Raw genomic sequence first — 71,834 nt, forward strand, 5'->3', positions numbered from 1 at the left:
CTCCTCCTCGACCGCCACTGACCGCGAGACACGGGGACGTGAGTCTTCCGCGAAACGCGGCGGCGGGAGCCTGCAAGGCACGTCGCGGAGTCAAGGGTGTGTGGGCACCCTCGACGGCCTGCTCGGAGTAGCGCGCGGGAGCAACCTGCGCGCGCCTACTCGGGCCAGGTTGGTAGGCGGTCAGCTTCCCCAAGCTGACCGCCCTCTGGCACATTAGGGCGGAAGGCGGCGATCGTGTGCCGCCCTCCGGCGACCCGGTCTCTTACGGCGGATGGCGACTTCGGCAAAAGCCTCCCTCGCCCGTTCCGCCGACTCCTTCTCGAGCACCACTGCCTCGCAGAAGGATGAGACCGCATCCCACGACGTCTCGCTGCCGGCCATAGCTTTGACCACGGCCGGCAGGGAAAGGTCGTCCCCTATGACGTCGCGCAAAGCGCGACGTTGAGACGCCCAGGCTGAGCACACCTCCAATGTGTGCTGGGCCGTCTCATCGAGGCAGTCGTCGCAGTGGTGGCAGCGAGCGTCGGGCTCCCTCCCGGCGATCCGACACAGGTAACCCCCGAAGCAGCCATGCCCCGTGAGCACCTGTGTCGTGCGGAAGGTTAGGACGCCGTGACGCCGCGCTAACCACTGGCGGAACACTGGACGAACAGCCTCGATCGTCCTCAGGCCGGCAGATGGTGTTGCCAGCCGAGATTCCCACAACTCCATTGCGGCTACCCGCACCTCCTCAGTGCGTGCCTGGCTTGCCGGTTCCCCGGACACTAGGCCTCGACGCCGGCAATAGACCGACGCCAGAGACCGAGCATCCAGATCCCACGGCATGACTCCAGCCAGCACGCACGCCACCTCACCGGAGATGGTCCGGTACCCCCGTATCGCCCGGATGGCCATCACCCTCTGCGCCCGTCGTAGCAGGGTGATGTTTTGCCGATCCAGGGCGTCCGCCCAGACGGGAGCACCGTAGAGGGCCATCGACCTGACCACTCCGGTGTACAGCCGACGGCTAGAGGCGCTCGGCCCATCGACATTGGGCAAAAGGCGCGCCAGTGCCGCCGCTGTCTTCATCAGTTTCGGGGCCAAGGATGTAAAGTGGCCCCGGAAACTCCACCGACCGTCCAGAACAAGTCCGAGGTACTTCATGCTCCTCTTGACGTCTATGTTGACGCCACCGACGACGATGTGGGCATCAGGTGGTGGGCCCTTTCGAGGAGCATGGAAGTATAACGCCTCGGACTTGTTCAAGGCGACCTCCAGACCAAGCCGCCTTATGCGGCCGACAATCTCCGCTACTCCAGCGGTCGCGAGTACCGCCGCCTCCCGATAGGTCCTCTGCTGTGCCAAGACCAGCGTGTCATCGGCGTAGCAGAGGACCTTTATCCCCCTCAGGGTACCGCCTCGCAGCACCCAGTCGTATCCGATGTTCCAGAGGATCGGACCCAGCACCGATCCTTGTGGAACACCGGCCGACACCTCATACTCCTCCCAACCTCCTCCAGGAGCCGGAAAGATCACAGACCTCCCGGACAGGTAAGCCCCGATGACGCAGCGCAGGTATGGAGGCACACGGTGGTATAAAAGTGCCTCCTTAATGCAGGGCCAGGGCAGGGAGTTGAAGGCGTTGGCGATGTCTAAAGACACCGCCAAAACTCCATCGCCCTTGGCCACCGCATCCTGCGCATGGGACTTCACCTCCAGTATGGCATCCACCGTCGATCGCCCCCTGCGGAAGCCATACTGCTGGTCCGAGAGGTCCGGACCTGTCTCCTCCAAGTGGTGTTGCAGCCTCCTGGCTACAACACGCTCGAAGAGCTTGGCGATCTCGCTCAAGAGCACGATGGGCCTATAGGCGGAGGCTGAATCCGCCGGGCGACCCTCCTTCTTGATGAGGACTAGCCTGCCTGTCTTCCACCGCTGTGGAATTATGGCTTGAGCCAGACAGGCAGAGAATAGCCCTCGCACTCTGGGCCCAAGGATGTTAAGGGCCAGAGTTAGCGCCCGGCCGGGAACGCCATCCAAGCCCGGGGCGGTGCTCTTGAGCCGAGATCGGCATATAGCTTCTTCGAGCTCCTTCTCATCCACCAGTGGTGCGACACTATCGACTTCCTCCTCCTGCACTACAGGGCGGGCCATGGTTGGTGGTGTAAAACTGGCCCGCTGCGGGAACAATGACGTCAGCACTCCTCGGAGGACGTCCGGTTGGAGCGACTGCGTCAAGGGCGGAGCCCACGTCCGGAGTTTACCGCACACCATGCGATACGGCGTTCCGAACGGATCCCCGTCTATCCCCGCGATCAATCGGTCGTTAGATTCTGCCTTCGAACGACCGATTGCTTCCTGTAGCGCCTTCCTCGCCTCAACATACGTGCGGTACCGCCGTTCCTCCTCCTCTTCCTCTCGGCGTACCCGCCTGCGATAGTGCGTGTACTGGCGTCTCGCCTCAATGCAGGTGACGCGCAATTGAGCGATCTCTCCCGACCACCAGTACACTTGTCGCCGCTGAGGGCGGTGCCTAGAACGGGGCATAGACGCGTCGCAGATACGCGTCATAGCCCTCTGCGCCCAGGTGTCAGCGTCGACTAAAGACACGCCCATGCCTAGCTGGTTTTGGTCCGCGCCGGGAACAAATTCCCGGTCCACTCGCCCGCAAGTGCGAGTGGTTTCCCCTATCCGCCACCGGGGGACGCGCCCAGTAGGAGACCAGCAACTCCCTTGGGAACCTAACCTAACCTAACCTAACCTAACCTTTTTTTTTTTTTTTTTTTTTTTTTTTTTTTTTAACGTGAGGAAATCCTTTTACGGATACCGGCTCGAGTGGGGACTCGAGCGGGTTATGTGGGACTCGTGGACCGGCTGAAGGCCGATCCCAATACCCACTAAAACCTCACGGTGCTCCTCCTCGACCGCCACTGGCCGCGTGACACGGGGACGTGAGTCTTCCGCGAAACGCGGCGGCGGGAGCCTGCAAGGCACGTCGCGGAGTCAAGGGTGTGTGGGCACCCTCGACGGCCTGCTCGGAGTAGCGCGCGGGAGCAACCTGCGCGCGCCTACTCGGGCCAGGTTGGTAGGCGGTCAGCTTCCCCAAGCTAACCGCCCTCTGGCACATTAGGGCGGAAGGCGGCGATCGTGTGCCGCCCTCCGGCGACCCGGTCTCTTACGGCGGATGGCGACTTCGGCAAAAGCCTCCCTCGCCCGTTCCGCCGACTCCTTCTCGAGCACCACTGCCTCGCAGAAGGATGAGACCGCATCCCACGACGTCTCACTGCCGGCCATAGCCTTGACCACGGCCGGCAGGGAAAGGTCGTCCCCTATGACGTCGCGCAAAGCGCGACGTTGAGACGCCCAGGCTGAGCACACCTCCAACGTGTGCTGGGCCGTCTCATCGAGGCAGTCGTCGCAGTGGTGGCAGCGAGCGTCTGGCTCCCTCCCGGCGATCCGACACAGGTAACCCCCGAAGCAGCCATGCCCCGTGAGCACCTGTGTCATGCGGAAGGTTAGGACGCCGTGACGCCGCGCTAACCACTGGCGGAACACTGGACGAACAGCCTCGATCGTCCTCAGGCCGGCAGTTGGTGTTGCCAGCCGAGTTTCCCACAACTCCATTGCGGCTACCCGCACCTCCTCAGTGCGTGCCTGGCTTGCCGGTTCCCCGGACACTAGGCCTCGACGCCGGCAATAGACCGACGCCAGAGACAGAGCATCCAGATCCCACGGCATGACTCCAGCCAGCACGCACGCCACCTCACCGGAGATGGTCCGGTACCCCCGTATCGCCCGGATGGCCATCACCCTCTGCGCACGTCGCAGCAGGGTGACGTTGTGCCGATCCAGGGCGTCCGCCCAGACGGGAGCACCGTAGAGGGCCATCGACCTGACCACTCCGGTGTACAGCCGACGGCTAGTGGCGCTCGGCCCATCCACATTGGGCAAAAGGCGCGCCAGTGCCGCCGCTGTCTTCATCAGTTTCGGGGCCAAGGATGTAAAGTGGCCCCGGAAACTCCACCGACCGTCCAGAACAAGTCCGAGGTACTTCATGCTCCTCTTGACGTCTATGTTGACGCCACCGACGACGATGTGGGCATCAGGTGGTGGGCCCTTTCGAGGAGCATGGAAGTATAACGCCTCGGACTTGTTCAAGGCGACCTCCAGACCAAGCCGCTTTATGCGGCCGACAATTTCCGCAACTCCAGCAGTCGCGAGGACCGCTGCCTCCCGATAGGTCCTCTGCTGTGCCAAGACCAGCGTGTCATCGGCGTAGCAGAGGACCTTTATCCCCCTCAGGGTACCGCCTCGCAGCACCCAGTCGTATCCGATGTTCCAGAGGATCGGACCCAGCACCGATCCTTGTGGAACACCGGCCGACACCACATACTCCTCCCAACCTCCTCCAGGAGCCGGAAAGGTCACAGACCTCCCGGACAGGTAAGCCCCGATGACGCGGCGCAGGTATGGAGGCACACGATGGTATAAAAGTGCCTCCTTAATGCAGGGCCAGGGCAGGGAGTTAAAGGCGTTGGCAATGTCTAAAGACACCGCCATTACTCCTTCGCCCCGGGCCACCGCATCCTGCGCATGGGACTTCACCTCTAGTATGGCATCCACCGTCGAGCGCCCCCTGCGGAAGCCATACTGGTGGTCCGAGAGGTCCGGACCTGTCCCCTCCAAGTGGTGTTGCAGCCTCCTGGCTACAACACGCTCGAAGAGCTTGGCGATCTCGCTCAAGAGCACGATGGGCCTGTAGGCGGAGGCTGAATCCGCCGGGCGACCCTCCTTCTTGATGAGGACTAGCCTGCCTGTCTTCCACCGCTGTGGAATTATGGCTTGAGCCAGACAGGCAGAGAATAGCCCTCGCACTCTGGGCCCAAGGATGGTAAGGGCCAGAGTTAGCGCCCGGCCAGGAACGCCATCCAAGCCTGGGGCGGTGCTCTTGAGCCGAGATCGGCGTAAAGCTTCTTCGAGCTCCGTCTCATCCACAGGTGGTGCGACACTGTCCACTTCCTCCTCCTGCGCTACAGGGCGGGCCATGGTTGGTGGTGTAAAATTGGCCCGCTGCGGGAACAACGGCGTCAGCACTCCTCGGAGAACGTCCGGTTGGAGCGACTGCGTCAAGGGCGGAGCCCATGTCCGGAGTTTGCCGCACACCATGCGGTATGGCATTCCGAACGGATCCCCGTCTATCCCCGCGATCAATCGGTCGTTTGATTCTGCTTTCGAACGACCGATTTCTTCCTGTAGCGCTTTCCTCGCCTCGACGTACGTGCGGTACCGCCGTTCCTCCTCCTCTTCCTCCCGACGTACCCGCCTGCGATAGTGCGTGTACTGGCGTCTCGCCTCAATGCAGGTGACACGCAATTGAGCGATCTCTCCCGACCACCAGTACACTTGTCGCCGCTGAGGGCGGTGCCTGGAACGGGGCATAGACGCGTCGCAGATACGCGTCATAGCCCTCTGCGCCCAGGTGGCAGCGTCTTCCACAGACGCCAAGCTCTGGGGCAGCCAGGCCTGCACTATCGCAGCCTCCTCCAGGAGTTCTCTGTCGAGACACCCAAGTCGCCACCGCGGTCCGAACTCTCCCGAAGTTGGACTGGGGGCTGACTGCGCCGCTGAATGTGTGGAGATCTCATATTGGATGTAGAGATGGTCCGAGAGAGTCTCCACATCATTCAGCACTCGCCAGCCCAGAACACGGCACGCTAGGGCAGGGCTCGCAAACGTTATGTCTACGACGGACCCGCCCTGCCTTCGCACACACGTGTTTGTAGTCCCTCGGTTGAGAACTGACAATCCGGTGGCAACAATCCACTCCTCCAGTGTCGCACCACGTACGTCCGTCCTTGCGGAGCCCCACACGCTGGATTTAGCATTCAGGTCTCCTGCGACCAAGACCTCCGCCGCACGGTGTCTTTCCACCATTTCCCCCAAACGGATTAGGTATTCCTCGAACTCAGCAAGAGTTCGGTTGGGGGAAAAGTAGACGCCTATGACAACTAGGTCACCGACATGTGCCGCGACACATCCCGCGCCCTTCTCTACTCGTGAAAAGGGCGGAGAGCCCGCAGCAATCTGGGTGACCAGAGCTACCACCCCGGTGTTGTCCGCGACCCAGTTGTCACGCGCAGGAATGCTATAAGGCTCCGCAACGACCGCCACCTGAATCGACCACTGCACCAGGCTTTGGACCAATAAGTCTTGGGCTCTGGCACAGTGGTTGATGTTCGCCTGGAGCACTTGGAGCGCCATTATTGATGCTCCATGTGCTGCGGCTCCTCGCCCTGCATCGGGGCTTCAGGTCGGCTTCGGCTTGTTCGCCTCGCCGCACCTCTCCGCTTCTTCGCTTGAGCGCACATCTTGGCGCACGCTGCTCCGCCTGCCAGGTGATCCGCGGGCCTATTTGCGTCCTCGCAAATAGGGCAGTGCGCCGACGCAGAGCAAACACTTTGCTTGTGCCCTGGTTTCCCGCATCTGTAGCAGTGTGCACTCCGGTCCTTGGCACTACTGCAATTTGCCGCCACATGCCCTATCTCATGGCAACGGAAGCAGCACAGCACGCGAGGCTGCAGTAATTGCACGCGTGCCGACACAAAACCGACCAACAGCCTTCCGCCGCTCACCTTCTTCGCCGCTGCCACCGGACAGCGGATCCAGGCGGTACCAAGCCCGTTTCGGTCTTGGCGGATCTCTCCAACCTTAATGGCGCTAGTGTCGCATCCGCCTGCTCGACTGACAGCCGCCGCCACCTCCTCCGATGTCACAGAGTCATCGAGCCCACATACTCTCAGCTCAGCACACCTGGTGGGCCTCGAGACCTGCACATCGTCAGCATTTAGGACGTTCCGCAGATGTTGCGCGAGAACGTCCGCCTTTTCTCCGGTATCCATACCCGGCAGTTCGAGTAGCCTCGCTCCCGTTGAGGCAACTCTAAACCTGACGTCCGTGATGCCCAGATCCTCCAGTACCACCTTCTCCTTGATCTGGGTAAGGACGTCTTTGTATGTCACTTCCTTGTTTGCACCCGGTTGCAACTTTAGCGCAACCACAGACGATCTCGGTGGACGCAATCTGGGTGCTTTTGGCGCAGATGTTGGTCGCGCTTTCTTCCCTTTCGGTGGCTGTTGGGTAGCCACCCCCTTCTTCTTCTTGCCCTTCCTGGCGACGATGTTCCACCCCTCGTTTGTGTTTGCCGGAGCAGGTGGTAGAGACCGCGGCTCGGGAGCTTTCGCCGCTTGTGCCTCCTTGCTCTTCCCCTTACCCTTGCCCTTGCCTTTCGCAGGCTTTTGTCCTTTCGTGGGGGCTGGGTTGGCGGGGGGCATGAGTGTAGTCACTCTGGCCTCAGTAACACTTGTTGCCGAAGTCGAGGCTACATTCGCTGGCGTTCTGTCTGACGCAAGCGGCGGGCGCAGGCGCTTAGCTGGCAGTAGCCTATCTTCCAGGCCTTCCAAGCGAGCACTGACCATGGTCCCGACTTGGATCATAATGCTCCTTGTGAGCTCGTCGGGTGCCATGAACTTCTCACTAGCAGATGGTTTGCCAGGTCTCTTCTGGATCTGCTGCTCTACTCTGCTCTCTTGTGAGCGGCTGCGATCAAGGTCAGCCCGTAAAAGTCTGACCTGTCTTTGCATGTCCAGCATCTCCTGTTGCAGCTTGGTGTTATGTGCTCGTAGTGTGGCAACCTCCTCTGTAACCGTTCGCTGAGCGAGCGTGTCCACAGCTACAGCTATAGATTTAGCTGCCTCCTTCAGGGCCTTCGTGAATGTGCCCTTCAGATTTCCAGATTTGCTGGCAACCTTTTGAATGATTGCCAGACTTTCCGCTACCTGATCTTTAAGATCTGAGGTTAGCCTCGTCTCCTCCAAGTCCAGATCCGAGAGCAACGACATATTTGACAAAGCCAAGTTTGTGTTGCTTTGCACAGCTAGGGTTCTTTGCGCCACCTCTTCTTCTGCCCTAAGCCGGCGTTCCTCCATTTTTGCCTTCCTGGCCTCGGCCTGCCCTACACATAATCCAGGTGTTGCGGGCCTTCCTTTCCCTCTCTTGCCAGCCACAATTTTCGGCGCTGGTCTGTCCGACACTCCCTCTCCAGAAGAGCCGGATTCGTCACTCCTGCGTCTGGGCCGCTTCCTTCTATCCTTCAGGTAAAGCGCCCTTACGGTCTTTGACTGCGACCCGACCGAGGTGAGGCTCTCCGTATCCGAGCCCTTCGACCCAGACACCCCCCAGAACCTTCCCGCAGACGAGATGGACTCACGTCTCGATCTCACACCGTCGGACGCAATCGACACTCCTTCGCTCAGGTCTAACCTTTCAACTACGACCCTCGCTTCCTTCAGGACACCTCCGCTGTTATGAGGCACCTCTCCCAACATCTCCACAGTCTCCTGCAACTCTCCACCTTCCACAGGCATCTCTACTCCGCCTGTCACAGGCACTCCCACTTCTCCGCCCTTCCCAGGCACTCCCTCTACTCCGCCCATCTCGGGCCCCTCCCCAGCAACACATCGGAAAGACTGGCCCCCCCCAGATTCGCGGGGCTTGCGTGCCGTAGCACGGAGGGATTCCCCGGCCTCGAAGAGACCGGAACCCTCCTGGGGTAGTGAATTGTAATTCTGCTTGTCCGACATGTTTGTTACTGTTCCACAGTGGGCTTTTCTGTCGGGGTGTGCTCCCCTAGGCCGTGTCCATAACAATGGACTAAAGACACGCCCATGCCTAGCTGGTTTTGGTCCGCGCCGGGAATAAATTCCCGGTCCACTCGCCCGCAAGTGCGAGTGGTTTCCCCTATCCGCCACCGGGGGACGCGCCCAGTAGGAGACCAGCAACTCCCTTGGGAACCTAACCTAACCTAACCTTTTTTTTTTTTTTTTTTTTTTTTTTTTTTTTTTTTTTTTTTTTTTTTTTTTTTTTTAACGTGAGGAAATCCTTTTACGGATACCGGCCCGAGTGGGGACTCGAGCGGGTTATGTGGGACTCGTGGACCGGCTGAAGGCCGATCCCAATACCCACTAAAACCTCACGGTGCTCCTCCTCGACCGCCACTGGCCGCGAGACGCGGGGACTATAATCGTCCACGAAACGCGGCGGCGGGAGCCTGCTAGGCACGTCGCGGAGTCAAGGGTGTGTGGGCACCCTCGACGGCCTGCTCTGAGTAGCGCGCGGGAGCAACCTGCGCGCGCCTACTCGGGCCAGGTTGGTAGGCGGCCAGCTTCCCCAAGCTGACCGCCCTCTGGCACATTAGGGCGGAAGGCGGCGGTCGTGTGCCGCCCTCCGGCGACCCGGTCTCTTACGGCGGATGGCGACTTCGGCAAAAGCCTCCCTCGCCCTTTCCGCCGACTCCTTCTCGAGCACCACTGCCTCGCAGAAGGATGAAACCGCGTCCCACGACGTCTCGCTGCCGGCCATGGCCTTGACCACGGCCGGCAGGGAAAGGTCGTCCCCTATGACGTCGCGCAAAGCGCGACGTTGAGACGCCCAGGCTGAGCACACCTCCAACGTGTGCTGGGCTTCCGGCGATCCGACACAGGTAACCCCCGAAGCAGCCATGCCCCGTGAGCACCTGTGTCATGCGGAAGGTTAGGACGCCGTGACGCCGCGCTAACCACTGGCGGAACACTGGACGAACAGCCTCGATCGTCCTCAGGCCGGCAGATGGTGTTGCCAGCCGAGTTTCCCACATTTCAACAGCGGCTACCCGCGCCTCCTCAGTGCGTGCTTGGCTTGCCGGTTCCCCGGACACAAGGCCCCGACGCCGGCAATAGACCGACGCCAGAGAACGAGCATCCAGATCCCACGGCATGACTCCAGCCAGCACGCACGCCACTTCACCGGAGATGGTCCGGTACCCCCGTATCGCCCGGATGGCCATCACCCTCTGCGCACGTCGCAACAGGGTGATGTTGTGCCGATCCAGGGCGTCCGCCCATACGGGAGCACCGTAGAGCGCCATCGATCTGACCACTCCGGTGTACAGCCGACGGCTAGAGGCGCTCGGCCCACCAACATTGGGCAAAAGGCGCGCCAGTGCCGCCGCTGTCTTCAACAGTTTCGGGGCCAAAGATGTAAAGTGGCCCCGAAAACTCCACCGACCATCCAGAACAAGTCCGAGGTACTTCATGCTCCGGGCAACGTCAATCTTGACGCCACCGACGATGATGTGGGCATCTGCCGGTGGGCCCTTTCGAGGAGCATGGAAGTAGATTGCCTCGGACTTGTTGAGGGAGACCTCTAAGCCCAGCCGCTTTATGCGGCCGACAACCTCCGCCACTCCAGCCGTCGCGAGGACCGCCGCCTCCCGATAGGTCCTCTGCTGCGCCAAGACCAGCGTGTCGTCGGCGTAACAGAGGACCTTTATCCCCCTCAGGGTGCCGCCCCGCAGCACCCAGTCGTACCCGATGTTCCAGAGGATCGGACCCAGCACCGATCCTTGTGGAACACCGGCCGACACCACAAACTCCTCCCATCCTCCTCCAGGAGCCGGAAAGGTCACAGACCTCCCGGACAGGTAAGCCCCGATGACGCGGCGCAGGTTTGGAGGCACACGATGGTATAACAGTGCCTCCTTTATGCAGGGCCATGGCAGGGAGTTAAAGGCGTTGGCGATGTCTAAAGACACCGCCAAGACTCCATCGCCTCGGGCCACCGCATCCTGCGCATAGGACTTTACCTCCAGTATGGCATCCACCGTCGATCGCCCCCTACGGAAACCATACTGGTGGTCCGAGAGGTCCGGACCTGTCCCCTCCAAATGGTGTTGTAGCCTCTTGGCTACAACACGCTCGAAGAGCTTGGCGATCTCGCTCAAGAGCACGATGGGCCTGTAGGCGGAGGCTGAATCCGCCGGGCGACCCTCCTTCTTGATGAGGACTAACCTGCCTGTCTTCCACCGCTGTGGAATTATGGCTTGAGCCAGACAGGCAGTGAATAGTCCTCGCACTCTGGGCCCTAACGTGTTGAGGGCCAGAGTTAGCGCCCGGCCGGGAATGCCATCCAAGCCCGGGGCGGTGCTCTTGAGCCGAGATCGGCGTACAGCTTCTTCGAGCTCCTCCTCCTCCACCGGTGGTGTGACGCTGTCCTCGTCGTCCTCCTCTTCCTCCTCACGCGCTGCAGGGCGGGCCATACTGGGTGGTGCAAAGCTGGCCCGCTGCGGGAATAGCGACGACAGAACCCCTCGGAGTATGTCCGGTCGGAGTGTCTGCGTCAGTGGTGGTGCCCAAGCCCGTAACCTACCGAGCACCATTCGGTAAGGTGTGCCGTACGGGTCTTGGTCTATCCCCGCGATCAACCGGTCGTGCGACTCGCCTTTCACACGACCGATCTCCTCCTGCAGCAGCGTTCTCGCCTCGACATAGACGCGGTACAGTCGGTCTTCCTCCTCCTGCACCTTCTGTACCCGTCTGCGATAGTGGCTGTACTGGCGTCTCGCCGCAACGCAGGTGTTACGCAGTTGCGCGATCTCCCACGACCACCAGTACACTTGCCGCCGTTGAGGGCGGCGCCCGGAACGGGGCATTGACGCGTCACAGATACGCGTCAGCGCCCCCTGCGCCCAGGATGCGGCGTCTTCTGCAGACGCCAAGCTCTGGGGCAGCCAGGACTCCACTATCGCGGCCTCCTCCAACAACTGCCTGTCGAGACGACCCAGTTGCCACCGCGGTCCGTACTCTCGCGAGTTTGGACTGGGGGCTGGTTGCACTGCTGAATGTGCGGAGATCTCGTACAAGATGTAGAGGTGATCCGAGAGAGTCTCCACATCATCCAGCACTCGCCAGCCCCGAACACGACGCGCTATGGCCGGGCTCGCGAACGAAACGTCCACGACGGATCCGCCCAGCCTTCGCACACACGTGTTCTTGGTCCCTCGGTTGAGCACAGACAAACCGGTGGCAACAACCCACTCCGACAGCGTCACACCACGCACATCCGTCGTTGCGGAGCCCCACACGCTGGACTTCGCGTTGAGATCGCCGGCCACTAACACCTCCGCCGGACGAAATCGTTCTACCATTTCCCCCAATCGTATAAGGAACTCTTCAAACTCCGCGAGAGTTCGATTGGGGGAAAAGTAGACCCCTACGACAACTAGGTCGCCGACAAGTGCTGCGACGCATCCCGCACCCTTCTCTACTCGTGAGAAGGGCGGAGAGCCCGCTGCGACCTGGGTGATAATAGTCACCACCCCGGAGTTGTCGGCTACCCAGTTGTCTCTGTCGGGAACGCTGTAGGGCTCCGAAACAACCGCCACCTGGATAAACCACTGCGCCAGGCTTTGGACCAATAAGTCCTGGGCCCGGGCACAGTGGTTTATATTCGCTTGCAACACACGAAGAGCCATCACCTAACTTCCATTTGTTGCACCTCCCCTTCCCTGGCTCGGTTAACTGTACTAGCCGGCGTTTCCGGCCCCGTACGTCTTCTCCTCCCTCCCCTTTTGTGGGTAGCGCTGGACTTCGCGCAGGCGGCGCTTCCTGCCTTATGGTTGGCTGGCCTCTGTGCCGCCTCGCAAACCGGGCAATGCATATCCGCCGAGCATTCGCGTTGTTTATGCCCGGGTTGGCCGCACCGGAAGCATTGATTGCTACGGTCGACTTCGCTGGTGCACTTTGCCGCCATGTGGCCAACTTCATGGCAGCGGTAGCAACGCTGGATTCGGGGCTGCAACAGCTGCACCCTCGCGGAAACGAATCCCACGAGGAGCCTCCCTCCACTAGCCTTCTGCGCAGCCCCGATAGGGCAGCGAACCCACGCTGTGCCCAGACCGGCCCGATCCTGTCGGATTTCCCCGACTTTGACGTCGGCCGCAGCACAGCCGCCTACTCGGCTGATTGCAAGCGCGACGTCCTCAGAGGTTGCAGAGTCGTCGAGGCCACACACCCTCAGCTCTGCACACTTTACTGGCCTCGACACCTGCACTTCTTCAGCGTTGAGCACCCCGCGCAGCTTCTCAGCCAGCGCGTCCGCCTTATCGCAACTATTGGCCCCGGGCAACTCCAACATTCTAGCACCAGTGGATGCTACCCGGAACCTCAAGTCGCTTATACCCAGGTCCTCGAGTTTGATGTTCTCTTTGACCCGGGTTAGCACGTCGGTGTAGCTCAGTTTGTCGGCGACAGCAGGCTGCACCTTAAGTACCACTACCTGCGATCTAGGTCGCCGCAACTTTGGCTTCTGCGGCTTTGGCTTGCCACTTTGTGCCGCTACCTTCCCTTTAGGAGCCGCCTTCTTTTTGGCTCCTTTTCTCGCCACTACGTTCCACCCCTCTGTCATATCTGTTGGAACAGGGGGAAGAGGGCGAGGCTCAATTGTTGTGGCAGGCTTCGAAGCTGCCTTTGTCGCACCCTTCTTTTTGTTACCCTTTTGGGCCTTAATCGAGGGCCCAGGATTAGCTGGCGCCGTCAACGTGGTAACGACAGCCTCCGCATTTACATGCTGTTGACTAGCCTCCTTTCTTCTGTCGGCCGCTAGTGGTGGCCGCAACCTCCCTTCCGGAGGGAGACGCTCCTTAAAGGCCTCCAGCCTCGTGCTGACCATAGTGCCCACTTCCACCATCACAGTGCGCACTATGTCATCGACAGATAGAGCCTTCGCCGCTGCCTTTGGCTGCTCTGCCGGTCCGGAGCGCTCCACGTCCGCTCTTAGGCGGGCAAACTCTGTTCTCAAGTCCGCCAATTCTGCCTGCAGCCGCGTGTTCGAGGCTCTGAGGAGATGGACTTCCTCCGACGCGGTCCTGCTGGCCAAGGTGTTTACGGCCTTGGATATCGCTCCGGCAGCCTCCTTCAGGGCCTTCGTAAAGGTACCCTTCAGGTTCCCCGACTTGCTGGCAACCCGGTTTATGACTGCCAGGCTATCTGACACTTGGCAATGCAAGTCAGAGACTAGAGGCTCGTCGGGGCGATATCCAATCGACACGTCCGAGAGCCTGGAACTGGCGCGGCTCTGTATTGCAGCAGTGATATCCGCTACCTCCTCCTCCGCCCTCAGCCGACGCTCTTCGCGCTTGGCATCAACGGGCGACTTTCTGGCGACAGCCAGGTCAATCTTGTCTTTAGAAGCGGATGGTGGGCCCTGTTTTCTTTTAGCCGAAGCTATTTTAGCCTTAGGCTTCACCATCTCCTCATCCGCATCCGAGGACTCCGAGAGGCCCTCTCTATTCCGGCGCCTCTTTCTATCCTTTCGGAATTCAGTCCTTCCTCCAACATTCATATTCGTACTCGTCGAACCGACTGACATAACGCTATCCGCGTCCGACTCAGAGGCCGCCCAGAAGCGACCCCGCGACGAAATCGACGATCTGGACCTTCCACTTACAATCGAAGCAACCTCCTCCGGGTCCAATCGTTCAACTACCACATGCGCCGTCTTCAGCACACCTCCTATTGGCAAAATTGCCGGACTATCAGCCCTCCTGGGCCTCGTCCCTCCCACAGATCTCTCCTCTGGCTCAACAACCAGAGCACCACTCCTCTCGTGCACTCCCGCACTCTCGACGCTCACAACTACTCCTCCCTTCTCAGCGTCCACACCAACTCCGCCCATCCCGGGCACAACTATTCCTCCGTCCTTCTCCACACTCACTCCGCCCATCTCGGGCCCCTCCCCAACAACATATCGGTCAGTCTGGCCCCCCCCAGATTCGTGGGGCTTGCGTGCCGAAGCACGGAGGGATTCTCCGATCTCGATGAGACCGGTACCCTCCTGAGGTAAAACAAAATTCTGCTGTACCGACATGTTAAGTTTTTGCTGTTCCACAGCGGGCTTTTCTGTCGGGGTGTGCTCCCCTAGGCCGTGTCCATAACAATGGACTAAAGACACGCCCATGCCTGGCTGGTTTTGGTCCGCGCCGGGAATAAATTCCCGGTCCACTCGCCCGCAAGTGCGAGTGGTTTCCCCTATCCGCCACCGGGGGACGCGCCCAGTAGGAGACCAGCAACTCCCTTGGGAACCTAACCTAACCTAACCTAACCTTTTTTTTTTTTTTTTTTTTTTTTTTTTTAACGTGAGGAAATCCTTTTACGGATACCGGCCCGAGTGGGGACTCGAGCGGGTTATGTGGGACTCGCGGACTTGGCAGATGTAGGCCGTCCGCATACCCACTAAAACCTCACGGTGCTCCTCCTCGACCGCCACTGGCCGCGAGACGCGGGGACTAGAATCGTCCACGAATCGCGGAGGCGGGAGCCTGCTAGGCACGTCGCGGAGTCAAGGGTGTGTGGGCACCCTCGACGGCCTGCTCTGAGTAGCGCGCGGGAGCAACCTGCGCGCGCCTACTCGGGCCAGGTTGGTAGGCGGCCAGCTTCCCCAAGCTGACCGCCCTCTGGCACATTAGGGCGGAAGGCGGCGGTCGTGTGCCGCCCTCCGGCGACCCGGTCTCCTACGGCGGATGGCGACTTCGGCAAAAGCCTCCCTCGCCCGTTCCGCCGACTCCTTCTCGAGCACCACTGCCTCGCAGAAGGATGAGACCGCGTCCCACGACGTCTCGCTACCGGCCATGGCCTTGACCACGGCCGGCAGGGAAAGGTCGTCCCCTATGACGTCGCGCAAAGCGCGACGTTGAGACGCCCAGGCTGAGCACACCTCCAACGTGTGCTGGGCCGTCTCATCGAGGCAGTCGTCGCAGTGGTGGCAGCGAGCGTCGGGCTCCCTCCCAGCGATCCGACACAGGTAACCCCCGAAGCAGCCATGCCCCGTGAGCACCTGTGTGGTGCGGAAGGTTAGGACGCCGTGACGCCGCGCTAACCACTGGCGGAATACTGGACGAACCGCCTCGATCGTCAACCGGCCGGCAGATGGTGTCGCCAGCCGGGATTCCCACAACTCAACCGCGGTTTCCCGCTCCTCCTCCGTGCGTGCCTGGCTTGCCGGTTCCCCGGACACTAGGCCCCGACGCCGGCAATAGACCGACGCCAGAGACAGAGCATCCAGATCCCACGGCATGACTCCAGCCAGCACGCACGCCACCTCACCGGAGATGGTCCGGTACCCCCGTATCGCCCGGATGGCCATCACCCTCTGCGCACGTCGCAGCAGAGTGATGTTGTGCCGGTCCAGGGCGTCCGCCCATACGGGAGCACCATAGAGCGCCATCGATCGGACCACTCCGGTGTACAGCCGACGGCTAGAGGCGCTCGGCCCACCAACATTGGGCAAAAGGCGCGCCAGTGCCGCCGCTGTCTTCAACAGTTTCGGGGCCAAAGATGTAAAGTGGCCCCGAAAACTCCACCGACCGTCCAGAACAAGTCCGAGGTACTTCATGCTCCGGGCGACGTCAATTTTGACGCCACCGATGATGATGTGGGCCTCTGGTGGTGGGCCCTTGCGGGGAGCATGGAAGTAGATTGCCTCGGACTTGTTCAGGGCAACCTCCAAGCCCAACCTTCTAATTCGGCCGACGACGTCGGCCACTGCGGCCGTTGCGAGCACTGCTGCCTCGCGATAAGTCCTCTGCTGCGCCAAGACCAGCGTGTCATCGGCGTAGCAGAGGACTCCAACTCCTCGTAGGGTGTCGCCTCTCAACACCCAGTCGTACCCGATGTTCCACAGGAGCGGCCCGAGAACCGAGCCCTGTGGAACACCGCACGACACTTCGTACTCTTCCCACCCTCCTCCAGGAGCCGGAAAGGTCACAGACCTCCCGGACAGGTAAGCCCCGATGACGCGGCGCAGGTATGGAGGCACTCGGTGATAGATAAGTGCCTCCTCAATGCAGGGCCAGGGCAGGGAGTTAAAGGCGTTGGCGATGTCTAAAGACACCGCCAAGACTCCATCGCCCAGGGCCACCGCATCCTGCGCATGGGACTTCACCCTCAGTATGGCATCCACCGTCGAGCGCCCCCTGCGGAAGCCATACTGGAGGTCCGAGAGGTCCGGACCTGTCCGCTCCAAGTGACGCTGCAACCTCCTCGTCACAACTCGCTCGAAGAGTTTGGCGATCTCGCTCAAGAGCACAATTGGCCTGTAGGCCGAGCCCGAGTCCGCCGGGCGACCCTCCTTCTTAAGGAGGACTAGCCTGCCTGTCTTCCACCGCTGTGGAATTATGGCTTGAGCCAGACAGGCAGAGAATAGTCCTCTCACTCTGGGCCCGAGGATGTTAAGGGCCAGAGTTAACGCCCTCCCGGGAACGCCATCAAGGCCGGGTGCGGTGCTCCTGCCGCGAGATCGGCGAACTGCTTCCTCCAGCTCCTCCTCCTCCACCTGTGGTGCGACGCTGTCCTCCTCCTCTTGCGGTGCAGGGCGGGCCATTAAAGGTGGTGAAAAATTGGCCCGCTGCGGGAACAGTGACGACAGAACCCCTCGGAGAATGTCCGGTCGGAGTGTCTGCGTCAGTGGCGGAGCCCAAGCCCGAAGCTTGCCAAGTACCATACGGTAAGGCGTGCCAAACGGGTCTTGGTCTATTCCCGCGAGCATCTGGTCGTGTGATTCGCCTTTCACACGACCGATCTCCTCCTGCAACCGCGTTCTCGCCTCGACATACAATTGGTACAGTCGGTCTTCCTCCTCCTGTACCTTTTGTACCCGCCTGCGATAGTGGCTGTACTGGCGTCTCGCCGCAACGCAGATGGTACGCAGTTGCGCGATCTCCCACGACCACCAGTACACCTGCCGCCGTTGAGGGCGGCGCCCGGAACGGGGCATTGACGCGTCACAAATACGCGTCAGCGCCCCCTGCGCCCAGGATGCGGCGTCTTCTGCAGACGCCAAGCTCTGGGGCAGCCAGGATTCCACTATCGCGGCCTCCTCCAACAATTGCCTGTCGAGGCGACCCAATTGCCACCGCGGTCCGCACTCTCGCGAGTTTGGACTGGGGGTTGGTTGCACCGCCGAATGTGTGGAGATCTCGTAAGAGATGTAAAGGTGATCCGAGAGAGTCTCCACATCATCCAGCACTCGCCAACCCCGAACACGACGCGCTAGGACCGGGCTCGCGAACGAAACGTCCACGACGGATCCGCCCAGCCTTCGCACGCACGTGTTTGTCGTCCCCCGGTTGAGTACTGACAAACCGGTGGCAATCACCCACTCGGACAGCGTCACACCACGCACGTCCGTCGTTGCGGAGCCCCACACGCTGGACTTCGCGTTGAGATCGCCGGCCACCAACACCTCCGCCGGACGAAATCGCTCTACCATTTCCCCCAATCGTATAAGGAACTCTTCAAACTCCGCAAGAGTTCGATTGGGGGAAAAGTAGACCCCTACGACAACTAGGTCGCCGACAAGTGCAGCAACGCATCCCGCACCCCTCTCTACTCGTGAGAAGGGCGGAGAGCCCGCCGCGACCTGGGTGATAATAGCCACCACCCCGGTGTTGTCAGCTACCCAGTTATCTCTGTCGGGAACGCTGTAGGGCTCCGAAACAACCGCCACCTGGATAGACCACTGCGCCAGGCTTTGGACCAATAAGTCCTGGGCCCTGGCACAGTGGTTTATGTTCGCCTGCAACACACGGAAGGCCATTATTGGTCTTCCATGTGTTGCACCTCCTCACGCCCAACTGGGGCATTTGGCCCGTCCACTGGTGGCCCACTTCCTCCCTTCCTGCCGCTCCTCCTCTTCCTCGAGGAGCTGGCTTTCGCGCAAACTGCGCTTCCCACTGTATGGTCTGCGGGCTGTTCTGCCGCCACGCAGACCGGGCAGTGAGGTGCCGCCGAGCACTGATTTTGTTTGTGCCCGTCCTGTCCGCACCTAAAACACTGCTGGCTCCTATCATGTGCACTGCTGCACTTCGCCGCCACGTGACCAATTTCGTGGCAGCGATAGCAGCGCAGGGCTCGCTGTTGCAGCAGTTGCACACGCGCCGAAACGAAGCCCACTAGGAGCCGCGACCCGCTGACCTTCTTCGCTGCCACAACAGGGCAACGAACCCAAGCTGTGCCTAGGCCATTTTGGTCCTGTCGGATCTCGCCCACTTTGACCAGCCCAGCGTCACATCCGCCAACTCGGCTTACAGCCTGCAGTACCTCCTCAGAAGTGGCGGAGTCGTCCAGGCCACTAACCCGCAACTCGGCGCACTTAACTGGTCTTGCTACCAGTACATCATTGGAGTCAAGCACCCCGCGCAGCCGCTGAGCTAGGGCATCCGCCTTTTCGCTACTATTGGCGCCAGGTAGCTCCAGAACCCTGGCACCAGTAGAGGCGACTCTGAGGCGCAAGTCAGCGATGCCCAGGTCCTCCAACTTAATGGCCTGCTTGACTTGTGTCAGCACGTCTTTATACGTCAACTCCTTACTGGCCGCAGCTGGCTGCAGAGTTAGCGTCACCGCCGCCGATCGCGGAGGGCGCAACTTGGGCTTAGCAGCTGATTTAGACGTTGCCTTCTGCGTTGTCTGTTTCGCTGCTGCCGCCTTCTTCTTCCCTTTGCGCACTACCTTACTCCAACCTTCGTTCAAGTCTGTCGGAGCAGGAGGCAGCGGACGAGGCTCCGCCGGTGCGGCTTGTAGGGCTTTTCTTCCTGCCCGTTTGCCTTTTCCCTTCTTCTGCTTTGGGCCTGGATTGGCAGGCGCGACTAGGGTCGTCACAGTAGGCTCAGCCACCACCACTGAGACGGCCGCCTGTCGCCTTTTGTCAGCCGCCAAAGGAGGACGAACTGGCTTTGCCGGTAGGAGCCTGTCCTCCAGCGCCGCCAGCCGCGTATTCAGCAATGTGCCCACCTGCACCATTACCGTACGCGCCACGTCGTCCTCCTTTTTCTTCTCCTCGGGGCCCTGTCGCTGGGTCCTAGAGCGCTCAAGTTCAGCTCGCATCAACGACATCTCCTTGCGCAGCTCTGACAATTCTTGGGTCAGCCGGATGTTTGCTGCCCGTAGCTGCGTCACCTCCTCGTTAGCGGTCCTGTTGGCCAACATGCCCACAGCCGTATTAATAGCGCCGGCGGCCTCCTTAAGGGCTTTTGTAAAGGTGCCCTTAAGGTTGCCGGATCTGCTGGCGACTTTATTGATGATGGCAATGCTATCAGAGACCTGGTGCTGCAGATCATGCACCAAAGGGCCATCCACCCTAGGTCCCGCAAAGTCAGACAAATCTGAGAGCCTGGAGCTCGCCCTAGACTGCACCGACTGCGCCATCCCCACCACCTCTTCCTCCGCTTGGAGACGAAGCTCCTCTCGCCTAGCCGTAGATAGCTTGGCCTTCGGCTTCTCTCTATCCTCTCCACTTTCCGAAGAGCCGGAGCGGGTCTTCTTGCTCCTAGGCCTCTTCCGATATTTGCGGTCTCTCCGCATCTCCTCAGTTTGTGGCTCTATGGAGACACAACTGTCCACCTCCGACTCAGTGGCCGCCCAGAAACGGCCACGTGAGGATGTTGAGCCCGACCTGGACCTCCCGCTAACAATGGAGGCGATCTCCGCCAGGTCCAGCCGCTCTACCACCACTCTCGCGTCTTTCACGCCACTAGCCTCGCTTACAGGCGCAGAAGCCAGTTTTCCACCGCCTATGACAGGCACAAATCCTTCCACTCCGCCCATCTCGGGCACTATCACACAACCGCCCTCCTCGGGCCCTCCTACCATATCAATTTGGGTTTTTGTATTTAAATTTTCCATTTTGATCCCACGAGTGTGAGGGAAAAACGGTCCATCCGAGCAGTGCCCCCTGTACTCGGATAAGCCTATTACGCCAGGGTGTCGGCCGGTACCCTGGCGGGACCAGCAGTAGCGACTGATCTCCCCATCAGCCATGAACCCCTCGCGCTGCTTCGCCGCTTGGGTTGGGGTAATTTTTTATAGAGGTTTTCTTCCTCGCAGCCCGGCCGGTAAAGGCAAGGCCCTCGGTTCCACTCCTGATTACGAGACATGACCGCAACCAAGAGTGGAGTTCCGATATATTCGGCGCAGGCACATCACTGCACCTGCGTGGCGGTAGGGTAAGTACACACCACGCGCGCCCTCCGGTTCCTCACACTGTGTCCTCTGCATGACAGAGGACACGCGGAGAACCACGTCGGATTATTAGCCAGCTAGCAATCATTACCCAAGGACGAATCCTGTGGGCACCAATTACTAGCCGCCCAGGGTGCACCGGCCCGCAACACTGTTCGTCCCCCCCGAATAACAAGCATTCGAGAAAGGGCCAACAGCGAGCGAACACACGAGGAGGTTATCCGACCAAGCACCCCTCCTCCTGCAACCTTTTTTTTTTTTTTTTTTTTTTTTTTTTTTTTTTTTTTTTTTTTTTTTTATCGTGAGGAAATCCTTTTACGGATACCGGCCCGAGTGGGGACTCGGGCGGGTTATGTGGGACTCGTGGACCGGCTGAAGGCCAATCCCAATACCCACTAAAACCTCACGGTGCTCCTCCTCGACCGCCACTGGCCGCGAGACGCGGGGACTAGAATCGTCCACGAATCGCGGCGGCGGGAGCCTGCTAGGCACGTCGCGGAGTCAAGGGTGTGTGGGCACCCTCGACGGCCTGCTCGGAGTAGCGCGCGGGAGCGACCTGCGCGCGCCTACTCAGGCCAGGTTGTTAGGCGGCCAGCTTCCCCAAGCAGACCGCCCTCTGGCACATTAGGGCGGAAGGCGGCGGTCGTGTGCCGCCCTCCGGCGACCCGGTCTCTTACGGCGGATGGCGACTTCGGCAAAAGCCTCCCTCGCCCGTTCCGCCGACTCCTTCTCGAGCACCACTGCCTCGCAGAAGGATGAAACCGCGTCCCACGACATCTCGCTGCCGGCCATGGCCTTGACCACGGCCGGCAGGGAAAGGTCGTCCCCGATGACGTCGCGCAAAGCGCGACGTTGAGACGCCCAGGCTGTGCACACCTCCAACGTGTGCTGGGCCGTCTCGTCGAGGCAGTCGTCACAGTGGTGGCAGCGAGCGTCGGGCTCCCTCCCAGCGATCCGACACAGGTAACCCCCGAAGCAACCATGCCCCGTGAGCACCTGCGTCGTGCGGAAGGTTAGGACGCCGTGACGCCGCGCTAACCACTGGCGGAATACTGGACGAACCGCCTCGATCGTCAACCGGCCGGCAGATGGTGTCGCCAGCCGGGATTCCCACAACTCAATCGCGGTTTCCCGCTCCTCCTCAGTGCGTGCCTGGCTTGCCGGTTCCCCGGACACTAGGCCCCGACGCCGGCAATAGACCGACGCCAGGGACAGAGCATCCAGATCCCACGGCATGACTCCAGCCAGCACGCACGCCACCTCACCGGAGATGGTCCGGTACCCCCGTATCGCCCGGATGGCCATCACCCTCTGCGCACGTCGCAGCAGGGTGATGTTGTGCCGATCCAGGGCGTCCGCCCATACGGGAGCACCATAGAGCGCCATCGATCGGACCACTCCGGTGTACAGCCGACGGCTAGAGGCGCTCGGCCCATCGACGTTGGGCAAAAGGCGCGCCAATGCCGCCGCTGTCTTCAACAGTTTCGGGGCCAAGGATGTAAAATGGCCCCGGAAACTCCACCGACCGTCTAGAACAAGTCCGAGGTACTTCATACTCCTCTTGACGTCGATTCGGACGCCACCGACGACGATGTGGGCATCTGCCGGTGGGCCCTTTCGAGGAGCATGGAAGTATAACGCCTCGGACTTGTTCAGGGCAACCTCCAGGCCCAGCCTTCTAATTCGGCCGACGACGTCGGCCACTCCGGCCGTCGCGAGCACTGCTGCCTCGCGATAAGTCCTCTGCTGCGCCAAGACCAGCGTGTCGTCGGCGTAGCAGAGGACTCCAACTCCTCGTAGGGTGTCGCCTCTCAACACCCAGTCGTACCCGATGTTCCACAGGAGTGGCCCGAGAACCGAGCCCTGTGGAACACCGCACGACACTTCATATTCCTCCCATCCTCCTCCAGGAGCCGGAAACGTCACAGACCTCCCGGACAGGTAAGCCCCGATGACGCGGCGCAGGTATGGTGGCACTCGGTGATAGACAAGTGCCTCCTCAATGCAGGGCCAGGGCAGGGAGTTGAAAGCGTTGGCGATGTCTAAAGACACCGCCAAGACTCCATCGCCCAGGGCCACCGCATCCTGCGCATGGGACTTCACCCTCAGTATGGCATCCACCGTCGAGCGCCCACTGCGGAAGCCATACTGGTCTCCTCCTGCAACCTAACCTTTTTTTTTTTTTTTTTTTTTTTTTTTTTTATCGTGAGGAAATCCTTTTACGGATACCGGCCCGAGTGGGGACTCGAGCGGGTTATGTGGGACTCGTGGACCGGCTGAAGGCCGATCCCAATACCCACTAAAACCTCACGGTGCTCCTCCTCGACCGCCACTGGCCGCGAGACGCGGGGACTAGAATCGTCCACGAATCGCGGCGGCGGGAGCCTGCTAGGCACGTCGCGGAGTCAAGGGTGTGTGGGCACCCTCGACGGCCTGCTCGGAGTAGCGCGCGGGAGCAACCTGCGCGCGCCTACTCGGGCCAGGTTGGTAGGCGGCCAGCTTCCCCAAGCTGACCGCCCTCTGGCACATTAGGGCGGAAGGCGGCGGTCGTGTGCCGCCCTCCGGCGACCCGGTCTCTTACGGCGGATGGCGACTTCGGCAAAAGCCTCCCTCGCCCGTTCCGCCGACTCCTTCTCGAGCACCACTGCCTCGCAGAAGGATGAGACCGCGTCCCACGACGTCTCGCTGCCGGCCATAGCCTTGACCACGGCCGGCAGGGAAAGGTCGTCCCCTATGACGTCGCGCAAAGCGCGACGTTGAGACGCCCAGGCAGAGCACACCTCCAACGTGTGCTGGGCCGTCTCATCGAGGCAGTCGTCGCAGTGGTGGCAGCGAGCGTCGGGCTCCCTTCCGGCGATCCGACACAGGTAACCCCCGAAGCAGCCATGCCCCGTGAGCACCTGTGTCATGCGGAAGGTTAGGACGCCGTGACGTCGCGCTAACCACTGGCGGAACACTGGACGAACAGCCTCGATCGTCCTCAGGCCGGCAGATGGTGTTGCCAGCCGAGTTTCCCACATTTTAACTGCGGCTTCCCGCGCCTCCTCAGTGCGTGCTTGGCTTGCCGGTTCCCCGGACACTAGGCCTCGACGCCGGCAATAGACCGACGCCAGAGACAGAGCATCCAGATCCCACGGCATGACTCCAGCTCCTGCAACCTAACCTTTTTTTTTTTTTTTTTTTTTTTTTTTATCGTGAGGAAATCCTTTTACGGATACCGGCCCGAGTGGGGACTCGAGCGGGTTATGTGGGACTCGTGGACCGGCTGAAGGCCAATCCCAATACCCACTAAAACCTCACGGTGCTCCTCCTCGACCGCCACTGGCCGCGAGACGCGGGGACTATAATCGTCCACGAAACGCGGCGGCGGGAGCCTGCTAGGCACGTCGCGGAGTCAAGGGTGTGTGGGCACCCTCGACGGCCTGCTCGGAGTAGCGCGCGGGAGCAACCTGCGCGCGCCTACTCGGGCCAGGTTGGTAGGCGGCCAGCTTCCCCAAGCTGACCGCCCTCTGGCACATTAGGGCGGAAGGCGGCGGTCGTGTGCCGCCCTCCGGCGACCCGGTCTCCTACGGCGGATGGCGACTTCGGCAAAAGCCTCCCTCGCTCGTTCCGCCGACTCCTTCTCGAGCACCACTGCCTCGCAGAAGGATGAGACCGCGTCCCACGACGTCTCGCTGCCGGCCATAGCCTTGACCACGGCCGGCAGGGAAAGGTCGTCCCCTATGACGTCGCGCAAAGCGCGACGTTGAGACGCCCAGGCTGAGCACACCTCCAACGTGTGCTGGGCCGTCTCATCGAGGCAGTCGCCGCAGTGGTGGCAGCGAGCGTCGGGCTCCCTTCCGGCGATCCGACACAGGTAACTCCCGAAGCAGCCATGCCCCGTGAGCACCTGTGTCATGCGGAAGGTTAGGACGCCGTGACGCCGCGCTAACCACTGGCGGAACACTGGACGAACAGCCTCGATCGTCCTCAGGCCGGCAGATGGTGTTGCCAGCCGAGTTTCCCACATTTTAACCGCGGCTTCCCGCGCCTCCTCAGTGCGTGCTTGGCTTGCCGGTTCCCCGGACACTAGGCCTCGACGCCGGCAATAGACCGACGCCAGAGACAGAGCATCCAGATCCCACGGCATGACTCCAGCCAGCACGCACGCCACTTCACCGGAGATGGTCCGGTACCCCCGTATCGCCCGGATGGCCATCACCCTCTGCGCACGTCGCAGCAGAGTGATGTTGTGCCGGTCCAGGGCGTCCGCCCATACGGGAGCACCGTAGAGCGCCATCGATCTGACCACTCCGGTGTACAGCCGACGGCTAGAGGCGCTCGGCCCATCCACATTGGGCAAAAGGCGCGCCAGTGCCGCCGCTGTCTTCAACAGTTTCGGGGCCAAAGATGTAAAGTGGCCCCGAAAACTCCACCGACCATCCAGAACAAGTCCGAGGTACTTCATGCTCCGGGCAACGTCAATCTTGACGCCACCGACGATGATGTGGGCATCTGCCGGTGGGCCCTTTCGAGGAGCATGGAAGTAGATTGCCTCGGACTTGTTGAGGGAGACCTCTAAGCCCAGCCGCTTTATGCGGCCGACAACCTCCGCCACTCCAGCCGTCGCGAGGACCGCCGCCTCCCGATAGGTCCTCTGCTGCGCCAAGACCAGCGTGTCGTCGGCGTAACAGAGGACCTTTATCCCCCTCAGGGTGCCGCCCCGCAGCACCCAGTCGTACCCGATGTTCCAGAGGATCGGACCCAGCACCGATCCTTGTGGAACACCGGCCGACACAACAAACTCCTCCCAACCTCCTCCAGGAGCCGGAAAGGTCACAGACCTTCCGGACAGGTAAGCCCCGATGGCGCGGCGCAGGTATGGAGGCACACGATGGTATAACAGTGCCTCCTTTATGCAGGGCCATGGCAGGGAGTTAAAGGCGTTGGCGATGTCTAAAGACACCGCCAAGACTCCATCGCCTCGGGCCACCGCATCCTGCGCATAGGACTTTACCTCCAGTATGGCATCCACCGTCGATCGCCCCCTACGGAAGCCATACTGGTGGTCCGAGAGGTCCGGACCTGTCCCCTCCAAATGGTGTTGTAGCCTCCTGGCTACAACACGCTCGAAGAGCTTGGCGATCTCGCTCAAGAGCACGATGGGCCTGTAGGCGGAGGCTGAATCCGCCGGGCGACCCTCCTTCTTGATGAGGACTAACCTGCCTGTCTTCCACCGCTGTGGAATTATGGCTTGAGCCAGACAGGCAGTGAATAGTCCTCGCACTCTGGGCCCTAAGGTGTTCAGGGCCAGAGTTAGCGCCCGGTCCTGCAACCTAACCTAACCTAACCCTTTTTTTTTTTTTTTTTTTTTTTTTTTTTTTTTTTTTTTTTTTTTTTTTTAACGTGAGGAAATCCTTTTACGGATACCGGCCCGAGTGGGGACTCGAGCGGGTTATGTGGGACTCGTGGACCGACTGAAGGCCAATCCCAATACCCACTAAAACCTCACGGTGCTCCTCCTCGACCGCCTCTGGCCGCGAGACACGGGGACGTGAGTCTTCCGCGAAACGCGGCGGCGGGAGCCTGCAAGGCACGTCGCGGAGTCAAGGGTGTGTGGGCACCCTCGACGGCCTGCTCGGAGTAGCGCGCGGGAGCAACCTGCGCGCGCCTACTCGGGCCAGGTTGGTAGGCGGTCAGCTTCCCCAAGCCGACCGCCCTCTGGCACATTAGGGCGGAAGGCGGCGATCGTGTGCCGCCCTCCGGCGACCCGGTCTCTTACGGCGGATGGCGACTTCGGCAAAAGCCTCCCTCGCCCGTTCCGCCGACTCCTTCTCGAGCACCACTGCCTCGCAGAAGGATGAGACCGCATCCCACGACGTCTCGCTGCCGGCCATAGCCTTGACCACGGCCGGCAGGGAAAGGTCGTCCCCTATGACGTCGCGCAAAGCGCGACGTTGAGACGCCCAGGCTGAGCACACCTCCAACGTGTGCTGGGCCGTCTCATCGAGGCAGTCGTCGCAGTGGTGGCAGCGAGCGTCGGGCTCCCTCCCGGCGATCCGACACAGGTAACCCCCGAAGCAGCCATGCCCCGTGAGCACCTGTGTCATGCGGAAGGTTAGGACGCCGTGACGCCGCGCTAACCACTGGCGGAACACTGGACGAACAGCCTCGATCGTCCTCAGGCCGGCAGTTGGTGTTGCCAGCCGAGTTTCCCACAACTCCATTGCGGCTACCCGCACCTCCTCAGTGCGTGCCTGGCTTGCCGGTTCCCCGGACGCTAGGCCTCGACGCCGGCAATAGACCGACGCCAGAGACAGAGCATCCAGATCCCACGGCATGACTCCAGCCAGCACGCACGCCACCTCACCGGAGATGGTCCGGTACCCCCGTATCGCCCGGATGGCCATCACCCTCTGCGCACGTCGCAGCAGGGTGATGTTGTGCCGATCCAGGGCGTCCGCCCAGACGGGAGCACCGTAGAGGGCCATCGACCTGACCACTCCGGTGTACAGCCGACGGCTAGTGGCGCTCGGCCCATCCACATTGGGCAAAAGGCGCGCCAGTGCCGCCGCTGTCTTCATCAGTTTCGGGGCCAAGGATGTGAAGTGGCCCCGAAAACTCCACCGACCGTCCAGAACAAGTCCGAGGTACTTCATGCTCCTTTTGACGTCTATGTTGACGCCACCGACGACGATGTGGGCATCAGGTGGTGGGCCCTTACGAGGAGCATGGAAGTATAACGCCTCGGACTTGTTCAAGGCGACTTCCAGACCAAGCCGCTTTATGCGGCCGACAATCTCCGCTACTCCAGCGGTCGCGAGGACCGCCGCCTCCCGATAGGTCCTCTGCTGTGCCAAGACCAGCGTGTCGTCGGCGTAGCAGAGGACCTTTATCCCCCTCAGGGTACCGCCTCGCAGCACCCAGTCGTATCCGATGTTCCAGAGGATCGGACCCAGCACCGATCCTTGTGGAACACCGGCCGACACCTCATACTCCTCCCAACCTCCTCCAGGAGCCGGAAAGGTCACAGACCTCCTGGACAGGTAAGCCCCGATGACGCGGCGCAGGTATGGAGGCACACGGTGGTATAAAAGTGCCTCCTTAATGCAGGGCCAGGGCAGGGAGTTGAAAGCGTTGGCGATGTCTAAAGACACCGCCAAAACTCCATCGCCCAGGGCCACCGCATCCTGCGCATGGGACTTCACCTCCAGTATGGCATCCACCGTCGATCGCCCCCTGCGGAAGCCATACTGGTGGTCCGAGAGGTCCGGACCTGACCCCTCCAAGTGGTGTTGTAGCCTCCTGGCTACAACACGCTCGAAGAGCTTGGCGATCTCGCTCAAGAGCACGATGGGCCTGTAGGCGGTGGCTGAATCCGCCGGGCGACCCTCCTTCTTGATGAGGACTAGCCTGCCTGTCTTCCACCGCTGTGGAATTATGGCTTGAGCCAGACAGGCAGAGAATAGCCCTCGCACTCTGGGCCCAAGGATGGTAAGGGCCAGAGTCAGCGCCCGGCCGGGAACGCCATCCAAGCCTGGGGCGGTGCTCTTGAGCCGAGATCGGCGTAAAGCTTCTTCGAGCTCCGTCTCATCCACCGGTGGTGCGACACTGTCCACTTCCTCCTCCTGCGCTACAGGGCGGGCCATGGTTGGTGGTGTAAAATTGGCCCGCTGCGGGAACAACGACGTCAGCACTCCTCGGAGAACGTCCGGTTGGAGCGACTGCGTCAAGGGCGGAGCCCACGTCCGGAGTTTGCCGCACACCATGCGATACGGCGTTCCGAACGGATCCCCGTCTATCCCCGCGATCAATCGGTCGTTAGATTCTGCTTTCGAACGACCGATTTCTTCCTGTAGCGCTTTCCGCGCCTCGACGTACGTGCGGTACCGCCGTTCCTCCTCCTCTTCCTCTCGGCGTACCCGCCTGCGATAGTGCGTGTACTGGCGTCTCGCCTCAATGCAGATGACACGCAATTGAGCGATCTCTCCCGACCACCAGTACACTTGTCGCCGCTGAGGGCGGTGCCTAGAACGGGGCATAGACGCGTCGCAGATACGCGTCATAGCCCTCTGCGCCCAGGTGGCAGCGTCTTCCACAGACGCCAAGCTCTGGGGCAGCCAGGCCTGCACTATCGCAGCCTCCTCCAGGAGTTCTCTGTCGAGACACCCAAGTCGCCACCGCGGTCCGAACTCTCCCGAAGTTGGACTGGGGGCTGACTGCGCCGCTGAATGTGTGGAGATCTCATATTGGATGTAGAGATGGTCCGAGAGAGTCTCCACATCATTCAGCACTCGCCAGCCCTGAACACGGCGCGCTAGGACAGGGCTCGCAAACGTTATGTCCACGACGGACCCGCCCTGCCTTCGCACACACGTGTTTGTAGTCCCCCGGTTGAGAACTGACAAACCGGTGGCAACAATCCACTCCTCCAGTGTCGCACCACGTACGTCCGTCCTTGCGGAGCCCCATACGCTGGATTTCGCATTCAGGTCTCCTGCGACCAAGACCTCCGCCGCACGGTGTCTTTCCACCATTTCCCCCAACCGGATTAGGAATTCCTCGAACTCTGCAAGAGTTCGATTGGGGGAAAAGTAGACGCCTATGACAACTAGGTCACCGACATGTGCCGCGACGCATCCCGCACCCTTCTCTACTCGTGAAAAGGGCGGAGAGCCCGCAGCGATCTGGGTGACCAGAGCTACCACCCCGGTGTTGTCTGCGACCCAGTTGTCACGCGCAGGAATGCTATAAGGCTCCGCAACGACTGCCACCTGAATCGACCACTGCACCAGGCTTTGGACCAATAAGTCTTGGGCTCTGGCACAGTGGTTGATGTTCGCCTGAAGCACGGGGAGCGCCATTATTGTTGCTCCATGTGCTGCAGCTCCTCGCCCTGCGTCGGGGCTTCAGGTCGGCTTCTGCTTGTTCGTCTCGCCGCACCTCTCCGCTTCCTCGATTGAGCGCACATCTTCGCGCACGCTGCTCCACCTGCCAGGTGATCCGCAGGCCTATTTGCGTCCTCGCAAATAGGGCAATGCGCCGAAGCAGAGCAACCACTTTGCTTGTGCCCTGGTTTCCCGCACCTAAAGCAGTGTGCACTCCGGTCCTTGTCACTCCTGCAATTTGCCGCGACATGCCCTACCTCGTGGCAACGGAAGCAGCGCAGGACGCGAGGCTGCAGTAACTGCACGCGTGCCGACACAAAGCCGACCAACAGCCTTCCGCCGCTCACTTTCTTCGCTGCTGCCACTGGGCAGCGGACCCAGGCAGTGCCTAGTCCATTCCGGTCTTGGCGGATCTCACCCACCTTAACGGCGCTAGCGTCGCAGCCACCTGCTCGACTCACAGCCGCCGCCACCTCCTCCGATGTCACAGAGTCATCGAGCCCACATACTCGCAGCTCAGCACACCTGGTGGGCCTCGAGACCTGCACATCGCCAGCATTAAGGACGCTCCGCAGATGTTGCGCGAGAACGTCCGCCTTCTCTCCGGTATTGGCACCCGGCAGTTCGAGAAGCCTCGCTCCCGTTGAGGCAACTCTGAACCTGACGTCCGTGATACCCAGATCCTCCAGTACCACCTTCTCCTTGATCTGGGTCAGGACGTCTTTGTAGGTGACTTCTTTATTGGCACCCGGTTGCAGCTTTAGTGCGACCACAGACGACCTAGGAGGTCGTAGCCTAGGTGCTTTTGGCGCAGATTTTGGACGCGCCTTCCTGCCCTTCGGCTGCTGCTGAACAACCTTCTCCTTCTTCTTTTTGCCCTTCTTGGCGACGACGTTCCACCCCTCGTTAGTGTTTGCCGGAGCAGGTGGTAGAGGCCGCGGCTCGGGAGCTTTCGCCGCTTGTGCCTTATTGCTCTTCCCCTTACCCTTGCCCTTGCCTTTCGCAGGCTTTTGTCCTTTCGTGGGGGCTGGGTTAGCGGGGGGCATGAGTGTGGTCACTCTGGCCTCAGTCGCGCTTGTTGCCGAAGTTGAGGCTACATTCGCTTGCGTTTGGTCTGACGCAAGCGGCGGGCGCAAGCGCTTAGCTGGCAGTAGCCTGTCTTCCAAGCCTTCCAAGCGAGCACTGACCATGGTCCCGACTTGGATCATTATGCTCCTTGTGAGCTCGTCAGGTGCCACGAACTTCTCACTAGCAGATGGTTTGCCAGGTCTCTTCTGGATCTGCTGCTCCGCACCCCTATTCTCCTGTGGGCGACTGCGATCAAGGTCAGCCCGTAAAAGACTGACCTGACTTTGCATGTCCTTCATCTCCTGTTGCAGCTTGGTGTTGTGTGCTCGCAGTGTGGCGACCTCCTCGGTCACTGTTCGCTGAGCGAGCGTGTCCACAGCCACAGCTATAGACTTAGCTGCCTCCTTCAGGGCCTTCGTAAATGTGCCCTTCAAATTTCCGGATTTGCTGGCAACCTTTTGGATGATCGCCAGACTTTCTGCTACCTGACCTTTCAGGTCTGAGGTTAGCCTCGACTCCTCCAAGTCCAAATCCGAGAGCAACGACATACTGGACAAAGCCAAGTTTGTGTTGCTTTGCACAGCTAGGGTTCTTTGCGCCACTTCTTCCTCTGCCCTAAGCCGACGTTCCTCCAATTTTGCCTTCCTGGCCTCAGCCTGCACTTCACATAGTCCCGTTGTCGTGGGCCGTCCTTTCCCTCTCCTGCCAGCCGCGATTTTCGGCGCTGGTCTGTCCGACACTCCCTCTCCAGAAGAACCGGATTCGTCGCTCCTACGTCTGGGCCGCTTCCTTCCGTCTTTCAGGAAAGACGCCCTTACGGTCTTTGACCGCGAATCGACCGAGGTGAGGCTCTCCGTATCCGAGCCCTTCGACCCAGGCACCCCCCAGAACCTTCCCGCAGACGAGATGGACTCACGTCTCGATCTCGCATCGTCGGACGCAATCGTCACTCCTTCGCTCAGGTCCAACCTCTCAACCACGACCCTCGCTTCCTTCAGGACACCTCCGCTGTTATGAGGCACCTCTTCCAACACCTCCACAGTCTCCTGCAACTCTCCGCCTTCCACAGGCATCTCTACTCCGCCTGTCACAGGCACTCCCACTTCTCCGCCCTTCTCAGGCACTCCCTCTACTCCGCCCATCTCGGGCCCTTCCCCAGCAACATATCGGCAAGGCTGGCCCCCCCCAGATTCGTGGGGCTTGCGTGCCGTAGCACGGAGGGATTCCCCGGCCTCGTGGAGACCGGAACCCTCCTGGGGTAATGAATTGCAATTCTGCTTGTCCGACATGTTTGTTACTGTTCCACAGTGGGGCTTTTCTGTCGGGGTGTGCTCCCCTAGGCCGTGTCCATAACAATGGACTAAAGACACGCCCATGCCTAGCTGGTTTTGGTCCGCGCCGGGAATAAATTCCCGGTCCACTCGCCCGCAAGTGCGAGTGGTTTCCCCTATCCGCCACCGGGGGACGCGCCCAGTAGGAGACCAGCAACTCCCTTGGGAACCTAACCTAACCCAACCCAACCCAACCCAACCTAACCTAACCTAACCTAAACCTAAACCTAAACCTAAACCTAAACAGAAACAAAATTATTCAATTCAATTTAAAAAATCTTATTTATTCAAATAAACTTATTATAAGCACTTTTGAATCGTCGAATGAACATATGAACAAAAAGCTACCACCAGGTCGGAAGGCCGGCAAGGAAGAAGAGCCGGCAAGAAACTCAACAGTTGCTCTTTTCAAAGTCAATGGTATATTTTACTATTACATTTGCTGGCAGCTATCCTGCGCGATATTCAATAAACATTAATTCCATACATGTTTGTCCTCTAAATATTCTTGAACACTGTAATAAGCTTTAATAGTCAGAATTTTTTTTTTACTGATATTTTAAATTTTGGAAGTGGCAAACCTAGAATACACTGCGGAATTTTATTATATACACGCTCAAAGCCATAAAACAATTATTATTAATTATGGCATCATTATGGCATTTTCGTATCGAGTTCAATAGTATTACTAGTTTTTTTTTTAATTTAATTTATGTTTTTTTAATAATTATATTTTATAGTTTGAAATCATTTAATAGAATTATCAAAATATTCCGTATTATTATTTTTTTATATTTGATTCATTGCCCTCTATTACCATAATATCGAAATTTTGTAGTATCTATTCAAGTATTAATTTGTTACTGCGATGTTGCAAGCAGTTCAGTTTTTAAATACAAGATGGCGCCTCAGAGGTAATATGTTCGTTTTACACAATACAATTAAAGATGACAGGTGTGTTATTTGACAGGTGTTTAGTGTAGTCAATGCATTTTTTAAGTATTGTAAAATAGAAACAAAATCTTTTGGACAATCCTAAACCTAAGTACATTGATGGCGACAAAACTCCATACTCTTAATATTTTCTCTTACTATCTTACTGAAGACAACATAATTGGTATGTACTACGTATTACAACAAACATGTATTTCTTTTTTTATTTTAACTGTGTAGAATATAGATACTTCTATAAGATTACAGTTAGTAATCATTGTTTTCAAAATGTACATCTTAAAGTAAATAAAATTCATAAAGATTACTTATGATGAAAATCATAATAATTTTGTTGTTGTTATTTTTTTAGGGTATTCACTGATAAGGTCAGATTTATTAGAATTACAGCATTCTCAGCATGATAGGACATTATCTAGGTATTTAAATAAACATGAAATATTTCCTGCAAGGTAAAAGTAACTTTTTATTAATATCTCTTTGTTTGTTATTTATAAATTATCAATAAATATTTTTTTATTTATTTTACATTGAAGTTAGTCCATTAGTAGCATATTATTGTAATTACCAAGAATGCCTGCCTTCTTATCAGTATGAGTAAAATATGTGTAGCTATTTGAAACTATATATATTCTTAAATTGTTTAGTGTAGAATGCTTGCATTATTATAAAGTCAAGTTTTAGAATATGTTAAATATTTCTTTTTTTTCTATTATTTAGGCTTCATTCCCCGGAATTATTGTTACAATAATAATCAGCTTCAGCAAGCAACAAAAGAAGATTATTCAGAATTTGTACGAGTTATATATTTACTCTATTATGAAATGCTATCAATTTAAGTATATTTACATGTTACTCTTGTTAGTATGATTAAATAATAATAATTCGTCTAATAATTTTAATACTATACACATGATGTACTTTGTCATTACTCAATAGTTTTAATATTGTCTTGTATATAAGTCTTTGTTTTATTTACAAAAATTGTAATTTATCAGAAACATTCAAATTTATCAAACTGGATGTACTAGTAAAAATTATTTTGAATTTATTGTAAAAGCATACTTAAATTACACACAATAATGTATATTTTTATAACGTTGTACAATTTGTAGAAATAAAGCCTCATACTGTTTGTATTTTATTTACCTACGTCATACGTCACCACATCGCACAAATGTCAAACAAGTGGCGACATCTGTAGAACTCTATAGTCTCTGAATATTGTCTCTATTGAGATAGAATAATTATAATTAAATAAATAAAGTACACTGTTTAGGGGCTACGCACAATTTTTTTACAATATTTGATTTGGTTAAAATTCTTAATAAAATTATTTTAACCCTTTGTCATTTTTCATTTCTCCGGTTTATTGCCGTAAGATTAGTTATGAGGACCTACATCCTTACGGTCTTATTCATAAAAAGTTATGAAAAAATTAAAATGTTCTTTAAGCTCACTATAAGCAAAACGTCAAAAAATGGTATTCATAACAGCATTTTATTTTAGCACTAAACTGTACTTTAAGCATAGGTACTTCATAAGATGAATTAGAATAATAAAATGAAGTGTTTCGTGTAAATAGTGATTTATTTTAACATTACTTAATGTTTTAGTTTTAACAATATGGCTAATACACCAAAAACTCTGCCACAAAGTAAAGCCCAATGGGGTATTATAAAAATGTCGGCAACGAAGCAACACATCGAAAGAAAGTAGTAGTTAAAAGCAGGTGGAAGAAAGGTGAATGTAGTAGGCAAAACACCAACTGGTGATCATAGTCGTCTCAAATGAATTTGACTCAGAAAACCAGGTACATATAAAAACACGAACATTTGTTCAACTAATATTTCATTTTGAGTAAAATATTTATTTAATTATATTAATTCTTGTTTCAGTATATAACGGAATATAATATTCCTAATATTACAGGAGAGAAAAAGAGAACTGAAATAAAATGTGATAAACCAGAAAACTAATCGCTTCCCTGTGACAATTCTGGAGCAGAAAATTTTGCAAACGAGCCCTTCTGCACAGTCAACACAATATACTTAACTCATCAACAAATAACCTGTTAATACCTAAGTGTGGAATAACACGTTAAAAATGTCAAAAATAAATAATTTGTTGGTAAATAAGAGTACATTTATTTTGCATAACAATACAATACATAACTTACACTACCTGCACAATGCTCAGAAAGTAATTCTGGTTATATTTTTTTAGATAATTAGTACTAGCACTTGTACACAACCCACATATTACACAGCAAACAAGACACTTTGTAGATTAAAAAATAAACATGTATATTGAATGAACTCATTTTTATTTTTAGGACTATAATAACAATAACTTATTATATTATTTATTACTAGAGCGAGATACCATATTAATAAGTAAATAATTGAAACAACTTCTTAAAAAGCAATCAGTACTATTTACAAGTTATATTATGATTATAATTAGTATAACTAACTGTTGTTACTATCATATGTTTCGACATCATTAATACATGTTTGGAAAGCTTATATTAAAAAAAAATACATAGATTAAAGTTTTGGTTACAGTATGATAATAGAAACAGTACTGCTCAGCAAATAGCAGAATCCTTAAAAATAAATTTATATTATCAGAGCAAATAAAATTTATAGAAAGGTATTTTTTTTATTAACTTATGTGCAATATGTATTTAAGATACTTAATGTGCAATTTGCATCCCTATGGCTTACGCCATTGCAATATGATGACTAATACTAATGATCATCCGCTCCCGTACCTGCCGCCGCCCCCGCCGCCCCCGCCGCCATTGTTTATTTTGGTTTGTTTTTGTCGATCGAGTTGTAGTTGTACTGTGTTATGTACTCTTCGCCGGCAAAATAAACTGAGTCTTTATTGATGTCTTTATTTAGTTCGTGTGTTATGTCAAAACCGTGTTCGTGTAGTGCTGTGCTGTGCTGTGCTGTGCGTGTGCTCCTTTGTGTTATTGAGAATTTGTATGAACTTCTTGTTGAATTAACCCTGAGAATGTCAAATACATCGAATGAGGAATCGCCGCATAGAACATTCGACAAGTGAATTCGGTGTATCAATTGTTCTTTCTTGATACCTAGAAACCCACAGAGGCATCCTTTGGAACAAGCGCGTGGTTCAGTCAACAAATTACAGTTATGGATAACTCCTACACAGGAGAGCTTATCTTAATTAACTCTCTTGAACAACAATATTACTTGTTTATTTCTAATTAATTCTTCATTTTAGAAAATAAGAATTATGTTTTTCTGTTCTAAAAAGGTATGGCCCTCATATTATTAAAATACCAGTGGACCCGGACGCGGCTATGCCTGCTTGAACTATAAGAGTATTTATTAAATATTATATAACATATTTATTTTTATAAGGATGAATATCAAAATATAAGTTAATTTTGGGTGACGTTTTCTTAAAACAACAAAGAAACTTTGCAAACTGGTGCTTAGCAACGGCGGTTGTTATTAACATGGCAGAATAAATTGCATGTCAAATTAGAAAGTATTTTCATTTATTAGTACATATGTGTAATGTAATATTATATAGCCTATTGCACTTCTGAAGAATGCAGCTTTCATACAAAACAAAAACAAAGTAAATCAGACCAGTAGATCCAGAGATCTTAGCGTTCTAACAAACAAACAAACAAACAAACTCTTCCGCTTTATTATATTAGTATAGATGGTTAAATTATTCTTAATTTTTTAAATAAAATATTCTTATTTCAGCTGCCTTCAGGAAGCATTATTTGTACTGCATGCTTTGAACTATTAACAAATCAAGCAAACAATGACACAAGAAAGAAATTTACCTTTGCCTGCATTTGGATATAAGAGTGGCTGCTTTCCATGTGGAAAATCTATTATTAGGGCTCGAAGAACATATCCTGTACAATATGATAATTAAGAAAGAAACATTTTACTGAAATTGGTTCCTATTAAACTGGTAAATATTTTTTATAACCCATTTACAATATCCATATGTGATGACTAGAAAGCTAGAAATAATAATTATTTAATGTATTTATATGTTTTAGGTCTCAAGAATGGAATGTATATGAACTGCTTGTTGAAGGATGGTAACAAGAGGTACAATGGCAACAGCAGCATGATGAAAAATATTTTATAAGTTACTTCAGGCTTTGAGCTATCTATCCATCCATCCATCCATCCATCCATCCATCCAGCCATCCATCCATCCATCCATCCAGCCATCCAGCCATCCATCCATCCATCCATCCATCCATCCATCAACCTTTCAAAGTCCACTGCTGGACGTAGTCCTCCTCTAATGCTTGCCATTCTGTCCGGTCCTGCACCCTTTGAATTCAGCGAATTCCCACTGTATTCCTTGGGTCATCACCCTGGTTGGACGGCGGCCTGTACTCCTTTTGCCGAGATGTGGTCACCATTCGAGCACCTTTCTCCCCTCTTGGTTGTCGGTGCTCCTGACAATATGGCCTGCATATTGCCACTTCAGCTTGCAGATTTTGAGAGATTTGAGCTATAACCATGCCAAAATTAATTTACTTCCATCCAGTAGTTATCGTTATTTTAAGTAATTTATCGACTTTTTTATCCTTTTATTATATATAGAGATTACAAATATATATCGTTAAAAAATAAATAGAATAATATTTCTCGTTTTTATTTTGTAGCGGCATCTATTGATCTGAACCGAAATATTAAATTCCAAAGCGACCTCTGGACTGGAAGATACAAACTTAGGCAAATAAAATACTATCTTCTTCTTCTTCTATATATATATAAAAGGACTTGTCCTCACTGTAGACATGGGCCGTAACGTCTTTTAAGCATAACCGGTGATCACTAGTTTCGGGGTTACGCGTAGCTAGTTTCAGAAACTAGTTATTTCTGTAGCTAGTTACAAATGTTTCATAAGCAGTTGGAAGTTTAATACGATTACTTTTATAGTTATGATTGAAAACGTTTTAGGTTAAATTACAATATCTTGCTACTAAAATGTAATCATTTATTAATTTATTTTATATACAATTATTTTTATATATTTTTTTTATATACACTTTATTATATTATATATTCTTAATATGTAGAATTTTATATAGTTTTTTCGCTGATCGTTTTTTAATAATATTTGATATATTTCATTACGGAGTGAAATTAAAATTCCAAATTAAGTGAAAACAAAAAATTTACACACAAAATACATTCAAAAAGAGTAATTTTACACTTACAGAATGGAAAAAGAAATTTAAAAATACAAAAAATAAAACATAAACGCGAAACTGACACGTAATAGCAAAATATTATGGTTTAAAATTGGATGAAACTTGAGACCAAACTTGAGGTAAAAACCAGATGGTTATGGGTTCAATCCCCACTCGAGGAGATGAAATATTTATTTAAATTAATATTTTCATTTCTTCGCTCTGGTGTCGAGGTAAAGCGCGGAGTTGAGTTCTGCCACTCAACACGCAATGCCTCCAGAATTCGGCAGAAAGTGGGGAACCTAGTGTAACAGAGTGTTACACTAGGTTCCCTCTGCCTACCCTGCTGTGTGTGGGAAACAGCGTGAAGTTGATTTATTTATCTAGTATTTAAATTAAAATTAAATTTTAAAATTTTACTACTGAATATAAATAAATAAAGCCTTTATTCGCTGACCATTTCAGAATTTTTGTTTGCATAATTAAAATAAAATATACAATAAAAATTTAAAAGACTTAAAATTAAAAACATTTAAAAAGTAATTAATTTTAGCAACCTGCATTATTGCTATATAGCTAAACATAAAACAAAAAAAAATAACAAAATACAAAACCAAAATTAAGATCTTAAAAAAAGTTATAAAAATTGTAAGCTCAGTTATGGATTCTTTATTACGTATATAAAATATTTTTTCTGTTGAGCTTTATACAAACGTAAGGAATCATTAAAAACATCAAATTCAGATTTTTGCGCTAATTTATTATCAACATTCAAAGTTCTATTAAGTGATGGGTGTAGGCCTCAATTTTTTGTAGCGAACCTCGTTTCTCGGAATTCTTAAAAGTCTTAGTAGATCGCATAAAAAATCCCAATGTGCTTAAGATATACAAGTGTGAAGTGAACGTCGCAAGCCATTGTAACCGAACCTCTTTTAATAAATAATAAACATTAGGAAAGCTACGTCACGCTAAACAAAAAAAACTCGGAATTGGTTAAAATCCACCGTCGTGGCGCAGCGGCACAAGGGCGTGGCTGTAACGCGACGGTTGCGGGTTCGAGCCCCAATCGAGGAAATTAAATATTTATTTACATTTATTTTTTCATTTCTTCGCACTGGTGGCGAGGCAGAATTTATTTTTTAATTATCGATATAAAATAATAATCGATCAAATTGCATTAATGCATACATATTAAACTACTGTCGTCTCTTTTTTTCTTGCGGAACGTACTAAAATAGAGCAAGATGCAACTACATAAGTGTCAATGTAGCTAATAAAAATAATATGGTTTTTTCTTGGAATTTTCATAAAACTATAAATAATATAGCTTAACTTCTGCGTTTACAGTTTAGAATCGCTTTTTCGTTTCATTGGGTGTATAATACAAAAAAGTACGATGTTTGTAGCTTTTCAATCAAATTCGCCTATTCTCGTCTCTATTTTTGTTGCGGTACGTACTATAATAGAGCGAGATACAACCGTGCTAGTGTCGATGTAACTTGATTAGTGGTTACTGCTTACTCTCATGAAACTACGTATGTGAAATAATGGCTATGTGTACAGACACATAACCACAACGCAACATGTATGTAGTTTCGAATAACCGCGTAGCTCACAATCACCGCGTAGCTCCGAATCATCACAATCACTAGTTTCGAGGACAGCCCGAAACTAGTTATGCCGTGATTTGGCTTGTAAGCAGTTTCTGAAACTAGTGACGCTACGTAACGCCCATGTCTACCTCACTGACTGAGGTAAGACGCACGCACAGCCGTAACCGCTGTGCGTAGAAACGTGAAATTTGGACAGATGTTTACTTCCGTAATCTGGACATCCACTAAGAAGGGATTTTGAAAAATTTTAACCCTAAAGGGGTAAAATAGGCGTTCAAAGTTCGTATGGAAAAAAAATTAAATCGGCACTGATTTTAATAAAATTTTAAATTTAGATTTTTAAAAGTATTTAATTGAAAACGTCTTTCATCGTTTTCTAGAATTCTCTCCCTAAGGGTGCAAATAAGGGGTTGAAAGTTTGTATGGAAACATCTTTAAAACGCCACCGATTATTATAAAATTTGAAATTTAGACTCTTAAAAATATTTAATTGAACATGTGTTTCATGGTTTTTTTAGAATTCACCCCCTAAATACGCAAGCAAAGCTGCGCGCATCCCCTAGTAAAATATAAAAAGAGTCCATAATAGTCTAAAGTCTCCATATTCAGTGGGTGACCAAAAGGAAAGGCAAACGTATGGAAACCAAGGAACATATACTAGAAGAAGCGTAACTCCCATACAAAAAATTTTGCCAATAGCTTTACACGCTTATACTACTAGCGCCGCATTTTATAGCACTAAACTTTTTTGGAAAAGCGGGAATATTCAAATTCAAAAGCATAATTACTAGTACACAGTATTGGGGTAATTTTAATTGCAATTAACAATTAAATATTAATAATAAAACATTTGTCTGTACGGAAATCAAAATTACCAATTAATTTTGATTGATTATAATAAACAATCAATTGTGATTTCCGTACAAACAAAATATGTTAAATTGTTAATATTTAATTGTCAATTACAATTAAAATTACCCCAATACTGTAATAAAAATTTATCTATTGTTAAATTATAATGATACTGGTAAGTATAATATTGAAAGAACATTAATATGTCAAAATGTTTTATTTTATATCAAACATTAATTACAAATGGCTGTTTCACATTTCTAATGATTTATTATACACTGAACTGGGAATTCTTCTCGAGGGGTCCTCAGTAGCAGCCTGCAAGTTTATATATAGTTGTATAAAGGAACAATAAGCCGTAATAACCACAGTAATGATTTGGTTAAGTTAATACAAGTTTGCTTTATTAATTCGATTTTTTAAAATACTTATAATTTATTCCTTTTCTAAACAAATAAAATCTACACATGTTTTAAAAATACTCACGGGAGAGAAGTTGGGGTTATTGCAACAAGACATCCAACTCTTCTGGTGCTATTGTTTTGCTGGGTTGTCGGTCGATCATAGGGGACTTTTCCGCGCCATTGAGGACATCAGCGTGCAGAGCAGAGTGATTTGGTGTTATGTAAAAAAGATACAAATTTAATTAAACATTGAAATATATTATCAATTAACACAACATATTTGAAATTTAGGTTATTAAACATCCAATTTAAATATAGTCTAAATATTTAAGTGCGGGAGTCCCCGCTTCCAAGCTCAAGATTCCTGCAGCTTCTTTTTCTTCAGATTCTGAATTGACATTGCTGGTGTGTTGGTTTATGGTAAAGTTTAAAATAATTTGTTTTTTGATTACCTTGCTCTGGAACAGGCTGTTCTTCGGTTCTTTTGATCTCTCGAAGGGGAGTAGCTTTAGCTCCGCCCTACGAATTTAGATTTTTTTATTGTATTTAGTAAAAAGCAAATAAATTTAAAATTGATTATTAACACACATGCATACTTTTATTTGTTTCTGAAAATTTTTAATTTCCTAACTAAAACTTTCTGTTTGTCATCTTTAATCATTTCTCTATTTTTTAAAGTTATATATCTTTTTAGACATATATGAAATGTAGTTTTTTATATGCTCTATATTTGTATTTAAATGATCTCTACAATTATAGAGAAAATCAAAGTTAAATTGATTAAGAGATAGTAACATGTTCTTTTTTAGATGTGGTTTCCATGCTGATACATTTAAATATTTATTTATAATTGTAGCTAAAGCTTGAACACTTATTACAAAATTTTCGTTAACATAATTTAAAGAGGTTGAGGTTAGTTTCATATTCTTTAAGGCCTGTAAATATATGAATGGCATTTTCAGAAACTGTAAGCATAGCATTTTTACAATGTACACAGTCCTTATTCTTTAGTTTTTTAAAAATGAAGCCACAAACATATGCACAAGCTTGAGACTCTGGTGTCACCTTCTCTACTTCGTCAACTGCTCCAGCTGCCACCTTTCCAAAATCAATGTCATACTCAATGTCAGTCATATCGTCAAATTTTTCTATGATAGATTCTTCTTCTGTAAGAAAACTAATTAAATTGTCAGCAATTTGAGCAGTATCATTTTCGCAATTGGTCTTTTGGCCTGAATATCACAAGTTGCTGACAATAGCCGTTTTTATCCCTGCAATAAATTGTTGTATCGTCGGATTTGTATTTGACCCACAGTTATACCTGACGCATCCAAAGAAATTTTCTAAGGGATCTTGATTTAAACGACGGGTGGAAAGCTTATTAACATTATTTTTTTTTAGATTATCATACAGTTTTTCAATTGCGTTAAGTGTGTGTATCCAGCCTTCTTGGGAAGGAGGCATGGTACCATTGTTAAGAAATTTCATTGAAGAAATAAATTTCCTCATTTTAAAAAATAAAGCTAAATGAGGGCTTGTTTTGGTCATAATAGTTGAATATTTTTTTCCTCGTCGCAAGCCCGAGGTGTCAGCATTAACACTATCAAATAAATTATCAATTTTTTTTAATAATGTTGCTGTAGCGTGAGCTTCAGAGGGAAGCTCATCTGCAATAAAAAAAATCATATTAAAATTAGTATTGCTGCATGTTATATAGTAATATTCGTTATTGCATTTAACATAACATTTACACAACAGAAACATACACATAAATAAATACATACAATTAAACATAAATATTACATATATATATCTATGCATACTTACATTTACATATACCTATACATAAAAGCATAACCTAAATATAATATGAAGGATATATAGTTATTTTTGTTATATATATATATATATAATATATTAAATTTAAATAATAAGAAATAAATTATTTAATGAACTAATTACAATTGTATTATATTTCTTTCTTAAATATTTCCTATATATAGAGGGTAGCTCTCTTTTCTATACTAGAATAAATATTAGAGACATGTGTAATAAATAATTGTTATATGGATGTACCATGGTTGTTTCTCAGTAGATAATGAGAATACTCACTGGATGCAATTTTTGCCAAAATCCCAGCAGCAACAGAGTGGCTAAATATTTGTGCAGCAAGTTTTACCCTCATCTGCTGTTTTAAATTTGGATGTAAATGATTTTCGGTCAGAGCAGGAGCAAAGACAAACTTAGCATTATTTTTGTCTAAATTATAAAATGCCTCAATGTGACTCCATTTTGCAACACCTTTAACAAAACAATTTTTATCTATAATAAATTAAAAATGCTTATTCCATAACATGTGCTACAATGTACAGACTATATAAATGGTCTGGGAAAGTGGTTTGCAATAACACTTCATAAATGTGGCAAACACTTCATAAATGTGGTTTTTTTGTGCAAAAAAAAACTACTTTAAACAGTATAATTATAGAGGATAAAAACAACAAAACTATAATCTAAAAAATAATACTACGTATACGTAAACAAAATAAAAATAATGTGCTTACCCTTTACAGGGTTTTCATTATTTTGAATATCAGTACTGCACTCAATATCATGCTTCATGAACAAATTTCTTGTACATTTAAGCAAATGTGGTGGATCTAAAATTGATACAATTTCTCGCCCATACAAAGTAAAGAATGGCTTCTGTGTTGTAGCTCCTAATGTTTTAAGAACTTTTAAATTAACTGTGGATAAGTCACATACTGTTGGAACTACATTCATGTGTGCATCGAAGCATTCTTTCAGCACCTGAAAAAAGAAGTTTAACACTAGTGAAGTCAAAAAAATTTATTAAATATTTTAAAATAGTTAATAAATTTACCTCTTTTAAAATCACAGTCAACCTATCTGCATTTAAGGTGTTTGAAAAATAAAAAGCAATAGGCTGCTTCCATTTTCTTTTAATTCCAGAAAGCATAAATACAAGGGCTTTAGTAGCAACTCCATTACTTTTGCCATGGTGGCCGTGGTCTTGAAAGCCCTGAACTTCATCTTGTTGAGAATTATAATACAGATGTTTTTTAATGGACATTTCATCAAATGACAAAATACAAATGTTGTTCTCATCACTATAGTTTTGAGCCATTTTTTTTAAAGCAGAAAATATATGTCCATTTATTCCTGGTTTCAAGGGCAATCTATTCAGAAGTTTATTCAGACTACTTTGGCATGGCAGAGCAAACATTCTTCTTAAAAGTCTATAACATGCTGGTGATCGTTTATAAATAACCAAAGCCATAATTTTTTGGTTTAGAGAATATCTCCTACCTCTCGGTTTTTTTGGCCAATTTTTTATTTGGCTTTGCAATAATATGGCAAAACTATTACTCATATTTAAATTGCACAGCTTCTGCACATTTTCTTCTTCTGTTAATGTTTTTATAACATTTTTAATTTTCTTACTTTTTAATGTTTTCCTTAATCTCATAGTTTCTTTTATTCTCTTTTGGCATATATTGCATAGTTTCAATTCTTTGGGGCTCATGTCACTAATTTTACTCAACTGATTTTGGGGTTACCGCTGCATAATCACCATTCTGAAACACAAACAGTTTTATATACTTTTACCAAAAAAAGAATATATGTATATAAATAATAAAATACTTAATAAAATACATTTACTTTTGTTGTTGGTTTAGGTGTAGTTATAACTTCTGCGGGTTGTTGAAGAAAACAATTTGTTGTAATTTGTGCATTGAGCTCATTCATATTTTCAATTTGTGTCAAAGGAATTCTAGAGGTTGAAGGCTTCTGTTCCATCATTTTATTTGTCTGATTGTCAATCTGCAAAAATATAGACAACATAAAGTCTAGTTAGTCAATGGCTAACAATATATTATTTAGTTGCAATAAAAAACTAAACCTGATGTTTTTTTTCATTTGTAGGTAAATCATGCTGCTCAACTAAGGTTGGCACAGCATATGTGATCAGTCTTCGTTTTCCAGTAACATGAAACTGAGATGTACTAAAATGTCTCGCACATAGGACTTTATTGGAATTATATATAGATTGTAATTATTCTATAGGAATAAAATCTTTATTAGGCCAACAAAATTTAGCCCAAGCTTGTGCTCTGAAAATATAAAATAAATTTATTGATCTTTTTTTTAATAAATAAAAAATCAAACAGTACGTAGAATCATCTATACATATAAAAGGACTTGTCCTCACTGACTCAGGGAAGACGCGCGCACAGCCGTAACCGCTGATGGTAGAAACGTGAAATTTGGACAGATATTTACTTTCGTAGTATGGACATCCACTAAGGGATTTTGAAAACTTTTAACCCTAAAGGGGTGAAATAAGGGTTCAATGTTTGTATGGAAAAAAAGATTAAATCGGCACCGATTTTTAAAAAAATTGAAATTTAGACGCAAAAATATTTAATTGAGCACATGTTTCGTGGTTTATTAGAATTCAGTCCTAAATAAGCAAGCGAAGCTGCGCGCGTCCGCTAGTTTATTATATTGGTCCCGTCGGTCACGTACACTTAATTTTCACTTAAAAACTGGGTGTGGCACAACAGCCGCCATTGTATATTTTGCTTTTCTAATTTTTTATTTCACGAATAAAGTAAAGTATTATTAATAAGATATATCAATTCAATGTTTGGGATATCATCACTTACTTGGCAATATTGTATATTCCAGGTTTTGGAAACCTGTAAAAGGAAAACGCCAAATCTTCAGACCGTGTTTTACCACACTTAGCACATCTTCTATGGAGGTTTTTAGCCATTTTAATAGATAAACTATATATATATATATATAAATATATAAAAGAAATAAATAAACTTAAATATAAAGAAGAGTTTTAAATATATAAGGTCAGAATACAGCAAATTTACAAGATATGCGGAAAGAATAACAAACTCCATCAACACATAAATTGTAATAAAATTTAATTTAGCCACCGCTATAGTTAAGTCCCGGATAATATTGTTGCCATTGACAAAAGTCAAATATAACAAAATAAACAAAAAGTAACATGTGGAATTAATATTATAAAAATCCAATTTATTGTATAATTCTTTTTGTCTAATATTCTTCAGCAGATAAATTAAATTAATTAATTATAATTAAAATAGTAATGTAAAAGCAAGTTTGAATCTTGTAACAAAGAAGCAGCCTGGGAGTGTCACGCCTAAACGTAACGTGGAATGAACTAATGCCAGTTCTAGCACCAAACACACACAGCCAAAGAATATCTATGTGTGCAGGCAAAATTTTTTATATGGGAGTTAACAGACCCTGATGGAAACTAATGTTGCCTATCGCTTAAGGCGAGATAAGGATTCAGAGTTGATATAATTATATACTAGATGTCGTTACAAGGCAAATTATTACGTTATGTTATATATTTTTTCTTATTTTAATTTATTTTATTTTAATTTAAATGAAGAAGAAAACTGTTTACATAAAAATAATTTGTAAAATTATTTTTTGTCTTCAAATTCAAATAAAATATAGAAATTATGTTATTGTTGTAAGCTATTTAAAAGGTTTTGCAACACTGACTACTGTTGAAGTTAAAATCGCCTGTTGAGTGTTAACTTGTTCATTAAAAAAGACTTTTTGTTATTGTGTTCTTTTTAATTTTATAGGTGAAGCAAGTATTTTAACTAAAAAATCCACATTCTAGCTCCTAGTTCGAATGTAAAAAAGTGATGTGATATCATATTAGGATGGAGTCTAGGCCAGGGGCGGACTAACCCCGTGAGAGGCCCGGGGCGACGTAGTTAAATGAGGCCACAGTGTAAAAAGATTTTTATATATCTCAATTTTTTGTGCAAATTAGTGTGTATGCTTATTTAGTTTACATGTCGTAATTTATATTTGATTTAGACTTGCATAAACATAGAAAAATAAAATATGAAATATCAAAAATACGTGTAAAGAAGCTATGATCCGTTTAAATAACGTGTGGAAGAAAAGAGGAATTTGTTTGAGGCAGATCATCTGGTCTAGATACAACCCTGATGCTGACATGAGTAATAAATACGGTAAGTATATAAAATATCCTTGTAGGAGGGTAGTATATACTTGCTGTAGTGGTATGCGTGAGTAGGTCGTGAGTAGGTGGGTAGGTCTCGCTGGGTTTTAGTGGGTAGTATCGGGTTCATTCTCCGGTGAGCCCCACAGTACCGCTCTGTCGGTCTGCGTAAACTGCATTTCCCAGCGTTAAAAAAGATACGAACAAAAGTAATAAACCTATGTAGTATATAGAGTTAGTCAAAAAATGTAGTCATTGAATAGAATTCAATCTTATCAAAAAGAAAAGAAAAGAAAAGAATCGATTGAAAACATTTAAAACACTTAAAATAATTGCGCGCTTCAATCGAGGGCTGTTGTCGATGTACTCCACGTGTACGTACTCTCGTATCGGAGTAATGCGGCGTTCAATGGCGACGTCTGCTAAATTCCACAATGTGAGAAGAACAATGGAAACCAATAATTGTAATTGAGCTGTTGAATATTATGAGCGGTTTGACAAATCGCTTCAAATATTCAAGCAATGATTACTATTCGAGTACACGGGGAGAGACCTGCTCGGAGTGCACGAAGCACAGTGCACAACAACCACGCACGGAATATATGTGTTCATCTAGTTTGCATAATTGCTCTTTTATTTATTTAGGCGTCAAAGGAATATAATCTTAGTTTATTTAGTAGATCATTCAGAAAATGATTTGCATTGCATTATCAGGAAATGGTACATGTGTGCCATATTTGGTATATCATTAACCCCCCTCGCGCCGGGCAGGTACCGGGAACAATGCGTCGACAAGCGGATAACACGAGCATTGGGCGCTGAGTGGTTAATGGGCCGTCCATTAGCGCGCACAGACACAGCGCCCGCTACCGCCTCCGCGCACGCGTCCGCCCCCGCCACCGCCTGTGATCACTTGACAGGTGGGAGCTTGTGTAAAGGGACACATTGCGTTGAGTGGGGGAACTCAACGCCGCTCTTCACAAATATTTCATTTCCTCGAGTGAGAATCGATCCCACAACTACAGCTTCATTTTACAATTATTATTATTGTTATTTAGTTTAGTTTAACATTCATTGTTAAATGCGATACGGTGTAACGTCGGCTGGCGACTAGCGAGTAGCGAGTAGCGAGTAGCGGTGGAGGAGGTAATGCGAAACCACTCAACACGAGGGCACATCTCCAGCTTCGATTTTAAACAATGACGCCAAGAAATGGCATAAAACGTACATTAACATGAGGCCGTTTAGCGTTCACGATACTTGACCCATGCGACACGAGAGGTAGGAGGTAGGAGGTAGGAGGCGGAGAGACGGGACAAGTGCGGCGGAGAGTTAACAATAGTCATATTTAATGTCTTTGATAAAGACACAGTTGTATATTAAGTACATTTTAGTATAATACTTACACTTACTAGTACATTGGTATTTTTTAGAACATTTAAAAATTTGAACGTCGCGGGATTTGAACCCACGCCTTTTGGAAACCGTTCAACCGCTCTCCTTCACTAAGCCATACGTTCTTCTTTATTTTTCTTTCCTAAGTGTGTTAATCCACACTTTAAAAATGTAAAAAACATTTTAGTCTAAACTGGTATCAGACAAGTGACATAAGTTCCCTTTCTAATGTTTTGTGTTTCACAATGTCGGCGCCGTTTGAAGTGACTAACATATTTTAAATCTTTTTTTTAATATACCTAGACGTATCGCATATTATATATCTAAAACAACATGCAATTCCTTTAGGAATATTTAACAGCACCTCAGACTGTAATGCAAAGGTTGTGAGTTCGATTCCCACTCAAAGGAATTGAGGCGAAAGTGGGAAACTTTCAGAAGTGGGAGTGGGAAACTTCAAAATTGAGTGGCTTAATGCTAGGTTGTCTCTCTCCGCCTACCCCCTTTATTATATGCGGGATACAGAGCGTGAATCAAAACAAGTAATATATTATATAATAATCCCAGTAGCTCGTAAGCTGTAGCCTGTAAGTGATCCGGTCGATTTGTAAAATAAGTGGTGTAGCTGGCGTAGAGGAGAGGCATCAAAGTGATCGCTAATGGGTGCAAACAATCAGAGAGCGAGGACGGGGGCGCGGGACGGGGGGGGAGGTACTAATTTGGCGGTTCCTTCCTTCCGGCAGTCGCAACTCGATCTAATCGCCGACTTCCGACACTCCAGTTCTATTTGGTTAGGTATTCTGCCGCTCGTTGCTCGACGCTGAGCGACCCCGGAGTCTGGAGGTCGGCGTAAGTGACACATGTTATTGGTTATTAACCAAATTTTATACTATTACAACTGGTTCTTTTATTTTTTTAAATGTATTTTTATAACAATTTATATTTAAAAATGTAAAAATTATTTCTCTTATGTAATCTATCTTCTATCTATATATGTATATAAAAGGACATGTTCTCACTGTCTGAGGTAAGACGCACGCACAGCTGTAACCTCTGTGCGTAGAAACGTGAAATTTGGTCATATGTTAATTTTCGTAATCTGGACATCCACTAAGAAGGGATTTTGAAAAAAAATGACCCAAAAGGGGTGAAACAGGGGTTGAAAGTATGTATGGAAAAAAAAATTAATTGCCATCGACTTTTATAAAATTTTAAATCTCTTAGACTTTTAAAAATATTTCATTGAACACGTGTTTCATGGTTTATTAGAATTCACCCCGAAGGGTCCAAATAAGCAGGCGAACCTAGAAGCCGCTAGTAAAACTATATAAGTATTGTGTACTAATCTACTTGTACTTCTATTATCTCATTCTTAGTTTGCTTGAGGCTTTGAGTTTTACTTCATCAACCTACGGAACTTGTAGAAACTTAGAAAAGTAATTTAAACAGCGAAAGAACTCCACGGAGAATATGTAGGAAGATTTGACAAAAGAGGACGAGGCTAAAAATGGCATTTAATCGTAGACCTCTGCGTTGTTGTGCCGTGCTGCTGCTTAGATGACATCAGTAATAGCCAATGCGGCGGAAAGCGGACTTCGATCGACATACTGCTACTACTGTCACTAAATTAATATTGTTATTAATTATATACTATTATTAATATAATTGAACAAGAATTGCTTTGTTCTAGGACTGTGTGAGCACTGGTAGGAGGTGCAGGCGAGCCGCACCGCCACGTAATCACGACGTTCCGGCGCGCGAGTAATGGCCCGCCCTTAAAGAGATAATTGTGATCCGCCCGCTCTCCGCCCGCTCTCCGCCGCTCTCTGCCGCTCGCTAGCCGCTGACGCAGGGGACACACGACACACATTGTAACTGCACCCTAAGTACCGAGCAATTAGTTCGCCTTATTACCCTTCTAGCGCCGGAACTTTTTTACTCTCAAACAGATTGTGCCTTCGAGAAACTCAGTGATAATATTGAATTGATTTTATTGCTATTTATTGAGTGTTCTTAAAGTAAAGCCCGTGCCGAGCTCATGATGTACAGAAATAGTTAATAATTGGTTGTCTAATTACGATTACCTAACAGGTGTCTTAGATTTCCTATACACTACGCTCCACGCTATCTAAAGCGATGTAGGCGATCTAGGCGATGGCGAACGGCGACGTTAAATGAGGCGGAACGAGGATCCGCTCGAGTCAAAGCACGCGGAGAGAGAAACGTCAAATTCATTTCCGACGATTAGCGAGCGCCGGCGACTGTGAGGGGGCGAGCGCGGGTGTGCGGGGAGGGAGGGGAGGGGGGGGGCTCGCTAATGGGACGGCTATTATTTTATTTTCCGGCATTCAGAAAATTGCCTTAATTCGCGACAAAGAGACATCGGAGTGGCGGAACTGCGTCTTTAGCGACGCTGTACAGACGTACGGGCGCATTGTTCGCGCCCCGGCCTGCGTTGCATCATCAGAATGCGAGTTGCGGGCATACGTCACCAGCCACCGCCACACCTAAGCCCGAATGCGAATAAGACAAAGATAGGACGGAATTTATTTGATTATGCTCGCAAAAATTGCCGTATTTAACAGAAAAATGTTTAATTATTTCGCATCTGTTTAGGTAAACCGTAACTTCGCGTACTGCAAACGTAGTGTTTCCCTTATTAATTACGATTCCGCAAAAAATTGTAGAGCAACCTTTTTGGAGGATCTTTTTGGACCCCTTTTTGGGATTGTGGAGCAACCTCCACAACCCACATCGTGTACGACACCCGTCACTTACGACTTTATTATAAGTATAGAGATTTTTGTTTTGTGATGGGTGTAGGTACCTACCCTCAGCTTTGCTATTTTCATCTGCTTCGTGCTAAGTCAAATATTACAAATATACAAAATGTTATCTTCTTAGGGAGATATGTTTCAAGTTGAAAGTTGGATTTTAAGTTTATCTTAGTTCTTAAGCATAATTGACTAAGTCATATTCTAATATTATCTATTTTCTAACTACCTACTTATATAATTGTAATATTGTTTCAAATCCGATATAATCCTTGTCCATTTAAGTTAATCTGAAGTGAGGCAAGTGTTCCCACTGTAGCACACAAGGTGGGTAGGTGCCTACCTTGACGTCAGCTACCACCTACCTCCGGCGGATTACAGCACACTAATCTTGTTATTAACTCTTAAGTTGAATCTTTGTTAAGAAGAGGAGTAGCTAATAGGTCATTTGACTGTAAGCTCGACGGTTGTGGGTTCGATTCCCATTCGAGGTAATTAATCATTTTCACTTAATCGCTCTGGTAAGTAACCATACAAAAGCCTCGAAACCATACAAAAACTATGCAATGTCTCGTAAATCGGGGAAAGTGGGGAATTTGCCTTAATACTGGGTGGTACCTACTACTATATATGCAGGACACTCGTGATATCAACAGGGACACCTGCACGCAAGTAGTGGCAGTCGGGCGCGTCGGGCGCGTCGGGCGCGTCGGACGCGTCGTCGGAGCTTACGTAGGTACTCTCCGAGGTGTGCTAAGGCGCTTATGTCATCGTGAGAATTAAACACTCCGGAGACAATAGGTTGAGTAATCTGTCGAGAGCTCTCAGCTCTCTCACGTTCGATCAATTGTTAGGATTTGTTTGTTCCGCGTATTACTTATGTACTACTATACTATACCTACACGCGTATACGCTGTACGTACTTTACGGGATTTAAGGATTTACATCATATGAATATGCTAAAATTAATTTTATTATAAGCGTAGGTAGGTACGTCCTTTACAAACATTGATTCAAAAGTATTATTATAAGCCCTAGGCTTTTAACTTTAAAATATAGTTTTAATTTCGTTTTAAAACTATTGTTAACATCAATGAAAAAAAAAACGATATAAACTAATTCCTTTACGTGTAAGTGACAAAAACTGGAATAACGTGTTCTCATTGCAAGGAAACGCGCGCTTTTAAGCACCTCGTGCTCGACCCTGGTGCTGTGCCCTACCCTCGGCGCTCCGCCAATGAGGGGACGAGGCGGGGCGAGCGAGCGAGACCACGACTCGAGAATATGTGGGGAGCGAGGGAAACGGCAGATGGAAGGCTGCTCGGCGGGGCGGGACGCCATGTAGCCCTCGGGCAGACCTCAGTCAAAGTTTAGTGATAGTTCCGCGAGGTCGCTCCTACTCTCCCGCAGGGCACTGACTGTGACGCGCGAAATACTTCCGAAATTGTTATAAGTTAAACGTTAAGTTCATTTTAACTATTACTTCAATATTTTGTAAGCCATAAAGATAAGTGTTTTTTAGACAATATTAATATTGATAATAAAATTAAAATTCCACTGTAACACCTTATTTGATAACTGTGGCGGCACCCCGAGCGATGGCCAGCAGCGCGCGCCGCGGCGCCGCCTACACCATCGACAGCATCCTGGGACACCGGCAGCACGCAGCAGCGCCTGGCAAGTCCCGTTTTATATACCTGCACGTCTTAGTCTATATCTAAATATAATAAGAAAGTAAGAACGGCGCGTCTGTACAGACATTGAATATATTCACTAAATAATAATTGAGGGGGGCTGAGGTACACTAATAGAGCCCAAATTGATGATTTGTGTAGCTATTAAGTCTAAGCAACATCTAGGCTATAGTTTATTTTGAAAATCTTTATACCTGATGTGGAACCTTAACAGCCTGTCTAAACTATAAGAGATATAAATATACTGCCTTGAGGGACATTGAACAACATGACAAACAATTTCTACCGACATAACATAAATGAAGGTCTGGCGTACCTGACGTGGAACCCTGGCAGCCCTTCTAATCTCTAAGAGATATAAATATATCGGCTTAGTAAAAGTTGATCAACATAACAAGCATTTTCTGTCCATATAATAAAAATGAAGATCTGGAGCAGCTCATATGGAACCTTAACAACCCAGCTAAACCTTATGAATAATCAGGTAGTTCAAGCGGGCAAAGCCGCGGGCGGGTCGCTAGTATATAAATAAATGAAGTATAGATCACAATATATTATAGGATGTGTACAATAACGTTATTTAGACATTGCTATGTCATTTACAACGGAGGATCATCTCTCGCAGCCAACCCGTGGAAGTGGTCAGACACTATCAACGAAACACATATCAACACTTGAAAATGTAAGAAAATGCTTTTTTCTTTTAAAAAGAATAAAAAAGTTATAAGTTAGAACTGGAAAGTTTATAAGGTTTTTTTTAATGCTTGATTTTTTATATGTATACTTTGGATTAAACTTAAAAGATAGAGCCTCCATAGAGTCGTGACATCGATGCATCGACCTACCTACTGTTCAACAATTTTGGCTAATTTAAATAAGTGGCTCTGGCTAACATGTGGATCTGTCTCTTAGAGGGGCCGCAAGGGCCTCGTTTCCTTCTAGCGGTGGTTGACGATATAATAATATTGGGTATAATTGTGTAAGTTACTTCGATTTACGGGAGGATTTGTGTCTCTAACATGTTAACGAGTAGGTATTGTATTGACTTACACGAATGAGCATTCATGAAATTCATTTCATAATTAAATAACATACCTACATATTGATTACTGCAGCTTCCAGTAAAAACGACAATACTAATATTTTTTTATAGTTACTTAATAGGTAATGTGCAAAATTTACACAATAATTAGATACTACTAAATATATGAATGAAGTAAAAAATAATATAAATATAAATACAATAACTTGAATATCTATTATTATTTATGTATTTATTCATACTGTAAAAGAGTACATATTAGAACACTAATTCGCCCGACCGCCGCCGAGTCCCTGTGGCCATTAGCATTATTAAATTATTATTTGTCTAGTTAATAAATATCTATTAAAATGTAATCACTAACAATTATGTAGATTTTATTATTAAAACAATTATACTTAATAGAATCCGCAGTAGGTACCTACATGTATGTTCCAAATATTTAATTGAATTTGAATTTATTTTAATTTTAATTTTAGCTTCACGATCTATTCTGCATTCTGCATTTAGTATCTCCTTGCTACAAGATGCGGGCGGTGCTCGCGTATAAAAGACTTCAATGGGAGCACTTTTATATTGTTGCAGGACGTGTTTGTACATAGTTCTGAATCATGTCAATACTTTCATATTAATGAGGCAGAATGCTTATTAAATGTAACATTTAATTGTTGTTTTTTGTTCTTTACTATTATTTCCACATCACCATTTCGTTGTATATTAATATTTTCAATTAGTATAATATGAAGTGGGAAAACGTCCGCGAGCAAATAAAATTGGCTAATATATGAGAAGCTTCAAGGTAATAAAGGCACTCCCCGCCGTCAGCCGTCACCCGTCACGCCGGCAGTGGTTCACGCCACACTGCACGCAGCCAGCTCCGTTAAGGACTACTCATTTTGGAACATGATCATTATCTCGCGCGGATGATTCCTAAAGGCGGCTCACAAATGTTACAACACACGAGGAGAGACCACGTACGAGTATGTAGTGTACGTAACTATTGCAGTCATTAGAAACGGAAGCTGTGTGCTGCGTGCGCCCCGCGGCGACCGCAGCGCCCGCTAAGGGGGAGTCCCCGGCGGCAGAGGAGCCTCGCCGCCGCCGAGCCGAGGTGGGACGCCGGGAATATTTACGAAGTACGAGGGATGACACTTATTTTAATACGGTTACTTCATTGTGAATTGCAAATATTATATTTTGTATTACAAGTGATTCGAGAAAGACATACCTGTTCCTTGAAGTCTTTTTAAAAGTCTTCTTAAAGGTAACAAGGTTATGTACCTAAAAAAAAAATTGAATCAGCTTCACCATGTATCCCACACACAGCAGGGTAGGCAGAGAAAACCAGCGGAAAGTGGGTAACGTTCCCCACTTTCCGCCGAGTTCTGGAGGCATTGCGTGTTGAGTGGCGGAACTCAATGCCGCGCTTTGCCTCGGCACCAGAGCGAAGAAATGAAATAAATATTAATAAATAATTAATTTCCTCTAGTGGCATCAAACCCACAGCCAGTAGAGTAGTTGTATATTTTGTTGACTTAGTCCTTTACCTACATACTTGATAAGTACGTGGTACTTGGGCGTGTTAAATAAGTATGTAAAACAACTACCTGTGAGCTACCTGTGAGCTACCTGTGAGCTAAGCACGACTGACTCCGACGAGCGAGATATTAAACATATTGAGTAAAAATTTATTTAAAATTCAAAATCTTTTAAAATTTCTTTATGCATGGACGTAATTGTATTTGGTACAGTTTAATATAAGTATATACGAGTAGCGAGTATGTCTCTATACAAGTAGATATTGTCAATAATTTTTGTCTATACAATGTAAATGTTATTGTATCATCATCTAATAAATTCAAACGTATGAGATCCGCTTAAGAAAAATTGCAGCGTTCCAATCGGCCGAGGCTCTTTATCTACGTCTCCACTAATAAGAACCTTACTGCCTCGCGATAAGGGCCCTCCTCCTCGCTCATATGTCGTAACGAGCGTCACTTCAAGTGCCAATTTGACAGGATTTGCTCCGTGACGTACAAAGTATTGAATGCTAATAAAATTACATACCTATGTATATGTGGCGACCTGGCCTGAACTGGTCTGGCCTGGCTCGTGAAACGCTGGCTACAATTACCCGTGGAAAGAAATGTTTCCTAAAAATAATCGAGCACTAACGTTTGCTTCTATTTATCTGAGCACAACGACGTTAGAGCTTAAATAGGAATTAATTATCCGACATGAAATGGTCATAATAAACTGCGCATTAATTGTGTTAGTCGTTAGTCTACTCGTACAATAGAGCGGAGCTGTAAGCGTTTTGTTGTAATCCCATATTGTGCGCCAACTCTGCGCTACTATCGTAACAAAGCTTTATAAAAACAGTATTACTATAAATAAATAGTGCGACTAACGTCGAGTGACGTTGAGTGCTTCACAAAAAGCGTATTTTGTTTGCCGGAGACGTGAGCCGGTGCGAGCGACCCCAACGACCCAGAGGCTACTATTGCAATATGAGCCTTGCGACCACGCGGGTAGGGGTCAAGGTCCCGTATGCAAAAACGTAATTAGTGAGTTTAAAGAGCAGAAGGGTGGTAATTCGGTATTATCGAGGGCTGGTTTGTCGAACGAGGATTAAGAGATCGATGTCACGTCAGCGATGCATCGCGCTGGGAACCGCCGTGCGCCAATACTGCACTGTACCTTCGTATAGTCAGTGGAGTAAATTGTAACTCACATTCTGATATAGATACTGAGGAGCGCTGCGTGGAGTTGAAGAGTGAGGGTGCGCAGTCGGACTCCGAGCACGAGCACGAGCATGAGCACGGGCACGAGCGTGAGCACGAGCACGAGCACGAGCGCGAGCGCGAGCACGCCGAGCACGAGCAACTGGAGGCTCTGGACGCCGGCAGACCGCGCAAGGTAACTTGCTAGGCATACTGACTGAAACTTACATTTTTTAAATTAATTATTTCATATATTCAAGAGAACTCTATTTTATAAAATATGCTATCAATTTAAGTTCAATATGTATAATTGTTATGGTGCGAGTACAATATGATGAGCGTGGTCTGTGGTCGCAAGCAGGTGCGCCGCAGCCGCACCACCTTCACCACGTACCAGCTGCACGAGCTGGAGCGCGCCTTCGACAAGACGCAGTACCCTGACGTGTTCACGCGCGAGGAGCTGGCCATGAGGCTGGACCTCAGCGAGGCGAGAGTGCAGGTAATATATCTTAAAATCAAATAGACGTAAGATAGTAAGCATCGTGAATCGTCGTATGAACATACAAAAAAGCTACCACCGGTTCGGAAGTCAGTTCTGCTGAGAAGCAAGAAACTCAACAGTTGCCCTTTTCAATGTCAATGATATAATTTAATTATTGACATTAATTCCATACATCTTTATCTTGTAAATATTCTTGAACAGTGTAATAAGCTTGACTTTGTTAGTATTGTTTTTACAGGTACTTTAAATTATTGTAGTGTCAAACCTAGAATACTGCGTAATCTATATATATAAAAGGACTTGTCCTCACTGACTGAGGTAAGACGCACGCACAGCCGTAACCGCTGTGCGTAGAAACGTTAAATTTGGACAGATGTTTACTTTCGTAATCTGGACATCTACTAAGAAGGGATTTTGGAAAATTTTAACCCTAAAAGGGTGAAATGGGGGGTGAAAGTTTGTATGGTAAAAAATTTAAATCGGCACCTATTTTTATAAAATTTGAAATTTAGATTTTTAAAAGTATTTAATTGAGTACGTGTTTCATCGTTTTCTAGAATTCTCCCCCTAAGGGTGCAAATAAGGGGTTGAAAGTTTGTATGGACAAACTCTTTAAATCGCCACCGATTTTTACAAATTAAAATATGAAATTTAGACTCTTCAAAATATTTCTTTGAACACATGTTTCGTGGTTTATTAAAATTCATCCCTAAATAAGCAAACGAAGCTGCGCGCGTCCGCTAGTTTTATTATATACACGTATACTCACACTCATAAAAGATTTATTAACATTTTGGAGAAATGGGAAATGGCGAAAACTTGGCGTAACTAGCTTGTCTGTATGTCTATCCCAATTTTTACTATGACAATGTATATTTTGTCGGACAAACGGAATATAGTATGCAAATTGTGAAGCAACTGTATATAACTGTACTTAAGACTAGTCAGTCTAGTCAGTAAAAGATTTTCATTTATGCCTAGAGAGTTTGGCGGATAGTGACGCTACTGCACTAGATTTAGTCTCAAACTATAGAGCGGTTTAACTTATTTTGAAGTATACACACACGAACACACACAAACAGATCAGACGATCATCATTGAAATAGATAAAGTAAAAGGTTTATGGTCTTGATTCAGTATTTCATTATAAATATACAAAATAGCCCTATTATATCTTATGGTATGCCACAAGTATATATATTGGAGCCTTTCTTCTTTGAAATGTACACTAAGGATTTCTTTAATGTTAAGAATTGTGATTTATATGGATAGTTCTATTAATAAAATATTCTTAGAGGCATTTTACTTTCCAGTCCATCGCAACGCACTCACATTTTGGTCTTCGCTAGTAATTACCCACTGTCAATAATTCATTTGATACTGTCAATGAATAATTGTTTACTAACGTCATAAAAATTCATTATAATGATGCTAATTCGCAAAACAAGCTCGACCTGATTTGTATGTCTAATTAAATTCGAATTATTAAAAAATATTAATTGAATTGTCGTAATTTAATGAATTCCGCGGTTTTGTCTAATTGTGAAAAGTGGCAATTACTTTTAATTTTTTATTAAAACTTTTAAAAGCCTTAATTTAAAGATAAATTAAAAGCAAAAAAATCTTTTTTAGAAAAAGCTTTTATTCAAATTCAAATTCAAAATATTCTTTATTCAAATAAACTTATAATAAGCACTTTTGAATCGTCGAATGAACATATGAACAAAAAGCTACCACCGGTTCGGAAGGCAGTTCTGCTGAGAAGAGCCGGCAAGAAACTCAACAGTTGCTCTTTTCAAAATCAATGGTATATTTTAGTATTACATTTGCTGGCAGCTATCATGCATTACATTCAATAGACATTAATTCCATACATGTTTGTCCTCTAAGTATTCTTGAACAATAATAAGCTTTACTTGTCAGAATTTTTTTTACTGATATTTTAAATTTTGGAAGTGGCAAATCTAGAATACACTGTGGAATTTTATTATATACACGTATGCTGAGACCCATAAAAGATTTATTAACTTTTTGGAGGCGAAAACTTGGAGTAACAATCTTATCTTTATTTCTCGTTTCTATCGTATGATTGTCGCTATGTTTACTATGACAATGTATATTTTGTCGGACAAAGAGAATATTATAGTATATAAATTGGGAAGCAACTGTAAGAATACCTGCATCTTTGAAAACATCTCGCAGAGAATCTCGCGCTCTTAGTTTATAAATATATCTCACGGCTCTTTTTTGGAGGATAAATATTGAATTTATGTCTGAAGCACTGCCCCATAGCAGCATTCCATAAGATAAAATACTATGGAAATAGCTATAGTAGACTAGTCGGGCAGTGTCAACGTCCGTCATTTGTCTTACTTTTTTAATTGCAAACGCGGCAGAGCTGAGTTTATCCGCAAGTGCTTCCAGATGAGCGTTCCACTGGAGTTTGGAATCTATAGTTACACCTAAGAAAATATCTGATTCCGACAAATTGAGAGTTTCTCCTTTAATTAGTAGACTGAAATTATTTTTTTTAACATTTTGTAAAGCAAACTCAATACATTTGGTTTTTTTAGCATTTAACATTAGATTATTAACATCAAACCAACGAAGAACATGCGATAATGCACTATTCACTTCGTCATAGTTTATTTTATTTCTGTCAACCTTAAATATTAAAGAGGTAAACTCTCAATAAACTCTCAATTTGTCGGAATCAGCTATTTTCTTAGGTGTTACTAGAGATTCCAAACTCCAGTGGAACGCTCATCTGGAAGCACTTGCAGATAAACTCAGCTCTGCCGCGTTCGCAATTAATAAAGTAAGACAAATGACGGACGTTGCAAGTGCCCGACTAGTCTACTATAGCTATATTTATAGTATTTTATCTTATGGGGCAGTGCTTCGAGATCTATCTGCGAGATGTGTTTAAAGATGCAGGTATTGTCACAGTTCCTTCACAATTTGTTTATTATAATATTCTGTTTGTCCGACAAAATGTACATTGTCATAGTAACAATAGTGATAGACGAATTTAATAAGTGTAGGATCTGTTAAAAAACTATTATAAATAAAAAATAGTATTAAATGGTTAGGTGACAATATTTTTAGTAGTAGGTAGTTCATTTGTGTTTTTTTTCTGGTATACTCGTAGGTACCTACCTGTTATAAATATCTACGTTTTGTTGTTTGCTTTTACATTAATTGTTGTTTTTTAGACTTGTGTGTCATTAATGTGTGGGAAGTTGACACGGCTTGACACGTCGATACGAGTACGAGCACGCGCACTCGTACGTGTCACTTGCTCATAAAACATTTATAATTTTTTGGAAGCGCTAATGTTTCGTTACAAGCTTAGCTTTATTTTCTAGCTACTATCGTATATCTGCGACTGTTATTACTATAATATATATTGTCAGACAAATAGAACATTTTTCATTTAATAAATTGGCACATACTTTAACACCCCACATATTTAATAACAACATGCGACCACCGTGACACAGGCGACCACCGGCGACCGCAGGCGACTGAAGCGACCGCAGGTGAGTGGTGAGTGTGGAGGCGTGCCGGTAATTAGCATTAGCTTCATTGTCAGCACACAATCGCGCAGATTACACGCCGCGGTCGCCGCCTCGTGGCCTCCCCGCCTCGGCCACCTCGCTAACTAAACTAAGCGAGTTAGCGAAGTTAGCGACTGGTAGACTAGTTATCAATTATCCCATCTAATATTCCATAATTTATGATCAAATTATAAAAGTACCTATATACAGCTTCACGCTATATCCCGCACATAGCAGGGTAGGCAGAGGGAACCTAATGTTAAGACACTTTGCTCTCCAGTTTCCGCCGAATATACCTCCAGTATTGCGTGTTAAGTGGCGGAACTCTACGCCGCCCTTTGCCTCGACATTAGAGCGAAGAAATGGAATTATAGATTCGAAATAAATTATTTAATTTCCTGGAGTGGGGATCGAACCCACAACCAGTCGGTGTACAGTCACACTTTGTGCTCCTGCGCCACAACTTACCTCAAATATAAATATATTATTATTTATTAAATCTCTTATTAAATGATATAAGCAGTTAGTTTGATTGTACTTGTAGTTGGTTGGTAGTTCTCGCGAAGTCTCAGCCGCGACTCGCGAGCCCACACAATGGTCGCTAATTCGCGCCTCATTACGCTCTCGCCGCTAATGTCTCGCTAATTGTGCCTCGAGCCTGGAGCCCGGAGCCAGGAGGCTCGAGCCTGGCGCCGCCGAGACTCTGGACCAAATTGGTGTAATCAAGCGTGTGACAATGGTTTTCTTACGTTTTAATTTATTGTTCCCGTTGTTTTATTACTGTTCTTCTTACGCTATTCAAATCATATTAGTAAATATTAAAAAATAGGTCATTATAGACTTAAGCGGGGCCAAATCTGAAGCCTTAAAAAACCTCGAAATATTTATTGAAGCGAGAGGACAAAAGGACAATATAAGATTAATAAATTTAAGATTGAAATGATATGTAGGTACTTGTGATATTCCCCCGAGAAGTTTATCCACGTGTTGAGAGATAAGATTGGTCAAATGATAGGCAGTAGTAGAGCTGTGGCGGAGGCGGTAGCGGAGGCGGGAGCGGAGGCGGGAGCGGTGGTGGGCCAACAATGGTTTAATTAAGCACGGTTTGAGCGTGAGAGCTCTCAAACTGCAGTTAAAGTGAGCGCCGCTGCAATTTGGTAATTACCGACTTCGCGAGATGAGGGAGGAGGGTGAGAGGAGTCGGCGGTGGTGCGCGCGGGTGTACGGAGGAGGGGGGCGGAGGTAATCTCGCGGCCTCGAGAGGCAGTCGGCAATGCACAGACAATAAAACACTTTAATATTTCGCAGGGCTGTATACTGCTAATGAGGAATTCATTTCGGTCATTAGATGCTCTTGTGGCTGTATTTCTTTAATTGCGGCTCACTTCTGGAGCAGCGACACAAGATTGGCCCTTGTGGCTCGTCGTGGGTGTCGCGGGTGTCGCGGGTGTCGCGGGTCGTGGGTGGCTAATGACTGCTCGTTTTTGCGCGAGATTAAGCTGCAACACTACTTTGCAACTTTCACTCGTTATAATCTTGTGTTCGACGCTAATTGCACGAGGGGCTTTAGCGCTGACCTCACAGTAAAGTTAAACACGCTGTAACCACTCATACTAGACTGCTAAAACTCATTTTAAAAAAAGTAATTATAAGTATCTAACAATATTGTAAAATACAGTGCAATAGCGTATCAGCCCTGATGCTCGATAGAGCAGAGAGGGCACGGTTCTTAAATCACACTCCACACAGCGCAAATTGCTTTTAATTCACTCCATAGATGGCGTTCGCCGACAAACGTCCTTCCCTCGCTCATCGCCGCAAGTGTGCGCTCTGTCAGCCACCAGGAGTCCTACATGCACGGCACAGGGTACACTCGGGACACCCCTCGCCCCACGCGACGTCTGCCGCGGCTCGATCACTCCCATTTTATTTCAAGTGATTTAATTTAATTTAACTGTTTAATTGGAAGAAAATAATGACTCCGGCCCCAAACGTACTCGACTTCACTTAACTTTTTATGAAGATATTCTTAATTATCTACCACTACAGCTTAATTATTGGGTCCTTATACATGAAATTGGCGTTTTGTCCTACAGGCCACTTTAATCACAAATTTCTCCGGTTTGGTTAGGAAGTCCAAATTCAGATTTATACAGCTATTTACACATGGCAAACGCACTTCGACGTGTTTTTCAAATCATGATGAAGCTAGCCAAATTCTACACCAAGCGAAAATTGACGCAAAAAAGTTACTTGTAAGCGATTGGTGTTTCTCAAATCTGGCTAGACTATTACGGCACGGCACGGCACGGTCTTTTGTCAGCAATTGCAAACCGTGAGGGAAAAGCTAAACGACCGAGGTTGGTCGCTGCGCTGCACAACAGATTGCTAACAAATTAGAAGAGCTTTAATTGGAATGTCTAAGACATCCACCATACCGTAAATTTGGATAACTTCTTGCAAGGGGAAAAAATCTACTCCGATTCATAGATTTTATTGATTCCCGTCTGAATGGTTTTTTTAGTAAAGGCTTCAATGAACTACCTATTAGATGGCAAAAGTGCATAGATAACAATGGTTCGTACTTTGAATAAATAAATAATTATTATATTCAAAAATATTCGCCTATGGGATACCTATGGGATTCGCCTATATCCCATATCAAACGTCAATGTCATATGCAAGCACCTAATACTTACAGATTCGTATGAATAAGTCACTATGATACAAAATGTTTTGCTGAAAGAATTAGTAGTCCACCGGCCTGTGTAGGGGAAGTAAAGTAAAGCAACTGAAGCCCTCACTCTCGCGCTATCAAATGGATTCATTTGCAAATTATGAAATTATAGCATTTTCGCGTTTCGCCGCTACAATGTCTTTTTATTAGCGCAATGCGGCTCGACAGCTCAATTGGTTTCTATTCTCGTTTGGTCGCCACGCGGCTCTGCGCCGTATCGCCGCGCTGTAAGGTCGCGATTGCCGCGACGGGGAGCGCGCGTGAACACCACGTATGCGTAATTGCTTTTCATTACGTCCCCATTGTAGTGGAGAGCGGCAAAATGGCGACAATTACGCGATAAAAAAATTAAAAGAGGACGCGGAGACTCTGCTTCCGTCGACTGCCGTCTGTTGCCTAGTGCCTTCTGCCTACCGCCTACTGCCTACTGCCTACCGCCTACTGCCTACTGCCTGCCGCCTACTGCCTACTGCCTACCGCCTACTGCCTACTGCCTGCCGCCTACTGCCTACTGCCTACCGCCTACTGCCTACTGCCTGCTGCCTACTGCCTACTGCCTGCTGCCGACTTGCCGTTCAGTAGATACCTACTGTCATTTTTATTGTTCACTTATATATTTGCATAAAATTAAGTCATTTAAAAAAAACAAAAATATTATCAAGATTATCGAGTTAGCAAACCCGTGTAAAAGAGGGTAGATGTAGATGAAAAATACTATAAAAACAATGGAATTGTGTCAATCGGAGGCTTGTAGGCAACGGCCCTTATTATCCAATAACAATATCCTCTTTCCGAATAATTTAGAAACATATAGACGATATTGTGTCTTTTTATCTTGTTTTGAAACGTTAACGTTTTGAAGCTTCCGATTTCTAATAACAGCATATACTCACATGTTAACTTCATCGAGACATTTCAAAGACAGATGTTAGTAAACAATGTAAATATTATTAGAAAGATATTTTAGTTTCACAACAGGTACTATACCGTACGCAGTTAGCATTGTAGGCACCTCGTGCATCATTCCGTTGGCGGAAGGCGAGGCCGCGTTTGGTATTGTTATCAAAGATGATATCACGACGGTAATGTTCTTCGACCATCCAACTTGCAATATCTTTAAATCGAATTATCTTCTCAATCTTTAAATGAATTTATCATATTTCTATGAAATTGAAAATATATTGAGATACAACTTCTTGTCCGCAGGTGTGGTTCCAGAACAGGCGCGCGAAGTGGCGCAAGCGGGAGAAGGCGCTCGGCCGGGAGCACGCGCCCTTCCTGCACCACGAGCACGGTCAGCGACGTACCTAACTAATATTAGCTCTTGTCTATATCTATACTAATCTTATGAATCTGAAGAGTTTGTTTGGCTGAACCTACTACTGATTCGAATTGTAGAGTTCGGACCGCGGAGACGAGGCCGCCTTCATGAAGCTTGTATAATATACATTTTTAAAATATTACAAAAAGTGATTTATAGATAAGTGAGGCACAATTACACATAACGACCGGATGTTGTGATAGTCGCTTTAAGGTTTCATTATAATTAACGCCCCATGTGGAGTTATTATCGACTTAGAAATCATTTTGGTAACAATATTGGAACCTTGTCATTATAGTCGCATTACTGAGTGATCCCCCCCCGTGCGTGATATCTGCGGGCGTGAACACGTGATTAGTACAACTACTTTATATCGGACAACACTACATACTTCTAAACTATTATAACAAAATTCATATTACTGGGAAGCGATTTGTATAATTACATAAATAACTAATATAAAAATATCATTTAAATCTTTATAATTTCGCTGTAAAACACGAGAAATTCATAAAGATACAAAATAATGAAATGACCATTACCATTGTGATGTACTCGTACAGGCGCGTCACGTGCAGCGAGAGCCTCGTCTCGCTAGTCGCATCTCTCCACATGCTCTCGTTAATTCAAAGAAAAAGAGAGAGAGAGAGAGAGAGAGAGAGAGAGAGAGAGAGAGAGAGAGACATAACTGGCAATAACTGGCAAGACCAGCAAAGATCTCACCTATCTATATATATAAAAGGACTTGTCCTCACTGACTGAGGTAAGACGCACGCACAGCCGTAACCGCTGATGGTAGAAACGTTAAATTTGGACAAAAGTTTACTTTTGTAATCTGGACATCGACTTAGAAGGGATTTTGAAAAATTTTAACCCTAAAGGGGTGAAATAGGGGTTCAAACTTTGTATGGAAAAAAATTTAAATCAGCACCGATTTTTATAAAATTTGAAATTTTGATTTTTAAAAGTATTTAATTGAACACGTGTTTCATCGTTTTCTAGAATTCTTCCCCTAAGGGTGCAAATAAGGGGTTGAAAGTTTGTATAGGTTTTTTTTAAATCGTCACCAATTTTTATAAAATTTGAAATTCAGACTCTTAAACGTATATAATTAAACACATGTTTCATGGTTTTTTAGAATTCACCCCCTAAGGGTGCAAATAAGGGGTTGAAAGTTTGTATGGGAAAATTCTCAAATCGCCACCGATTTTTATAAAATTTAATATTTAGACTCTTAAAAATATTTAATTGAACATATGTTTCATGGTTTTCTAGAATTCACCCCCTAAGGCTGTAAATAAGGGGTTGAAAATTTGTATGGAAAAATCTTTAAATCGCCACCGATTTTTATAAAATTTGAAATCTAGACTCTTAAAAATATTTCATTGAACACATGTTTCATGGGTTATTAGAATTCACCCTTAAATACGCAAGCGAAGCTGCGCGCGTCCGCTAGTATAAATATAAAATAAAAAAATGTTTTTTTGTTGAAATAAAAATAAATAGCCTTAAGTGAAACTATTTACCCAGGTGTAGGAGAGTGGGGTGCCATACCGGGCGTGGGCGTGGGCGTGGGTGTGGGTGGCGTGGGTGTGGGCGTCGGCGCGGGCGAGTGGTGGCTCGGACTCGGCGCACCCGCCTGGCACGACGCGACCCCCGCTGCTGCCTTCAGAGCCTTACTGCATCGGTAAGAATGCTAATGTATAATACAAAAATATATTTTTCATTCTTACGATATACACTTTGAAAAGTAGAGAATCAAGTGTCTTGACACTACTCTCTATTTGTATTTGCATAAGAGGGTAGGCACAGATGCCTATACATGAATCTATTATCCTTAAAAATAGTAAAGGTGGGGTCGCCACTGCCTGTGTCTTGTAGATAGTTTTACAATTTTACTTAATGAAAAGTAGAGAAGTCCTTACTTTTCTTTACATACAAAAGTATATTCTCGTAGGCTTACAGCTCTCCTCACCCCCCGCAGGTACGTGCTGGCGCTCCCCCCGCCCGCGCTGTCGCCGGCCGCGCGTTCGCCCTCGCCGCCGCGCTCGCCGCGCGCCGCCCCGCTGCCGGCCTCGAACCCGCTGCCCTCCGAGCTGCGCCTCCTGCACGACCGCTACAGCAGAGTGCACACGTAACCTTGCTGCTACTGAACTACTCTGTAGTACTAATGTACATATTATATAGTAAACATCTATTTGTATCTAATCTCATGTATGAAATGAGGACACTTCAAGCACTTTTGCAGGATACATTCTTTATTTATTAAATATTTTTAAGTGTGCAGCAAATTATATTGTAACGTCCCTCACACAGAACGTGAATCTTATAATAACTATACCTAATGTTCGTATTAATGATGGAACAATGTTTACTTTTATTGGAACATAGAGGTAGAGGTCCTAGACGTAATACTCGTGCAGGCAAACACCTCTGTAATCTATTGTATAGTGTGCCTTACCCGCCGGTGTAGAACGCAGGTAGTTCTCGGTCCCCGTGTCCTCACTGTTCTCAAATGATTCCTTTTAATCAAATGTTGTATATAATAATTAAGACTTATTAAATACATAGAGTGTAAGAGTTGTAAATGTAATATATATAAGTTGTGGTGTAAATACTGTATAGTGGGGCTCTACCAGGAATCGAGGTCGAGGTGGGACTGGTGGCTGGACTAGCGACAGAACCAGAACAAAGATGAATATCAATTTTAAAAATGAATTGTGACTATTTACAATATTATTTGTATGTTTGTTGTAAGTCGTCCGGTCGTGGACGTAGTGCTGTTACACTGTGTAACTTGCCGTAGTCGCTATTTATTGAGGTGTAGTGTAGTGAGTTTGCAATACTGTAGTCGCGCAATAAACTAGATTATACACACGTGTGCTGCTTTCATTTACCGCCCGCTTCCACTTATTATCTATACAAGGTGACCCGCGGTGCCCGCCCTCTACTCGACGTCTGCCAAGTGGGCACTAATTTACAAATGGCAAAGCATTCAAAATATAATGTTCAAATAAAAATAACACCAATAATATGTGTAATTACGAAGCCGCTTCATTTGTAGAAGCCCACACGTCGCTCGTACGAAGCCCTATTAATTCCTGATCACATCGCCACTGTCCATTATTATCTGGAGCATTGTTAAGACCCCCTGACACCCTCAGCACCCACTAGCACCCCCCGATACACCCTTGCACCCGCCAGGAGCCCCACGAACATGTTGGCGATCATCAAGATTAAATTTGCGTCTCGTAACAAAGAAGCGGAGTGTTTGAAGAAAGATTAATTTGGTAAAAATTGGGCGCAGGGCTAAGCCCACTTACCGCCCGGTGAAGCAGACAGACGCCGCGAATGCTAAATTGACTCTTATACTTCCACACATAGAGAATATTGTATGAAAAAATACAATAAAAACGCCGTGACGTTTTCTATACGCCCGCGTGTTTTGAAAGTACTTGATATCGGCTGTGCAAAGAATAGAAATTCCCATCCCATTTGGGCCTATCGGAGCCTCTAAACTTTCCCAGTTTTAAAAAATGAACAAACTATTTCTACAAAATTATAGTTATAAAACTTTATACGTGTAATGAAATATTTTTACAAATATTTCATATTTTATTACAAGAGATTTAGAGGCCAGTCGAGGCGCAGAGACACGAAGTGTGACTGGAACCACGTGAGTGTAGGCTTGGTTCCCGCTGCTCCGAGCTCGAGGCCTGCTCCCTGCTCCGGTGTCGTAATGCCTCCAGAACTAGGTGGGAAATGAGGAACCCCTACCCCACTGCTGTGCGCGGTCTACAATGTGAAGCTGACTATTTTATTCATATAGTAGATAGGTATTTGTGCAGTCGGTAATTAAAACACTTTTCAATACACCGATATATGTTAATCAAATGACGTAGGTGTTCCGTAGCGTTCCTCGAACACTTGCTGTCTTCAATTCGCCATGTAAGTTGGCTGCAGCGCTTTTTTTGACATTATTTAAGTATCATTTTGGAAATATTACAAAAATATGAGTAAATAAAGGGAAGCCTAGAAGTTAATATTGCAATAAATAACAAAGTACATTTTGTTTTATGTTAAGTACATTTAGTTTTTACTTTTTACTTTATTGTTTGAAGACGGTTTGTTTTTTTTTATTAAAAAATAATTTATTATATGTACATTCATACGAGTATGTACCTATTGAAGAAATTTTATTTTATTAATTAAGCATGCTTTGTTTAATTACACATAGATATCTAATATATACCTTACCACAACACCACTTACAGCCTGGCGTCGCCGGCAGCCGCGCCACACGTGGCTCCTCTAATTATTTATGAAGTTCCTCTTTAATAGTTTGAGGCCGGAACCGCATTATCACATAATCTCAATTCACTTTACCTAATCTTCTTAAACTCTTAGTGGCTGCACGAGGGGGGGCGGGGAGAGAGTCAGGGGTAGGAGGAGGGTTAGTTGTGGACCTCCAGGGGGTGGGTTACAGGGTAATTGGCGGGCAGTCGCCGCATTACAAGCCGTAGTTTGGTAAACAAGGGAGTTAATTTGACTAACTCCGCAGCTATTGCGGTCGCTGATATTAAATTACATTCATAGCTTATACACTTATGTAATCCAATATAAGAAGAATTTATATACGAGTTTATAAATGTGGGTGCCACTTCAAATAGTGCTTTAACTATTCTAAGCAAATTGAAAACGACTATTTATCAGTTAATGATATCAAATAATTGTACGAGTATATTATTAAGTTATCGTTTGCAATTTAATAAATATTATACAACAACAAAAAAGATATTATAATATTGTTAGCGTACTGTCTCCAAGGAGTGAAACAAAAGGAAATGGGAGTGAAAGTAGGAAACAGTAGCGAAATGATGACGGCTGTGGAGGCATTTTGGGAGAGTCAAGATAAAGATTTTTTTTTCAAAAGGAATCCTAGGTTTAGAAAAAAGATGGACTAAATGTGTAGACTTGTAAGGAGACTATGTAGAAAAATAAATTACTTTATAAACTCTAATTCAGTGGAATTAAAAATTAGATATTAAGTTAAGATAAGGTATAAGGAATAGTTTCATTTAAAATGTGTAATAATCGAGAAAATCAAAGATCGTATGATAAATTTAAATATTTGAATGAAGATGATTTATTTACTCGCCAGACAGCGCCATTGTCCGCGCGCTGTCGTCGACTTGCGTCAAACGCACGCGCTTCATAAACAAAAAATGTAATTGCAGTGCTAAGTAGATAAGGCTCCCGACAAACTTATATAATCATTTCTTTGATTTCATTATTCTGGAAATGAAAATCTTCAACAATATTTTTCATCTCCGTCTCTCCTCTGACGTTATTCAGCTACAATTGGATTCTACGATAAGGTCTCCTCTTTCAGGTAACTTTTACACCGTTATAAATTGCAGCCAATCGCAATCCACTTTAAAGCATAATTTAGGGAATATTATGTTTAAACATGGATTGTGATTAATTATTAGCAGTAGTGAATGTGAATAGACCGCCAATCATACTGGTCTGGGGTGAATGGCATACATCTTGAACTAAATAGGATCTTCGGAAAATCACGAGTAGCAACTTTGATGAGAGTTTTATTTCCAAGACGCTGTTTCAATTTACGGAAGAACTACAGTTAGTCCAGTACAGTATATGCCCTAAAAACTATATATTTAAAATTATAGTATTTCTTCTTCTTCTAGTATTCATTTAATTTATTGTCAACTCTCTGAACAGATGTGAATAGTTAAATTTATATAATCATTTTAACCATCTTTCCAAATATCCTCTGATATTTTCAATCAGGATTCCGCACAGGTTACAGCGACTACTTCAATATTTAAAATTTGTGATGATATAAGGCGCGGAATAGACAATCATCAAGTTCGTATTATAGTTCTATTAGATTTCTCCATTGCCTTTAACACAATATATTTCTACCTGTTCTAAGAACTATAAACGTCCCAGAGCAATCGACTGGTTCTGCTCCTACCTGTATGGTCGGAAGGCGTGTAAAAGAAACAATGATAACTGTTCATCTCCTTACTGCTCTAAAGCTAGTGTTCTCTAAAGTGTAATTCTGTTTCTCCTTCTCTTTTCCATTTTAAATAACCATTTCCATTCCAATTATCTTACTTTACCTTCCGACTTCACGTTCACGATCTATGAATTCACGTTACTGCACCTAATGACGATCTCCATAATGCTACAGCTGCAATCAATTCCAATCTCAATTCTGTGACCACATTGAGCAAATCGTTTGGATTATCAACCACTGCAAGTAAATCTTAGTTTGCACTCTTTGCTAGTCATCAGCAATTATTGAAAATTCCTGTATGGTCCCTGTCTCCTGTAATGGCGTGGCTAGATTAGAGTGCAGCAATTAAAAAGTTGCAGTTAAAAAATTAAAGCAATAAAATGGACAAGTCTCATCCCATATTTCAGAGGTAAGCATTTTTATACTGTGATCTGCTCATTGAAAAAATGGAAGAAACTCTTTCCTATAAAAACTAAAATATCCCATAAGCCCAAACTCCTTTCCTTCTTCTTCTTGATTACGTGGATGCTTGTTATTGTGACCTTTCTTAAATACTCCTTAACAAAAAGGATCGGATCGTATGGTCATTTAATTATATTTTCATACAAAAATACCATACTTGTTATAGAGCATAGGATCCAACTCAAATGGCTCAATATCAGGCAGCGACCTAATCTTCATATCCTTTCATTCTTTAACACTACACTTTTCCATCCCTATACCCCAGAATACCTTAAAACACGGTTTAGTTTTCTCGGCTGTGCCTCCATTATCTCAATCTCAGGTCATAGAGCGATAAATAATCAAATAATCTACCACC

General features: G+C 47.3%; 3 protein-coding genes and 1 long non-coding RNA gene across 14 annotated transcripts; 2 read left to right on the forward strand and 2 right to left on the reverse strand.

Annotated features, from left to right (window-relative positions):
• Window positions 1-2,294: 2,294 nt before the first annotated feature.
• Window positions 2,295-6,240, reverse strand: LOC146535005 (uncharacterized). The gene is made up of 2 exons (XM_085191119.1): window positions 4,914-6,240; window positions 2,295-2,512 (listed from the first exon to the last, which is right to left on the reverse strand). Exons 1-2 carry the CDS (start codon window positions 6,238-6,240, stop codon window positions 2,295-2,297), a joined length of 1,545 nt encoding a protein of 514 aa, XP_085047245.1.
• Window positions 6,240-8,618, reverse strand: LOC146535006 (uncharacterized). Its single transcript, XM_085191125.1, has one exon. It carries the CDS (start codon window positions 8,616-8,618, stop codon window positions 6,240-6,242), a length of 2,379 nt encoding a protein of 792 aa, XP_085047251.1.
• A 24,389-nt stretch (window positions 8,619-33,007) lies between these two features.
• On the forward strand, window positions 33,008-37,888 carry LOC146535007 (uncharacterized). 10 transcript variants are annotated; one of them, XR_014878297.1, is made up of 7 exons: window positions 33,008-33,247; window positions 33,434-33,533; window positions 33,802-34,564; window positions 34,698-34,894; window positions 34,980-35,211; window positions 36,837-37,053; window positions 37,145-37,750. It is a non-coding gene; the product is annotated as an uncharacterized LOC146535007 (long non-coding RNA). The 10 variants fall into 10 exon arrangements; XR_014878296.1 differs by having other exon boundaries at window positions 33,051-33,247; window positions 33,802-34,614; XR_014878303.1 differs by lacking the exons at window positions 33,008-33,247; window positions 33,434-33,533; window positions 33,802-34,564; window positions 34,698-34,894; window positions 34,980-35,211 and adding exons at window positions 35,844-36,245; window positions 36,373-36,439.
• Window positions 37,889-52,740: 14,852 nt separating this feature from the next.
• Window positions 52,741-67,845, forward strand: LOC146535008 (uncharacterized). Of its 2 annotated transcripts, none has more exons than XM_085191430.1 (6): window positions 52,741-53,066; window positions 56,872-57,044; window positions 57,207-57,347; window positions 64,854-64,941; window positions 66,499-66,655; window positions 66,953-67,845. In XM_085191430.1, the coding sequence occupies exons 1-6, from the start codon at window positions 52,988-52,990 to the stop codon at window positions 67,104-67,106; spliced, it is 792 nt and encodes a 263-aa protein (XP_085047556.1). In that variant the 5' UTR covers window positions 52,741-52,987; the 3' UTR covers window positions 67,107-67,845. The 2 variants fall into 2 exon arrangements, with proteins under 2 accessions (XP_085047556.1, XP_085047557.1); XM_085191431.1 differs by having other exon boundaries at window positions 57,210-57,347.
• Window positions 67,846-71,834: the final 3,989 nt, after the last annotated feature.

The sequence above is a fragment of the Heliconius melpomene genome, chromosome 10 (assembly GCF_056956725.1).
Source record: "Heliconius melpomene rosina isolate 202511_hmr_F chromosome 10, ASM5695672v1, whole genome shotgun sequence".
Taxonomy (NCBI): Eukaryota; Metazoa; Arthropoda; class Insecta; order Lepidoptera; family Nymphalidae; genus Heliconius; species Heliconius melpomene.

Coding starts and splice junctions, on each gene's coding strand:
- LOC146535008 (XM_085191430.1), top strand. CDS start 52,988: ATGGCCAGCAGCGCGCGCCGCGGCGCCGCCTACACCATCGACAGCATC. Junction 53,067..56,871: donor GCAGCACGCAGCAGCGCCTG/GCAAGTCCCGTT, acceptor ATTCTGATATAG/ATACTGAGGAGCGCTGCGTG. Junction 57,045..57,206: donor ACGCCGGCAGACCGCGCAAG/GTAACTTGCTAG, acceptor TGTGGTCGCAAG/CAGGTGCGCCGCAGCCGCAC.
- LOC146535006 (XM_085191125.1), bottom strand. CDS start 8,618: ATGTCGGACAAGCAGAATTACAATTCACTACCCCAGGAGGGTTCCGGT.
- LOC146535005 (XM_085191119.1), bottom strand. CDS start 6,240: ATGGCGCTCCAAGTGCTCCAGGCGAACATCAACCACTGTGCCAGAGCC. Junction 2,513..4,913: donor GCTCAAGAGCACCGCCCCAG/GCTTGGATGGCG, acceptor GCCCCGTTCTAG/GCACCGCCCTCAGCGGCGAC.